Raw genomic sequence first — 72,089 nt, forward strand, 5'->3', positions numbered from 1 at the left:
ACTATGAGATTTAATCAGGGCATTACGACAAAGTACATAGACCGCTATCTAGCATGCATCTGTGCCTAAATAGTCCACTTTCAGGTTATCATCCGAACCCCTTCCGGTATTAAGTTGTAAACAACAGACAATTGCATTAAGTATGGTGCGTAATGTAATCAACACAAATATCCTTAGACAAAGCATCGATGTTTTATCCCTAGTAGCAACAGCACATTGATACGTCTCCAACGTATCGATAATTTCTTATGTTCCATGCCACATTATTGATGTTATCTACATGTTTTATGCACACTTTATGTCATATTCGTGCATTTTCTGGAACTAACCTATTAACAAGATGCCGAAGTGCCAGTTGCTGTTTTCTGCTGTTTTTGGTTTCAGAAATCCTAGTAACGAAATATTCTCGGAATTGGACGAAATCAACGCCCAGGGTCCTATTTTGCCACGAAGCTTCCAGAAGTCCGAAGAGGAGACGAAGTGGGGCCACGAGGTGGCCACACCCTAGGGCGGCGCGGCCCCCCCCTTGGCCGCGCGGCCCTGTGGTGTGGGCCCCTCGTGCCGCCTCCTGACCTGCCCTTCCGCCTACTTAAAGCCTCCGTCGCGAAACCCCCAGTACCGAGAGCCACGATACGGAAAACCTTCCAGAGACGCCGCCGCCGCCGATCCCATCTCGGGGGATTCAGGAGATCGCCTCCGGCACCCTGCCGGAGAGGGGAATCATCTCCCGGAGGACTCTACGCCGCCATGGTCGCCTCCGGAGTGATGAGTGAGTAGTCTACCCCTGGACTATGGGTCCATAGCAGTAGCTAGATGGTTGTCTTCTCCCCATTGTGCTTCATTGTCGGATCTTGTGAGCTGCCTAACATGATCAAGATCATCTATCTGTAATTCTATATGTTGCGTTTGTTGGGATCCGATGAATAGAGAATACTTGTTATGTTGATTATCAAAGTTATGTCTATGTGTTGTTTATGATCTTGCATGCTCTCCGTTACTAGTAGATGCTCTGGCCAAGTAGATGCTTGTAACTCCAAGAGGGAGTATTTATGCTCGATAGTGGGTTCATGCCTCCATTGATATCTCGGGACAAAGGATGAAAGTTCTAAGGTTGTGGATGTGCTGTTGCCACTAAGGATAAAACATTGGTGCTATGTTCAAGGATGTAGTTACTGATTACATTACGCGCAATACTTAATGCAATTGTCTGTTGTTAGCAACTTAATACTGGAGGGGGTTCGGATGATAACCTGAAGGTGGACTTTTTAGGCATAGATGCATGCTGGATAGCGGTCTATGTACTTTGTCGTAATGCCCAATTAAATCTGACTATACTCATCATAATATGTATGTGCATGGTCATGCCCTCTTTATTTGTCAATTGCCCAACTGTAATTTGTTCACCCAACATGTTGTTTATCTTATGGGAGAGACACCTCTAGTGAACTGTGGACCCCGGTCCAATTCTCTATACTGAAATACAATCTACTGCAATACTGTTCTACTGTTTTCTGCAAACAATCATCTTCCACACAATACGGTTAATCCTTTGTTACAGCAAGCCGGTGAGATTGACAACCTCACTGTTTCGTTGGGGCAAAGTACTTTGGTTGTGTTGTGCAGGTTCCACGTTGGCGCCGGAATCTCCGGTGTTGCGCCGCACTACATCCCGCCGCCATCAACCTTCAACGTGCTTCTTGACTCCTACTGGTTCGATTAAACCTTGGTTTCTTACTGAGGGAAACTTGCCGCTGTGCGCATCACACCTTCCTCTTGGGGTTCCCAACGGACGTGTCAACTGCACGCATCAAGCAAATTTCTGGCGCCGTTGCCGGGGAGATCAAGACACGCTGCAAGGGGAGTCTCCACATCCCAATCTCTTTACTTTGTTTTTGTCTTGCTTAGTTTTATTTACTACTTTGTTTGCTGCACTAAATCAAAATACAAAAAAATTAGTTGCTAGTTTTACTTTATTTGCTATGTTGTTTGCTATATCAAAAACACAAAAAAATTAGTTACTCGCATTTACTTTACTTGATTCATTATGTTTCCTTTTAATTTTACCACAAAAGACATACCGGTAGGACGTGGGTCTATAGTTGGGAGAAATAATATAGAGGAATTTTTCAACCATGTTAGTACCATTGACGATTTTGAAGATAGACACTTGGTAGACCTTGCTCCTACTTATGAAATTGCTGCTGCTACTTTAGTTCGCATGTTGGAAACTAAATTTGTTAATCTCAATCCTATAATCTAACACATGTTTCTCACACTTGGTGATATGGAAGAAGGGGAAAAGAAAGATTTTGTTTTAGAAACCCTTCTTAGAGAATTTGGTGGTCTAGCAAGAGAAGCTAGAAAGGTCTTTGCTAAATTTAATATGCTTGGTTCTTATACCAATTTTGTTAGTCTCCTTGAAAAGATGGACATGGATAGAATAAGATACACTAATAATATTGATGATGGTGGGGAGATCAAAGCACCAATACCATGTAAACTCCTAGCTATGAATGATGCACTAGAAAATAACTATGCTTGGCTTGTTCCCGAAAATTTGTTTGATGAGAGTAGCAAGCCCAAGACTAATGAAAAGGGAGATGCTAAAACTTATATATCTAATATACTATGCCTGGTTGAGAAAACTCCACACCCCGCTGAAGATGCACCACCCTTCGATAATACTTGATACACACTTTCTGCGCCTAGCTGAAAGGCGTTAAAGAAAAGCGCTTATGGGAGACAACCCATGGTTTTTACTACAGTACTTTGTTTTTATTTTGTGTCTTGGAAGTTGTTTACTACTGTAGCAACCTCTCCTTATCTTAGTTTAGTGTTTTGTTGTGCCAAGTAAAGTCGTTGATAGAAAAGTTCATACTAGATTTGGATTACTGCGCAGAAACAGATTTCTTTGCTGTCACGAATCTGGGCTGTTTTCTCTGTAGGTAACTCAGAAAATTATGCCAATTTACGTGAGTGATCCTCAGATATGTACGCAACTTTCATTCAATTTGAGCATTTTCATTTGAGCAAGTCTGGTGCCTCGATAAAATTCGTCAATACGAACTGTTCTGTTTTGACAGATTCTGCCTTTTATTTCGCATTGCCTCTTTTGCTATGTTGGATGAATTTCTTTGATCCATTAATGTCCAGTAGCTTTATGCAATGTCCAGAAGTGTTAAGAATGATTGTGTCACCTCTGAACATGTTAATTTTTATTGTCGCTAACCCTCTAATGAGTTGTTCTAAGTTTGGTGTGGAGGAAGTTTTCAAGGATCAAGAGAGGAGTATGATGCAACATGATCAAGGAGAGTGAAAGCTCTAAGCTTGGGGATGCCCCGGTGGTTCACCCCTGCATATTCTAAGAAGACTCAAGCGTCTAAGCTTGGGGATGCCCAAGGCATCCCCTTCTTCATCGACAACATTATCAGGTTCCTCCCCTGAAACTATATTTTTATTCCATCACATCTTATGTGCTTTGCTTGGAGCGTCTGTTTGTTTTGTTTTTTGTTTTGTTTGAATAAAATGGATCCTAGCATTCACTTTATGGGAGAGAGACACGCTCCGCTGTAACATATGGACAAGTATGTCCTTAGGCTCTACTCATAGTATTCATGGCGAAGTTTCTTCTTCGTTAAATTGTTATATGGTTGGAATTGGAAAATGATACATGTAGTAATTGCTATAAATGTCTTGGGTAATGTGATACTTGGCAATTGTTGTGCTCATGCTTAAGCTCTTGCATCATATACTTTGCACCCATTAATGAAGAAATACATAGAGCATGCTAAAATTTGGTTTGCATATTTGGTTTCTCTAAGGTCTAGATAATTTCTAGTATTGAGTTTGAACAACAAGGAAGACGGTGTAGAGTCTTATAATGTTTACAATATGTCTTTTATGTGAGTTTTGCTGCACCGGTCCATCCTTGTGTTTGTTTCAAATAAGCCTTGCTAGCCTAAACCTTGTATCGAGAGAGAATACCTCTCATGCATCCAAAATACTTGAGCCAACCACTATGCCATTTGTGTCCACCATACCTACCTACTACATGGTATTTTCCGCCATTCCAAAGTAAATTGCTTGAGTGCTACCTTTAAAATTCCATCATTCACCTTTGCAATATATAGCTCATGATACAACTAGCTTAAAAACTATTGTGGTATTGAATATGTAATTATGCACTTTATCTCTTATTAAGTTGCTTGTTGTGCGATAACCATGTTCACTGGGGACGCCATCAACTACTCTTTGTTGAATTTCATGTGAGTTGCTATGCATGTTCGTCTTGTCTGAAGTAAGAGCGATCTACCACCTTATGGTTAAGCATGCATATTGTTAGAGAAGAACATTGGGCCGCTAACTAAAGCCATGATCCATGGTGGAAGTTTCAGTTTTGGACATACATCCTCAATCTCATATGAGAAAATTATTAATTGTTGATTACATGCTTATGCATAAAAGAGGAGTCCATTATCTGTTGTCTATGTTGTCCCGGTATGGATGTCTAAGTTGAGAATAATCAATAGCGAGAAATCCAATGCGAGCTTTCTCCTTAGACCTTTGTACAGGCGGCATAGAGGTACCCCTTTGTGACACTTGGTTAAAACATGTGCATTGTGATGATCTGGTAGTCCAAGCTAATTAGGACAAGGTGCGGGCACTATTAGTATAATATGCACGAGGCTTGCAACTTGTAAGATATAATTTACATGATACATATGCTTTATTACTACCGTTGACAAAATTGTTTCATGTTTTCAAAATCAAAGCTCTAGCACAAATATAGCAATCGATGCTTTTCCTCTATGGAGGACCATTCTTTTACTTTTATTGTTGAGTCAGTTCACCTATTTCTCTCCACCTCAAGAAGCAAACACTTGTGTGAACTGTGCATTGATTCCTACATACTTGCTTATTGCACTTATTATATTACTCTATGTTGACAATTATCCATGAGATATATATGTTACAAGTTGAAAGCAACCGCTGAAACTTAATCTTCCTATGTGTTGCTTCAATGCTTTTACTATGAATTATTGCTTTATGAGTTAACTCTTATGCAAGACTTATTGATGCTTGTCTTGAAGTGCTATTCATGAAAAGTCTTTGCTTTATGATTCACTTGTTTACTCATGTCATATACATTGTTTTGATCGCTGCATTCACTACATATGCTTTACAAATAGTATGATCAAGGTTATGATGGCATGTCACTCCAGAAATTATCTCGTGTTATCGTTTTACCTCGCTCGGGACGAGCGTAACTAAGCTTGGGGATGCTGATACGTCTCCAACGTATCGATAATTTCTTATGTTCCATGCCACATTATTGATGTTATCTACATGTTTTATGCACACTTTATGTCATATTCGTGCATTTTCTGGAACTAACCTATTAACAAGATGCCGAAGTGCCGCTGTCGTTTTCTCTGCTGTTTTTGGTTTCAGAAATCCTAGTAAGGAAAGAGTCTCGGAATTGGAAGAAATCATCGCCCAGGGTCCTATTTTGCCACGAAGCTTCCGTAAGTCCGAAGAGGAGACGAAGTGGGGCCACGAGGTGGCCACACCCCAGGCGGCGCGGCCCCCCCCTTGGCCGCGCGGCCCGGTGGTGTGGGCCCCTCGTGCCGCCTCCTGACCTGCCCTTCCGCCTACTTAAAGCCTCCGTCGCGAAACCCCCAGTACCGAGAGCCACGATACGGAAAACCTTCCAGAGACGCCGCCGCCGCCGATCCCATCTCGGGGATTCAGAGATCGCCTCCGGCACCCGCCGGAGAGGGGAATCATCTCCCGGAGGACTCTACGCCGCCATGGTCGCCTCCGGAGTGATGAGTGAGTAGTCTACCCCTGGACTATGGGTCCATAGCAGTAGCTAGATGGTTGTCTTCTCCCCATTGTGCTTCATTGTCGGATCTTGGGAGCTGCCTAACATGATCAAGATCATCTATCTGTAATTCTATATGTTGCGTTTGTTGGGATCCAATGAATAGAGAATACTTGTTATGTTGATTATCAAAGTTATGTCTATGTGTTGTTTATGATCTTGCATGCTCTCCGTTACTAGTAGATGCTCTGGCCAAGTAGATGCTTGTAACTCCAAGAGGGAGTATTTATGCTCGATAGTGGGTTCATGTCTCCATTGATATCTGGGACAGTGACAGAAAGTTCTAAGGTTGTGGATGTGCTGTTGCCACTAGGGATAAAACATTGGTGCTATGTTCAAGGATGTAGTTACTGATTACATTACGCGCAATACTTAATGCAATTGTCTGTTGTTAGCAACTTAATACTGGAGGGGGTTCGGATGATAACCTGAAGGTGGACTTTTTAGGCATAGATGCATGCTAGATAGCGGTCTATGTACTTTGTCGTAATGCCCAATTAAATCTCACTATACTCATCATAATATGTATGTGCATGGTCATGCCCTCTTTATTTGTCAATTGCCCAACTGTAATTTGTTCACCCAACATGCTGTTTATCTTATGGGAGAGACACCTCTAGTGAACTGTGGACCCCGGTCCAATTCTCTATACTGAAATACAATCTACTGCAATACTTTTCTACTGTTTTCTGCAAACAATCATCTTCCACACAATACGGTTAATCCTTTGTTACAGCAAGCCGGTGAGATTGAAAACCTCACTGTTTGGTTGGGGCAAAGTACTTTGGTTGTGTTGTGCAGGTTCCACGTTGGCGCCGGAATCTCTGGTGTTGCGCCGCACTACATCCCGCCGCCATCAACCTTCAACGTGCTTCTTGACTCCTACTGGTTCGATTAAGCCTTGGTTTCTTACTGAGGGAAACTTGCCGCTGTGCACATCACACCTTCCTCTTGGGGTTCCCAACGGACGTGTCAACTGCACGCATCACACATCCACAACCTTAGAACTTTCTGTCACTGTCCCAGATTCAATGGAGGCATGAACCCACTATCAAGCATAAATACTCCCTCTTGGAGTTACAAGTATCAACTTGGCCAGAGCCTCTACTAGCAACGGAGAGCATGCAAGAACATAAACAACATATATGATAGATTGATAATCAACTTGACATAGTATTCAATATTCATCGGATCCCAACAAACACAACATGTAGCATTACAAATAGATGATCTTGATCATGATAGGCAGCTCACAAGATCTAACATGATAGCACAATGAGGAGAAGACAACCATCTAGCTACTGCTATGGACCCATAGTCCAGGGGTGAACTACTCACACATCGATCCGGAGGCGATCATGGCGATGAAGAGCCCTCCGGGAGATGATTCCCCTCTCCGGTAGGGTGACGGAGGCGATCTCCTGAATCCCCCGAGATGGGATTGGCGGCGGCGGCGTCTCTGGAAGGTTTTCCGTATCGTGGCTCTCGGTACAGAGGGTTTCGCGACGAAGGCTTTAAGTAAGCGGAAGGGCGGAGTCGGAGGGCTGACAGGGGCCCCACACGCTAGGGAGGCGCGGGCCCTAGCCTGGCTGCGCGGCCCTAGTGTGGCGGCGCCTCGTCGCCCCACTTCGTGATCCCTTCGGTCTTCTGGAAGCTTCGTGGAAAAATAAGACCCTGGGCGTTGATTTCGTCCAATTCCGAGAATATTTCCTTTGTAGGATTTCTGAAACCAAAAACAGCAGAAAACAGCAACTGGCTCTTCGGCATCTCGTCAATAGGTTAGTGTCGGAAAATGCATAATAATGACATATAATGTGTATAAAACATGTGAGTATCATCATAAAAGTAGCATGGAACATAAGAAATTATGGATACGTTGGAGACGGATCACCTACATGTTTTGTTCACACTTTATATCATTTTTATGCATTTTCCGGCACTAACCTATTGACAAGATGCCGAAGCGCCAGTTCCTGTTTTCTGCTGTTTTTGGTTTCAGAAATCCTACACAGGAAATATTCTCGGAATTGGACGAAACAAAAGCTGAACTTCCTATTTTCCACGGAGGGTTCCAGAACACCGAAGGAGAGACGGAGAAGGGCCAGGGGGCCCCACACCACCTGGCGGCGCGGCCAAGAGGGGGGGGCGCCACCCTAGGGTGCGGGGCCCTCGGGACTCCACCGACATTGCCCCTTTGCCTATAAATTCCCTCGCGACGGAAAACCCTAGAACAATCGACGATATTCCACGAAGAGTTCCGTAGCCGCCGCCGTCGCGAAGACAAGTTTCGGGGGACAGAAGTCTCTGTTCCGGCACGCCGCCGGGACGGGGAATTGCCCCCGGAGTCATCTCCATCGACACCACCACCATCTTCATCGCTGTTGCTGTCTCCCATGATAAGGAGGGAGTAGTTCTCCCCCGAGGCTGAGTGCTCTACCGGTAGCTATGTGGTTCATCTCTCTCTCCCATGGTGTGATCTTTATGTGATCATGAGCTTTGTATCACTATTAATCTATGTGCTACTCTAGCGATGTTATTAAAGTAGTCTATTGCTCCTCCATGATGTAAAGTTGACAGTGTGTGCATCATATAGTACTTGGCGTAGGTTATGATTGTAATCTCTTGTAGATTATGAAGTTAACTATTACTATGATAGTATTGATGTGATCTATTCCCCCTTTCATAGCTATTGGTGACAGTGTGTATGCTATGTTAGTACTCGGTCTAAATTGCAACGGTCTATTATGCACTCTAGAGGTTACTTTAATATGAACTCCGGAAGTTGTGGAGCTTGTTTACTCCGGCTTGAGGTGTGCTTTTGTAGCCCTACACAATGAATGGTGTTTGTTATCCAACAAGAGAGTGTTTAAGAGTAGCACAAGTGAGGAGAAGTTATTTATTTATTATGTGATCATTGTTGAGAGTGTCCACTAGTGAAAGTATGATCCCTAGGCCTTGTTTCTAAGCATTGAAACACCGTTTCCAACAAGTTCTGTTACATGTTCGCTTGCTGCCATTTTTATTTCAGATTGCAATTACTATTTATAATCATCCATATTACTTGTATTTCACTATCTCTTCGCCGAACTAGTGCACCTATACATCTGACAAGTGTATTAGGGGTGTTGGGGACACAAGAGACTTCTTGTATCTTAATTGCAGGGTTGCTTGAGAGGAATATCTCTGACCTCTACCTCGCTGAGTTCGATAAACCTTGGGTGATCCACTTAAGGGAAACTTGCTGCTGTTCTACAAACCTCTGCTCTTGGAGGCCCAACACTGTCTACAGGAATAGAAGCGTGCGTATACATCAGAGACACATACCTGGCATGGCCAGAAATCTGATCTCTCTTAGTACCCTTGATGTTGATGGGTACAAACACTCCGGTTTTCGCAGAGTTCTGAAGGTATCAAAAGGTTCTCTCATTCACAAGATCGGTGATATGAATTCTGCAAAATTATATGTTCTTGGAGGTAGCACTTTGTCTGGTATTGCTGCTGCTGTTATTCCTGATGAACCTGGTAAAACTAATCTGTGGTATATGCATCTTGGACATATGAGTGAACATGGCATGGCAGAATTGAACAGGAGAGGCCTACTAGATGGCTGCAATTTGAGTAAGTTTGAGTTTGTGAGCACTGCATTTTTTGTAAGCATAAAAGAGTTAAATTCAATGATTCCGTTCATACCACTAAATGGATTCTAGATTATGTGCATGCTGATGTGGGGGGACCTTCCTGCAAGACTTCTCTTGGTGGTGCAAATTACATGCTTACTATCATAGATGATTACTCCAGAAAAGCGTGGCCTTTCTTTCTGAAACATAAATCTGGTGTGTTTGATGCTTTTAGAAAGTGGAAAGTTCGGGTAGAGAAGCAAACAGAAAAGAAAGTTAAATTGCTTCATACTGACAATGGCATGGAGTTTTGTTCTACTATTTTCAATGATTATTGCAGCGACGAAGGCATTGTCAGGCACCACACTATCCCATATACTCCTCAGCAGAATGGTGTGGCGGAGAGGACGAACAGTACCATCATCTCCAAGGCTCGCTGCATGTTGTCCAATGCTGGTATGCATAGACGTTTTTGGGCTGAAGCAGCCTCCACCGCTTGTTACTTGATAAACAGGTCACCTTGCATTCTGCTTGATAAGAAAACTCCTATTGAGGTATGGTCTGGTTCATCTGCTGATTATTCACAGTTGAGAGTTTTCGGTTGCACTGCTTATGCTCATGTTGATAATGGAAAGTTAGAGCCTAGGGCTGTTAAGTGTGTGTTTCTTGGTTATGGTTTGGGAGTTGAGGCATAAAAGTTATGGAATCTTGAAACTAAGAAAGTTTTGCATAGCAGGAATGTAGTCCTTAATGAGGCTGTCATGTTTTATAAGAGTTCATCTACAGATGTGACTGATGCCGTTGATTTTTCTGATAACTAGGAAGGTGACCCTCGTCAAGGGGAGGGCATCATATTTATCATTGCGATCTATAGAGAAATTTCTAAGATATAACCCGCTGAAAACAAAAAAATTTAGAATGACAATCTGGAAACTGAATACATAAGAAAAAATATTATCAGACGACAATGTCAATTTCGGTATTGATATTTTCCTAGGTGTACCATAGTTTCCATGTGCAATCACATGTTCAGTTACTAACTATCGAGCATCAACCTCGATGGAATTATTGCATCTGATCTCTTTTGATCCCTTCGATCTAACACAAATTGTACTTACCAATTATGGATGGCTGTGCTGAAGTCCACTTACAATATCCAAGTATAGTTCATCTTCCAACACTAACTCGTAAGCTCATTGTGAGCAGCTTCCATATATCATTATTGCGTTCTTTTTAATAAATATATTTTAAAATATAACCAACAAAATCTGAAACTTATTTATCACATGGTAGACTTCAAGCTTCCGATTTTAAAGCATTGTTCCTTGTGTACCTCACAACAAATGCTCGTGAGTAGCTCTTCATTCATCTACACAATATATGATCTGATCAAAGGATGTATGGTAAAATATGTACATCTCGAACGCGAGTGAGGTAGACTGGTGTGGCTAATGCGGAAACAACGTGTTTAATCAGTTGTAACATTTATATTTTTGTGTTGACTAACTAATAATTAGTATCTCCCATGAATACTTGGTGATGTTTTGTGATATTAGCTGTGCTAGTATATATATGTGACCATATATAATAGACACTTAATGTAAGAATAGTCGTTATTTGGATGTTAGTATTTTTGTGTGGTGACATCAGACTATCTCAAGACTTAATTAATGTTAGTTTAAATACTTTTGAACTTATACGCATGGGTATGGTGTTTCCGACACCGTTCTTTTTTTCTTTGAGATTGGATGCAAGAAGGAGAAAACAGCTACTTTTCCATCTGCCAAGGCGAGCACAAATCTCGAGTAATAAATCAATGGTGACAAAAACACCCACACATACAAAATCCATTCTAGTTAGTGTTAGCGATGAACTTTCAATTGTTTTCTATTGTAATTTAAGACGGAGAGTCATCTACAATTTCAATCTTCATTGTTTCTTTCCAACTTTAGCGCCGAATCAGACAACATGTGGTGAATTTACGTGCATACTCGAGGCGAAGGTTTTGGGATAAGGTTTTGGAATATATTTTTATATTTTTAATAGATGCTTAATGTAAGATTAGTTGATATTCAAATGTTATTTTTTTTGCTCACAATAGAATTTCTGAAGACTTAATTATTTATGTATTAGTGCCAACTTTTGCTTTTTTCCAAAATTTATGATGAAGAATCATTCACAATTTTAATCTTCGTGATTTTCTTCCAACTTTACCGCCCAATCAAATAGCAGGAGCTGAATACGCCGCATACTTGAGGCGAAAGTTCTAGTATACATTTTTCATTTATAATAGAATTAATAATTTAATCACCACTCAATTATTTTTATATTTATTTTGTATTAAAAATAAATTTACACTTTTTTATTTAGTATAAATAAATAAATAAGCACTTTGTAGTCTAGTACGAATTTTAGCTGACATAAATCCTAATTAGTGTAGCATATTTTCTTTGACATGGCGAAGCCCATATTAGCCTCGTATAGTGCCCAGACTGGAACATATTTTGTACCCGTTATATGAGATATTGTGTTTACGTGTTAACTTTAAATCTCAACCATAAAAATCTACAACCAATGGTTATAATTTTATTAGATGATGTGGGTTAATGTGGTGTCTCTATTAGACAAGCCACGTATTGTGCTTTTAGTATATAATAGATTCTGATGATTAACAACAGAGGATTAGCGTGCACGTGGAGCACGTGGAGGAGAAAGAAAATGATGTTGCTGAAAATGATAACACTGTTGTTCAGCACTCACCACCTGTTTTGCAGCAAACAAATAGTTTCATTGCTGCTGATAGACCGAGGCGTAACAAAGGTCCACGTCCTTGTTTAATTGAAGAATGTAATCTTGTTCATCATGCTTTGAGTTGTGCTGAACAGGTGGAGCATGATACCGAACCTGCTACATATACTGAGGTCATTGCATCCGTTGACCGCGTGAAGTGGATTTCTGCTATGCAAGAGGAGATGCAATCTCTTGACAAGAATGACACATGGGATGTTGTGCAAAAGAAGAAGGTTGTCGGCTGTAAGTAGATATTTAAAAAAAGAAAGGTTTGTCTCCTAATGAGCCTCCGAAGTTTAAGGCAAGGTTAGTTGCAAAAGGTTTCAGCCAAATTCCAGGTATTGATTATAATGATGTATTCTCTTCGGTTTTGAATGATAGTTCAATTCGTGCATTCTTTGGTATTGTGGCTATGCATGATCTTGAGCTTGAGCAGCTAGATGTAAAGACTGCTTTTCTGCATGGTGAGCTTGAGGAGGAGATATACATGGACCAACCTGAAAGTTTTGGTGTGCCTGGTAAGGAGGATCTTGTTTGCAAGCTAAAGAGGTCCCTTATGGTTTGAAATAGTCTCCAAGACAGTGGTATAAAATATTTGATTTATTTATGATTGCACATAAGTTTAAGAGATCTCAGTATGATAGTTGTGTTTATATCATGTTTGTTAATGGATCACCAATATACTTGCTGTTATATGTTGATGATATGTTGATTGATCCCAAGAGCAAGAAAGAGATCACTACTTTAAAGTCACAATTAAGCAGTGAGTTTGAGATGAAGGATCTTGGTGCTGCTAAGAAAATACTAGGTATGGAAATTACAAGAGACAGAAAATCTAGTGTGTTATTTCTTAGTCAGAAAAATTACATTCAGAAAGTTCTTCATCGTTTTAATATGCACGATGCAAAGTCTATTAGTACACCTATTGTTCCTCACTTTAAATTGTCAGCATTGCAATGTCCTAGTACTGATGGAGATATTGAGTACACGTCACGAGTTCCATATTCTAGTAATGTTGGTTCCTTGATGTATGTCATGGTCTGTTCTCGCCCTGATTTGTCATATGCTATGAGTTTGGTCAGTCGATACATGGCTAATCCTGGTAAAGAACATTGGAAAGCTGTTCAGTGGATTTTCAGGTACCTTCGTGGCATATCCAAAGCTTGCTTGAAGTTTGGCAATACCGGTGAGGGACTCGTAGGCTATGTGGATTCAGATTTTACTGCCGATTTGGATAAGAGAAGATCCCTCACAGGTTATGTGTTCACTATTGGTGGATGTGCTGTGAGTTGGAAGGCAACGTTACAACCTGTTGTTGCCCAATCTACGACCGAAGCAGAATATATAGCAACTAATAAAGCTTTCAAAGAGTCCGTTTGGTTGAGAGGTTTTTATGGTGAGCTTTGTGGAGATGATTTTTGCATTAACTTGTTTTCGAACAGTCAAAGTGCAATATATCTTACTAAAAATCAAATGTTCCATGAGAGGACAAAGCACATTGATATCAAGTACCATTATGTGCGCGACAGTGTTGCTCAAGGTAAACTGAAGGTATGCAAGATAAGTACTCATGATAATCCTGCTGATATGATGACAAAGCCAGTTCTTGTTTCCAAGTTTGAGCTTTGCTCGAGCTTGGTTGGTATAACTATTTAGCCCAAGTGTCTGTTGGCGCCAGCAAGTGTTTTTCTTTGTTGTTTAGGAGATTGTTGAAGTTCATGCTACAAGATGGAATTTGTCTCAAGGTGGAGTTTGTTATATTATAATCCAAATTCATATACTAAAGGGAGTCTAATTTCTGGCGAGCGAAGCGAGGCCCGTCGCCGGCAGGTTCTACCTTGTACCCACCAGTAGTGTTGCGAATATTTTCAGCAACAGGCTCAATGGTGTAGATACCAGGTTTAAGCATCCTGTTAGGATGGGAGCGACTATCGTTATTTGGTCGTTATGGCTACGTAGAAATGACAAGATTTTTAGCAATGTATCTTCTTCTCTCATGGAGGTCATATACCGGTGTACGGCTACTCTATGTTCATGGTTGGCTCTTCAATGAGTGGAACATCGCGACCTCTTTACGGAGGTGTCTACACGATTGAAGGATGTAGAGAGGGATATATTTTTTTACCAACATGGGTGGCAGCGTGATGCCCGACTGGGTCCACCGGCTTAGACATTTAGCCCTTTATATTTTTTCAATATCGTTTACTTTTCTATACACTTCGTTGGTATTGGTTGTAATAACTGTTCTTACGGCTGTGTGCATCCTAGCTATTCAGATGCCAAATTCATTACTTTAAAAATAATAAAGTATCGTAATAATCTTTCCATCACTCAAACAACATGTAAATCAGCGTTCAGTTATATCATGTAGTATCAATCAGCGTTCACGACTGTCCTTGTCAGGTTAGCTTGCGCGTCGACTGCAGCAAAGAGCGCTCGCTTCGAGTGCTTCGAAGAGTTGCCGCCGAGCCAGGCATCCTCCCAGATCAACCACATCTTGTCGTCTCCCATGATGATGCGGATAGATGCATCGAAGATAGCGTGAATCTGCAGCCAAAGCCCAATCCAACATCCCTGCCGCTTCTTCTGTAGCCATACCCGAGCAGTTTGAGATTCAAGACGCCAAGCCCACCAAATTCGATTGGCTGGAAGGCCGAGGCCTTATACCAGGCTACCAAGCACTGGCCACTGTGAACAGCCTCCGATCCCTTCCAGAAGAAGGCTCAGGTCCGTTTATCCTGAAATTGCAATAGCCATATGCGGGCAGACTCAAAGGAATAGTGAGGTAAATCGGGATCGACATGATCACAGATTTGGTCAGCACAAGACGGCCTGCACAGCTATAGAAGTTGGCCATTCCCGGTTGCAGGCTTGTCTTTCTAGTCTTTTATATGATACCAGATTAAGCAACCAGGGAAGAAGCAAGGGACATCGCTCGCAAAATGGAGTAAGTGTCCTGAGTTGATAAATTTTAAATATATCTAAACACTAAGTAGTAGATACATCAAAATTTAGATAAATCTAAGACAAATTTTCATAAGACAGAGGGAGTAGCACAAATCCTCTCTGACCCTACCGTTTCCCACGTCAGCTTCTTTCTACCGTTTCCAGACGACGAAGAAGTCCACTGCGACGCATTGCCGAATGAGTTGGTCCTCCCAAAAAAATTACATCCAATATTGTCAAAGATTTTTTTTTTGCGAATAAAACTTGTATTACTCAAAAATCAGATATTACATCTCTTTGGTATATGCTCGACAAACCCTCGAGGCAAACCATACAGTCGTTCTAGAGCTAGTTCTAGCATAATTTGCTAAGAAAAGACTACTATTATTCTGACATCGCTTAATATGAGTAATACAAGCCACTAAAGGACTAATCTTTTATTTGTGAAACCCACTCTGCTTCCAGCACCAAATCTTCCCATATCACCACCATGGATGCAAGTTTTAACTCTAAAAAGAATGCTTGAAATCACTGGATGCAGGCAGTTAACACAGCTTTTGCATCTCAGTGGATGTAGTTGAGGGGGAAAGTTACTCTTAGTTTCTTACAAAACAAAACCAAGCATCTTGAATAGGCTTGGTGGGGTTGCTTTGAACCCGGGGACTATGGATGAGATTTCTTGGAATCTCACGGAGAATGGCACGTACTCGTCTAAGTCCACTTACAAGGCTCAATTTTATGGTTCCATCTCGGCTCCTATTGGTTCCTCGGTGGGGAAGATTTGGGCTCCACCCAAGATCATGTTCTTTGCGTGGATCTTTGTACAAAATAGGATTTGGACAAGTGACCGGTTGGAGAGGCGGAATTGGAGCAATTGTGGGAATTGTCCCCTTTGTAATAGGGTCATGGAGTCGGTTGAGCATCTTTGTCCATTTTCGCTATTCTATTCGGATTTGGGCGCTTGTCAAGGATTGGCTTGGGCTACATCTCCTTTCCCTCAATGCTTGGAATACTCTCCCCTTCTTGGATTGGTGGAATTTGGTGACTAAGCACAAGGGCATGGCCTCCATCTCCCTCCTTGTGGCATGGGAAATTTGGAATGAGAGAAATGTTAGAGTTTTCAAGAACAAGCATGCGTCCCCTACGGTGATCTTAGAGAAAGTTAGAAATGAGGCTAGGTTGTGGGCTCTAGCAGGCGCTAAACATGTGAACTTTTTGATGCCGCGAGAGTAGTTTTTTGAGCTTTGTATTGGTTACCTTTCATTCCTTGTAAACTCTCCCTTAATTAATGGAATAGGGCAAGGTTTTTGCCCTCTTTTCAAAAAAAAACCAAGCATCTCTGGAAACTTTATGCTGCTAGACTACCCCGCTCCTTTGATAAAAATAAACTTCCCACCTATCCCAAAGTAAGATGTATTTCTACAACAACAATAACAACAACCAAGCCTTTCAGTCTCAAATAAGTTGGGGTAGGCTAGAGTTGAAATCCATAAGATCTCGAAGCCAAGTCATGGTTCCGGAACGTGGATAGCTAACTTCCACACACCCCTGTCCATGGCTAAATCTTTGTCGATATTCCAAACCTTCAGATCTCTCTTAACGTAAGATGTATTTCTGCATCTTTAAAAATCATATTTAGCCCCACATCTTGCTCTCAGCAGTGTTGGTATGTGCTGTCACTAGCGTTTGCTTCAGTTTCTTCAACTTTGGGCTCCCTGTTGAGTGATGGCATAGGCGCATAGCCACTTACTTAAGTGTGATCAATTTCGGCTGTTAAGAGAGATAACTGGCATGAAAATCAACGAAGATTTAGGGAAAATGTAACAACATTCTAATGATGTGAAAATATCTTATGTTAAACAACACTCTATTTTACTTTTTTTTATTTTGAGGAATATAAGAAATAGATAAACGTCCATAGGTTGCTAAATTCGGATATTCTGTAGATATATTTTCATATAAATGACTTTTTGGTCGTATGCAAAATCCAGAGTCATTTTATTAAAATATGACGCCATTTTGCAAAATAAAAAAGTTAAATTTATGTTTATTAATTTTCCTAAGTAGAACACATAATACATGGCAGTGACGTGCGAAAAATCCTTTAAGATAACCATCAGACATACCACTGGCACATCACACTTAGGTGCACCACTGCTAAAGTATTCTGAAAATGGGCCCACTTAGCACTGTCCAATGGGTTTGCCCACGGCATTTCTAACCGGCTTCGAGGCCAACGGAGCCGGGAGCAGGTCCAAGTACGGGTGGGCCGCTCTCATTCCAATCCGCCACTGCATGTGCCTCTTCGATTGAAGTCGATGCACGGGGAGGAGATTACCATGACAGTAATGCTACACATACGGAACACTTCTACGGAAAAATCTTACGGACTCACGGAGAGGCAGTGCAAATCCAAAGTCAGCCCCGGATTTTCAGCAGCGCATCAAATTTCAACCAACCAACACAGCCCATGTTGGCCCGTAAGATTTCCGTAACCCAAATCAGTCAGTACGTCTAGGATTATTGTTACCATGAGGTCCATGTCATTCCCAAAGAGCAATTCTAGTTTCTAATGCAGAACGATGCAAGCTAGCTAGCACCTGCATAGTTATCCAGTTTAGCACTGTGAAATCAAGCGCCAAATAATATAGTACTTCCTCCGTTTAAAAGTAGGTATCTCACTTTTATCTAGATATGGATATATAGATGTATTTTAGATACATCCGTACGTATATAGATAAAGTTGAGACACTAGTGTATCTAGATAAAGTTAAGACACCTATTTTTAGACAAAGGGAGTATTTAAAACAATTTTGAAAGATTTTTTACTCTTTCTGATGCAGAGGAATGCATGCAAGATCTTTAATCTTTCAGACATTTATTACATGCATCAGCATTCGCTCCTAAATTAAGGTTTGTGGCACAGCCAAGCTCACAAGCTGTGACGGTGTAGCTGATACCTGAGCAAGTGTCGATCCTCTCTTCTACTTCTATCAGAGACAAGATACATGTAGCTTCGTATGGCTTTCCAGGGGACAAAAGGCCATAGTCTGGCAATGCTCATGCACTTTGGGACTGCACATCCTCGATCTGCCTTCTATCATTCATGAAAAAAAAATGGCCAACCTTTATTATCCGATCGAGCGGCCAGTGCATAATGGCCACGAGAGGCAATGGTGCCGTGCTGCATAGTAGCTAGAAGAGGTTTGGCATCGCAGCATACTACTTGTGCTCTCAGCACATTACCAACTGAGATGCAATGTTGGCTTCTGATGCATGGGATAGGATAGGATAAGGGGAACTTAGGTAGGTGTTGTCCACGTCACCTTTCCACGTACACAGCTGATGCTATATACCTTCCTCATTAAGTAAAATCTCCATTATTACTACTTCCCTCCGATCCGTACATGCTTTGAGGTTTTAAATCAGATGGTGCATGAGATTCAGAAATGTTTTTAGAGTCCATGGTTTCATGGTTTGGGTCACAATACCCAATTGCGGCACGGCTTGGCCATTGGAAGGGGCGGCTGATGTCCAGAGCGGGTCGGCTGACCCTGCTCAAGGCCGTCCTTTCAGCTCTGCCAGTGTTCATTATGACGGCGCACCCTCTCTCCTCTTGGGCGATCGAGCAGATCGACAAGCTTCGACGTGCATGGCTCTGGGCCGCGAAGGACGCCTGCACCCCGGGTCAGTGTAGGGTGGCATGGAAGCTCGTCTGTCGCCCTAGAGAGCTGGGCGGCCTCGGGGTTCTGGATTTGAAGCGTTTTAACAACGCCTTGCGCCTACGCTGGATTTGGCAACTGAAGACCGGGGCGACCAAACCTTGGTCGGGGCTGCTGGAACAGCCATCTCATGCTGATCAGGCCTTGTTCGCCTCGATGACCGAGGTCACCATTGGAAACGGCATGAGAGCTAGCTTCTGGGCTGACAGTTGGGCCGGGGAACCACTTAAGAAACAGTGGCCCTTGCTCTTTGAGGTTTCTCGGCGCAAGAACAGGACGGTGGCCGATGCTCTCGAGAATGACCACTGGCTCATGGACCTTCGCGGGAGGATCTCCGTAGACCTTTTGCTCGACTTCATCTCACTTCGGCAAATAGTGCGAGGCTGCAACGTCGACCCTGATCTTGAAGACACCTTTCGGTGGAAATCCACGTCTGGGAGTTACTCCGCCTCCTCCGCATATGCGCTACAGTTCGAAGAGACCCAACAGTCCCCACTACGTCATATTTGGCCGGCCTGGGCGCCCCCAAAGTGCAAGTTCTTCTTCTGGCTTTTGTTGCAGCGCCGGGTCTTCACAGCGGATAGGCTGCTTCGTTTTGGGATGCCGAACCAATACTTCTGTCCTCTTTGCCGAAGAAACCTCGAGACCCCGGCGCATCTCTTCGCAGAATGCCCTTGGGCTAGGGAAGTCTGGGATCGCACGGCGGGTTTGTTTGCCTGCCCAACCATTCGGCAACCTGATGGGGATGATCGTGCCCTATCCTGGGCGGTCTCCAAGCTGGCGGGCTCTGACCGTCGTGCTGCCTCGCTGACCATTCTGGTGGCTTGGGAGTTATGGCGGGAAAGGAATAGACGTGTTTTCTGTAATAAAGAGATGAGTGTGCCTAGCCTAGTCCGACTTATTACGGACGAAGCTTCTAGTTGGGTGCTCGCCGGTGCGAGGCACCTTGTAAGGGGAGAGTAGACCTTCGTCTCGCGGTGGATCACCACCGCCCTGTTTTCATGTACAGTTTTTTCTCCATCTATATATGAAACCAGCAGTTCTCCTGCTGAGATTCAAAAAGATATTCTCTCTGTTCGTGAATATAGATGGCGTCCTGCAATGCATTTGAGCTATTACATAAAAATATATTCAGTTACTCATGCAAGAGAATGAAATTAGAGTTGCAATGAAAAAAATTATAACATACCAATTTTTCAATATTTAGAGCATATCCATGCGACAAAGAATAACGGTCAAACTCACGTATAAAAAATGTTTACATGTCCAAGGCGTCATCTGTTTACCAGCGGAAAAAGTATGATTCAAGGAACAAAATGGCTTGGAGGCCCGACCAACATAGGGAGGCAGAGGGTTGGTACATAGTATTTCTGAAACTTCTAAGAGAGATCAGTGTGTGGAATAGAATTTAGCTTAGCTAGTCCTATTTTCTTCTGCAAGGAAGAAGCTAGCTAGCTGTAATCGATTAATTCATCTATAATTCTTATCACAATTCTTCCTGTTTTCGGATCAAATGAGCACAATGTTGCAGTATTGTGTTGTAGGATAAGAATAATTATTCCGTTAGTCTTGGCGGTGGTGACAATAATGGTTGTATAAAGCTTTCTCGTGTTTCGTTCTTTTGGGCTCACAAAGTTCTTCTCAAGCAGTTTGTCGGTTAATCAGCAGTTTAACACCTTGCCACCTTGCTTGCAAGGTCTGCATCCCTGACCATAACACATTCAACAATATTAGTTTGTCATCTATCGGGGTGAGTGATTGAAGAGGCTTTTCAAAACCTTTGAGGTTGGTGCAATCTACGCATTCTTGGTTTTCTGCGGTAATTCACTTGAGCCTTGGAGGATGCCAAGATGCAAAAGGAGGAGCTAGAGACAACTTCTACGATCTTTGATGATTTTTTTTGAAGTTTTATTAGAAATCTTTGTTGCTTGCAAGTATTTTATGTTATTTGATCTGATGTACTTTAGTTAATTGATCAATAAATAAAATTTGTTTTCTCAAAAAACAGAACACGTAAACAAATTCCTCTGTTATTTATACATATGATTAGTTGTCATATTTCTTATTGATTTTTTGCAGGTACCCAGTGTGTAACACATACATTTCCTTAATCTGAAAATTTTAGAATGCAAAACCATCTCAATAACGAGATTAAGCTTTGAAGTGTAGTTTAGTATCCGAGATTCTCAAAAACTCATAAATAAATAATGATTGTGGAGAATGCAAATACATGAACATATTAAATCAAAAAATAAATGTTGTTTCATCATCTTTTGGAATCTTAGACTAGAATTATATGCATACACAGCCGTTGAGAACTAATTGAACGGCTAGTGGATTTGCTTGTCCGCTAACCCACTACAGATCAAAATTCAAGTTTGGCATCATGTGAGTTTGTCTCAGGAAGATGGATTAATTCAGTGGAAGGCCATGCTCCGTTTATAGCGAGTTACCATTGATAATTTGTTCAACGTTAAAACTCTGCAACTATGCTGGATCTTGCCGTATGTTGCATGTAATCTGCACTGCTGACTTTTTTTCTTTAGTAGCAGTACAAATAGATCCAAAAGTAATAAAAATTAGAAGTAGGTCTTTCGACCATGTTAGACTGTATATAATAGCTTCCGTATACGTACATGTATTGTAACTCTTGTACTCTTGTACACTATAAATATAAACCAACGCCAACCCTATTGGGTGTCGAGGTTTCCCCAAACTCATTGTTTTACATGGTATCAGACTAGGTTTAGGTCATGTCTTCCGCTGCCAACACCTGCACCGCCGCCGCCGCTTCTTCGGCCGCCGCCGCGACGCTCCCTGCTGCCTCGACCACCTCTACAACCGCCGCGATGGAGTCTTCTTCGTCGCGGCCTCTCGTGTCGCCGTTTCTCGCGGCGCTCCTCGATGGCCGCACGCCGCCACCGCTAGGCGTCGCCCCGGTCTCCACCTTGGCTGGCCTCTTCATGGGCGCCGCCTCACGTACCGGGGCCTCGTGGCCCTTCGCCTCTGGCGCCGCATCCCTGCCCGCTGGTGCGGTCGGGCCGATCTCGGCGCCCCCGTCGTCACCCGGCGTGCCTGCTCCGGCTCCCACGTCGGCCCCCGGGACCTCTGCCCTGGCCCCGTTCTCCGCTACCCTAGGGCAGCCGCTGATGCCGGCCCCTGCTACTACTCCGACCGCTGCCCTAGCCACGCCGCCGACGCCGTACGGTGCGGGTCTATATGGGCAGCCCCTCTTCTACGGCGCCCCGCCGATGGCATATGGGGTTCACTCCCCGCCTCCGGCCTCGGCACCACCATCGGCGGTCTATGTGCCGCCGACCGCTCCTGCCTCGATCTCTCATGAGGCTGTGATACGTCTCCGACGTATCGATAATTTCTTATGTTCCAACGCCCAGGGTCCTATTTTGCCACGAAGCTTCCAGAAGACCGAAGAGGAGACGAAGTGGGGCCACGAGGTGGCCACACCCTAGGGCGGCGCGGCCCCCCCCCTTGGCCGCGTGGCCCTGTGGTGTGGGCCCCTCGTGCCGCCTCCTGACCTGCCCTTCCGCCTACTTAAAGCCTCCGTCGCGAAACCCCCCAGTACCGAGAGCCACGATACGGAAAACCTTACTGAGACGCCGCCGCCGCCAATCCCATCTCGGGGGATTCAGGAGATCGCCTCCGGCACCCTGCCGGAGAGGGGAGTCATCTCCCGGAGGACTCTACGCCGCCATGGTCGCCTCCGGAGTGATGTGTGAGTAGTCTACCCCTGGACTATGGGTCCATAGCAGTAGCTAGATGGTTGTCTTCTCCCCATTGTGCTTAATTGTTGGATCTTGTGAGCTGCCTAACATGATCAAGATCATCTATCTGTAATTCTATATGTTGCGTTTGTTGGGATCCGATGAATAGAGAATACTTGTTATGTTGATTATCAAAGTCATGTCTATGTGTTGTTTATGATCTTGCATGCTCTCCGTTACTAGTAGATGCTCTGGCCAAGTAGATGCTTGTAACTCCAAGAGGGAGTATTTATGCTCGATAGTGGGTTCATGTCTCCGTGAATCTGGGGAAGTGACAGAAATCTCTAAGATTATGGATGTGCTGTTGCCACTAGGGATAAAACATTGGTGCTATGTTCAAGGACGTAGTTACTGATTACATTACGCGCAATACTTAATGCAATTGTCTGTTGTTAGCAACTTAATACTGGAGGGGGTTCGGATGATAACCTGAAGGTGGACTTTTTAGGCATAGATGCATGCTGGATAGCGGTCTATGTACTTTGTCGTAATGCCCAATTAAATCTCACAATACTCATCATAATATGTATGTGCATGGTCATGCCCTCTTTATTTGTCAATTGCCCAACTGTAATTTGTTCACCCAACATGCTGTTTATCTTATGGGAGAGACACCTCTAGTGAACTGTGGACCCCGGTCCAATTCTCTATACTGAAATACAATCTACTGCAATACTTGTTCTACTGTTTTCTGCAAACAATCATCATCCACACTATACATCTAATCCTTTGTTACAGCAAGCCGGTGAGATTGACAACCTCACTGTTTCGTTGGGGCAAAGTACTTTGGTTGTGTTGTGCAGGTTCCACGTTGGCGCCGGAATCCCTGGTGTTGCGCCGCACTACATCCCGCCGCCATCAACCTTCAACGTGCTTCTTGGCTCCTACTGGTTCGATAAACCTTGGTTTCATACTGAGGGAAAACTTGCCGCTGTTCGCATCACACCTTCCTCTTGGGGTTCCCAACGGACGCGTGTTGTACGTGTATCAAGCTCTTTTTCTGGCGCCGTTGCCGGGGAGATCAAGACACGCTGCAAGGGGAGTCTCCACTTCCCAATCTCTTTACTTTGTTTTTGTCTTGCTTAGTTTTATTTACTACTTTGTTTGCTGCACTAAATCAAAATACAAAAAAATTAGTTGCTAGTTTTACTTTATTTGCTATCTTGTTTGCTATATCAAAAACACAAAAAAATTAGTTACTTGCATTTACTTTATCTAGTTTGCTTTATTTACTGTTGATAAAATGGCTACCCCTGAAAATACTAAGTTGTGTGACTTCACAACCACAAATAATAATGATTTCTTATGCACACCTATTGCTCCACCTGCTACTACAGCAGAATTCTTTGAAATTAAACCTGCTTTACTGAATCTTGTTATGCGAGAGCAATTTTCTGGTGTTAGTTCTGATGATGCTGCTGCCCATCTTAATAATTTTGTTGAACTATGTGAAATGCAAAAGTATAAGGATGTAGATGGTGATATTATAAAATTAAAATTGTTCCCTTTCTCATTAAGAGGAAGAGCTAAAGATTGGTTGCTATCTCTGCCTAAAGAATAGTATTGATCATGGACTAAAATGCAAGATGCTTTTTATTGTAGATATTTATCCCCTGCTAAAATTATATCCTTGAGGAGTAGCATAATGAATTTTAAACAATTAGATACTGAACATGTTGCACAAGCATGGGAAAGAATGAAATCTCTGGTTAAAAATTGCCCAACCCATGGACTGACTACTTGGATGATCATCCAAACCTTCTATGCAGGACTAAATTTTTCTTCGCGGAATTTATTGGATTCAGCTGCTGGAGGTACCTTTATGTCCATCACTCTTGGTGAAGCAACAAAGCTTCTTGATAACATGATGATCAACTACTCTGAATGGCACACGGAAAGAGCTCCACAAGGTAAGAAGGTAAATTCTGTCGAAGAAACCTCTTCCTTGAGTGATAAGATTGATGCTATTATGTCTATGCTTGTGAATGATAGGACTAATGTTGATCCTAATAATGTTCCGTTAGCATCATTGGTTGCCCAAGAAGAACATGTTGATGTAAACTTCATTAAAAATAATAATTTCAACAACAATGCTTACCGGAACAATTCTAGTAATAACTATAGGCCATATCCTTATAATAATGGTAATGGTTATGCTAATACTTATGGGAATTCTTACAATAATAATAGGAACACACCCCCTGGACTTGAAGCCATGCTTAAAGAATTTATTAGTACACAAACTGCTTTTAACAAATCAGTTGAAGAAAAGCTTGGGAAAATTGATATACTTGCTTCTAAAGTCGATAGTCTTGCTGCTGATGTAGATCTTTTGAAATCGAAAGTTATGCCTAATAGGGATATTGAAAATAAAATTGTTACTACAGCAAATGCCATCCAAGTTAGAATTAATGAGAATATAAGATTGATGGCTGAACTGCGTGCTAGGTGGGATAGAGAAGAAAATGAAAAACTAGCTAAAGAGAAGAATGTAGCTAAAGTTTGGACTATTACCACCACTAGTAATGCTAATGCTACACATGTTGCTGCTCCTCCTACTATTAATAATAAAAGAATTGGTGTTGGCAATGTTTCCACTTCTAATGCAAAGCGCGAGAAACTGCCTGAAACTGCTAAAACTGCTGAAACTGCCTGTGATAAAGCTGCTGAAATTTTTTCCAACATTGGGGATGATGATCCCATTGCTTTAGATTATAATGGTTTGAATTTTGATGATTGCCACATCTCTGAAGTTATAAAGTTGTTGCAAAAACTTGCTAAAAGTCCTAATGCTAGTGCTATAAATTTGGCTTTCACGCAACATATTACAAATGCTCTCATAAAAGCTAGAGAAGAGAAACTAGAGCGTGAAGCCTCTATTCCTAGAAAGCTAGAGGATGGTTGGGAGCCCATCATTAAGATGAAGGTTAAAGATTTTGATTGTAAAGCTTTATGTGATCTTGGTGCAACTATTTCTGTTATGCCTAAGAAAATTTATAATATGCTTGACTTGCCACCGCTGAAAAATTGTTATTTGGATGTTAATCTTGCTGATCATTCTACAAAGAAACCTTTGGGGAAAGTTGATAATGTTCGCATTACCGTTAACAATAACCTTGTCCCTGTTGATTTTGTTGTCTTGGATATTGAATGCAATGCATCTTGTCCCATTATATTGGGAAGACCTTTTCTTCGAACTGTTGGTGCTACCATTGATATGAAGGAAGGTAATATAAAATATCAATTTCCTCTCAAGAAAGGTATGGAACACTTCTCTAGAAAGAGAATGAAGTTACCTTTTGGTTCTATTATTAGAACAAATTATGATGTTGACACTTCGTCTCTTGATAATACTTGATACACACTTTCTGCGCCTAGCTGAAAGGCGTTAAAGAAAAGCGCTTATGGGAGACAACCCATGGTTTTTACTACAGTACTTTGTTTTTATTTTTTGTCTTGGAAGTTGTTTACTACTGTAGCAACCTCTCCTTATCTTAGTTTAGTGTTTTGTTGTGCCAAGTAAAGTCGTTGATAGAAAAGTTCATACTAGATTTGGATTACTGCGCAGAAACAGATTTCTTTTCTGTCACGAATCTGGGCTGTTTTCTCTGTCGGTAACTCAGAAAATTATGCCAATTTACGTGAGTGATTCTCAGATATGTACGCAACTTTCATTCAATTTGAGCATTTTCATTTGAGCAAGTCTGTTGCCTCGATAAAATTCGTCAATACGAACTGTTCTGTTTTGACAGATTCTGCCTTTTATTTCGCATTGCCTGTTTTGTTATGTTCGATGGATATTTTGATTCCATTGACTTTCAGTAGCTTTGTGCAATGTCCAGAAGTGTTAAGAATGATTATGTCACCTCTGAACATGTTAATTTTTATTATCCACTAACCCTCTAATGAGTTGTTCTAAGTTTGGTGTGGAGGAAGTTTTCAAGGATCAAGAGAGGAGTATGATGCAACATGATCAAGGAGAGTGAAAGCTCTAAGCTTGGGGATGCCCCGGTGGTTCACCCCTGCATATATCAAGAAGACTCAAGCATCTAAGCTTGGGGATGCCCAAGGCATCCCCTTCTTCATCGACAACATTATCAGGTTCCTCCCCTGAAACTATATTTTTATTCCATCACATCTTATGTGCTTTTCTTGGAGCGTCGGTTTGTTTTTGTTTTTGTTTTGTTTGAATAAAATGGATCCTAGCATTCATTTTATGGGAGAGAGACACGCTCCGCTGTAGCATATGGACAAGTATGTCCTTAGGCTCTACTCATAGTATTCATGGCGAAGTTTCTTCTTCGTTAAATTGTTATATGGTTGGAATTGGAAAATGATACATGTAGTAAATTGCTATAATGTCTTGGGTAATGTGATACTTGGCATTTGTTGTGCTCATGTTTAAGCTCTTGCATCATATGCTTTGCACCCATTAATGAAGAAATACATAGAGCATGCTAAAATTTGGTTTGCATATTTGGTCTCTCTAAGGTCTAGATAATTTCTAGTATTGAGTTTGAACAACAAGGAAGACGGTGTAGAGTCTTATAATGTTTTCAATATGTCTTTTATGTGAGTTTTGCTGCACCGGTTCATCCTTGTGTTTGTTTCAAATAAGCCTTGTTAGCCTAAACCTTGTATCGAGAGGGAACACCTCTCATGCATCCAAAATCCTTGAGCCAACCACTATGCCATTTGTGTCCACCATACCTACCTACTACATGGTATTTTCCGCCATTCCAAAGTAAATTGCTTGAGTGCTACCTTTAAAATTCCATCATTCACCTTTGCAATATATAGCTCATGGGACAAATAGCTTAAAAACTATTGTGGTATTGAATATGTACTTATGCACTTTATCTCCTATTAAGTTGCTTGTTGTGCGATAACCATGTTCACTGGGGACGCCATCAACTACTCTTTGTTGAATTTCATGTGAGTTGCTATGCATGTTCGTCTTGTCTGAAGTAAGAGAGATCTACCACCTTATGGTTAAGCATGCATATTGTTAGAGAAGAACATTGGGCCACTAACTAAAGCCATGATCCATGGTGGAAGTTTCAGTTTTGGACATATATCCTCAATCTCATATGAGAAAATTATTAATTGTTGTTACATGCTTATGCATAAAAGAGGAGTCCATTATCTGTTGTCTATGTTGTCCCGGTATGGATGTCTAAGTTGAGAATAATCAATAGCGAGAAATCCAATGCGAGCTTTCTCCTTAGACCTTTGTACAGGCGGCATAGAGGTACCCCTTTGTGACACTTGGTTAAAACATGTGCATTGTGATGATCCGGTAGTCCAAGCTAATTAGGACAAGGTGCGGGCACTATTAGTATACTATGCATGAGGCTTGCAACTTGTAAGATATAATTTACATGATACATATGCTTTATTACTACCGTTGACAAAATTGTTTCATGTTTTCAAAATCAAAGCTCTAGCACAAATATAGCAATCGATGCTTTTCCTCTATGGAGGACCATTCTTTTACTTCTATTGTTGAGTCAGTTCACCTATTTCTCTCCACCTCAAGAAGCAAACACTTGTGTGAACTGTGCATTGATTCCTACATACTTGCATATTGCACTTATTATATTACTCTATGTTGACAATATCCATGAGATATACATGTTATAAGTTGAAAGCAACCTCTGAAACTTAATCTTCCTTTGTGTTGCTTCAATGCTTTTACTTTGAATTATTGCTTTATGAGTTAACTCTTATGCAAGACTTATTGATGCTTGTCTTGAAGTACTATTCATGAAAAGTCTTTGCTATATGATTCACTTGTTTACTCATGTCATATACATTGTTTTGATCGCTGCATTCACTACATATGCTTTACAAATAGTATGATCAAGGTTATGATGGCATGTCACTCCAGAAATTATCATTGTTATCGTTTTACCTGCTCGGGACGAGCAGAACTAAGCTTGGGGATGCTGATACGTCTCCGATGTATCGATAATTTCTTATGTTCCATGCCACATTATTGATGATATCTACATGTTTTATGCACACTTTATGTCATATTCGTGCATTTTCTGGAACTAACCTATTAACAAGATGCCGAAGTGCCGCTTGTCGTTTTCTGCTGTTTTTGGTTTCAGAAATCCTAGTAACAAAATATTCTCGGAATTGGACGAAATCAACGCCCAGGGTCCTATTTTGCCACGAAGCTTCCAGAAGACCGAAGAGGAGATGAAGTGGGGCCACGAGGTGGCCACACCCTAGGGCAGCGTGGCCCCCCCCCTTGGCCGCGCGGCCCTGTGGTGTGGGCCCCTCGTGCCGCCTCCTGACCTGCCCTTCCGCCTACTTAAAGCCTCCGTCGCGAAACCCCCAGTACCGAGAGCCACGATATGGAAAACCTTACTGAGACGCCGCCGCCGCCAATCCCATCTCGGGGGATTCAGGAGATCGCCTCCGGCACCCTGCCGGAGAGGGGAGTCATCTCCCGGAGGACTCTACGCCGCCATGGTCGCCTCCGGAGTGATGTGTGAGTAGTCTACCCCTGGACTATGGGTCCATAGCAGTAGCTAGATGGTTGTCTTCTCCCCATTGTGCTTAATTGTTGGATCTTGTGAGCTGCCTAACATGATCAAGATCATCTATCTGTAATTCTATATGTTGCGTTTGTTGGGATCCGATGAATAGAGAATACTTGTTATGTTGATTATCAAAGTCATGTCTATGTGTTGTTTATGATCTTGCATGCTCTCCGTTACTAGTAGATGCTCTGGCCAAGTAGATGCTTGTAACTCCAAGAGGGAGTATTTATGCTCGATAGTGGGTTCATGTCTCCGTGAATCTGGGGAAGTGACAGAAATCTCTAAGATTATGGATGTGATGTTGCCACTAGGGATAAAACATTGGTGCTATGTTCAAGGACGTAGTTACTGATTACATTACGCGCAATACTTAATGCAATTGTCTGTTGTTAGCAACTTAATACTGGAGGGGGTTCGGATGATAACCTGAAGGTGGACTTTTTAGGCATAGATGCATGCTGGATAGCGGTCTATGTACTTTGTCGTAATGCCCAATTAAATCTCACAATACTCATCATAATATGTATGTGCATGGTCATGCCCTCTTTATTTGTCAATTGCCCAACTGTAATTTGTTCACCCAACATGCTGTTTATCTTATGGGAGAGACACCTCTAGTGAACTGTGGACCCCGGTCCAATTCTCTATACTGAAATACAATCTACTGCAATACTTGTTCTACTGTTTTCTGCAAACAATCATCATCCACACTATACATCTAATCCTTTGTTACAGCAAGCCGGTGAGATTGACAACCTCACTGTTTCGTTGGGGCAAAGTACTTTGGTTGTGTTGTGCAGGTTCCACGTTGGCGCCGGAATCCCTGGTGTTGCGCCGCACTACATCCCGCCGCCATCAACCTTCAACGTGCTTCTTGGCTCCTACTGGTTCGATAAACCTTGGTTTCATACTGAGGAAAAACTTGCCGCTGTACGCATCACACCTTCCTCTTGGGGTTCCCAACGGACGCTTGTTGTACGCGTATCAGGCTGGCCCTGTGCGTGATCCTCCACCAGTGCATCTGGCACACCTTGTGACAGTCAAGTTGAATCCTGACAACTACCTGGTGTGGCGAGCTCAAGTGCTCCCCCTTCTGCGCAGCTACTACCTTGATGGCTATGTTGATGGCACCATCCCGTGTCCACCGTCTATGGTGCATGTGCTTGCTCCTGATGGTACACCTATGGCGCTCCCGAACCCGGCTCATCGTCAGTGGATGGCACAGGATCAAGCTATTCTCAGCGCCATCCAGTCCTCTCTTATGCCGACTGTGGCGTCTATGGTCCTCTTTGCTGCCACCTCGCACCAAGCCTGGATTACCCTTGACGCCAGTTTCTCCTCTCAGTCCATGGCGCGGTCCATGGCCATTCGCAATAAACTTGGTGATCTCAAGAAACTGGACAAATCTGTGACGGCCTACTACAATGAGGCTAAAGAGCTGGCTGATATATTGTCTTCCATTGGTCAGCCCCTTCGTGATTCTGAATTCATCGGGTACATCCTCAAGGGCCTTGGCGAGGACTATGACTCTCTTGTGGAGAACGTTGAAGGGCGAGATAGCACTAATCCTATTAGTGCCCATGATATGTATGCACATCTTCTAAATACGGAGCAATGCCTTGGAGCTCGCCGCCCGGATGGTCCATCCTTTGACGCACCCGTCAATGCTGCTTACCGCGGTGGACGCAACCAGCAGCAGCCTCGCCCGTTCAGCGGGTCCCCTCCGCAGCCGCCCAAGCAGCCGGCCTCGCAGCCGCGCCCCGCGACCACGACGGGCGGACGTGGCCGGTCCTGGGTCTGCACCACATGCGGTACCAAGGCACCCTGCCAGCTCTGTGGCATTGCAGGACACCTCGCCTCCCGTTGTCATCGCCGCTTCAAGCAGGATTTCTTGGGCATTGGGAACGACGGTAGCGGCAATGAGAAGCAAGTTGCCCTTGCGACTCATACACACGGGTCTACTACAACCTATCCCGTCGATGCGACTTGGTACATGGACACTGGTGCCTCTGATCACCTGACACATGAGCTCTCCAGGCTCAACCCTCGGGAGACCTACGCCGGCCACGACCAAGTCCGTACCGCCGACGGCACAGGTATGCACATCTCCCATGTTGGCCAAGCATCGCTCCTTTCACATACCTCTAGACATGTTCATCTTCGTAATGTCCTTCGTGTTCCCTCGGTCACTCGTAATCTTCTTTCGGTTAAACGGCTTACCATTGATAATGATGTCTTTGTTGAGTTTCACCCGTTCCATTTTTTTGTCAAGGACCGAGTTACCCGGGACGTGTTTCTTAGAGGTCGGAGTTGTGATGGTCTTTATGTGCTAGATGCCCCTGCCGCCCCTGCCGCCTCTACCGCCCCTCAGGTCTTCAGTGGCGTTGATACGTCTCCAACGTATCTATAATTTCTGATGTTCCATGCTAGTTTTATGACAATACCTACATGTTTTATATGCACTTTATATCATATTATGGCATTTATTGGACTAACCTATACACAAGATGCCACAGTGCCAGTTTCTGTTTATTATGTCTGTTTATTGCAGAAAAGGCCCAAAAACCAAAGTGCTCAGAAAAATCCAGAAAAATCACATAAATTCTATTCCGCCAAAAGACTCACGGAGCCAGAAGGGCCAGGCCAGAGGAGGCCCAGGGCCTGCTCCCCATCAGCCAGCGCGGCCAGGAGGGGGGCTGCCCCACCCTATGGTGTGGGCCCCTCGGGACTCCACCGACATCGCCTCTTCGCCTATATAGTCTCTCGTGACGTGAAAACCCTACACCAATTGACGAAACTCCAGAAAGACTCCAGGGGCGCCGCCGTCATCGCGAAACTCCGTTTCGGGGGACAGAAGTCTCTGTTCTGGCACGCCGCCGGGACGGGGAATTGCCCCCGGGAGTCATCTCCATCGACACCACCGCCATCTTCACCGCCGTTGCTGTCTCCCATGATGAGGAGGGAGTAGTTCTCCCCCGAGGCTGAGGGCTCTACCGGTAGCTATGTGGTTCATCTCTCTCTCCCATGGTGTGATCTTTATGTGATCATGAGCTTTGTATCACTATTAATCTATGTGCTACTCTAGTGATGTTATTAAAGTAGTCTATTCCTCCTCCATGATGTAATATTGACAGTGTGTGCATCATGTAGTACTTGGCGTAGGTTATGATTGTAATCTCTTGTAGATTATGAAGTTAACTATTACTATGATAGTATTGATGCGATCTATTCCCCCTTTCATAGCTATTGTTGACAGTGTGTATGCTATGTTAGTACTCGGTCTAAATTGCAACGGTCTATTATGCACTCTAGAGGTTACTCTAATATGAACTCCGGATGTTGTGGAGCTTGTTTACTCCGGCTTGAGGTGTGCTTTTGTAGCCCTACACAATGAATGATATTTGTTATCCAACAAGAGAGTGTAGAAAGTAGCATTTATTTATTCAGTTATGTGATCAATGTTGAGAGTGTCCACTAGTGAAAGTATGATCCCTAGGCCTTGTTTCTAAGCATTGAAACACCATTTCCAACAAGTTCTGTTACATGTTTGCTTGCTGCCATCTTTATTTCAGATTGCAATTACTACTTACAATCATCCATATTACTTGTATTTCACTATCTCTTCGCCGAACTAGTGCACCTATACATCTGACAAGTTTATTAGGTGTGTTGGGGACACAAGAGACTTCTTGTATCTTAATTGCAGGGTTGCTTGAGAGGGATATCTTTGACCTCTACCTCCCTGAGTTCGATAAACCTTGGGTGATTCACTTAAGGGAAACTTGCTGCTGTTCTAGAAACCTCTTCTCTTGGAGGCCCAACACTGTCTACAGGAATAGAAGCGTGCATAGACATCAAGCTATTTTCTGGCGCCGTTGCCGGGGAGGTAAGGTAAAAGGTATTCACATCCTCCGACTACTAAGCTATTTCCTAGCACTGTTGCCGGTGTGTGAGTGCTCGAAGCTATTTCCTTTAGATCCTGCAATTATATATTTTTGTTTCTTGTTTTTATTTTCACTAGTTAGGCTTAATGGAAAACAACAAAAATATTAGAGATCTTTATAGTATTTATGTTGAGTTAGGACATGAGGTGTTTGAAGAGAAAATTAAAAAATATATGGAACTTTATATGCATGCTAATGGCAATGTTATTAGTATGAATGCTTTGAACACCATTGTTGCTAATGCTATGGAAAATTCTAAGCTTGGGGAAGCTGGTTTTGTGGAGCATGATATTTTTAGTCCTCCAAGCATGGAGGAGAAAATTTACTATGATGATACTTTACCACCTATATATGATGATTACAATGATGACTATTATATTTTCAGTCCACCTACTATTGAGGAGAAAATTAATTATGATTACAATATGCCTCCTATATATGATGATTATGGTCATGAGAATAATAATGAAGGCTATCTTATTGAATTCGCTCCCACTACAATTAATAGTAATGATTATGCTTATGTGGAGAGTAATAATTTTATGCATGTAGCTCATGATAAGAATGTTTCATGTGATAGTTATATTGTTGAGTTTGTTCATGATGCTACTGAAAGTTATTATGAGAGAGGGAAACATGGTTATATGCATCTTAATAATATTATGTTTCCCCTCTTTATGTTGAGAATCTTGAAGTTGCGCTTGTGTTGCCTTTATATGCTTGTTGCATTGTGCTTACATGACTTGTTTATTTACAAGATTCCTTTTCATAGGAAGTGGGTTAGGCTTAAATGTGTTTTGAATTTGCTTCTTGATGCTCTCTTTTACTTCAACTCTTATTTCTTGCGCGAGCATCATTAAAATTACTGAGCCCATCTTAATGGCTATAAAGAAAGCACTTCTTGGGAGATAACCCATGTTTTATCTTGCTACTGTTTTGTTGTGTCTTGGAAGTTGTTACTACTGTAGCAACCTCTCCTTATCATATAGTTGTGCCAAGTAAAGTCTCTAATAGTAAAGTTGATACTAGATTTGGATTGCTGCGCAGAAACAGATTTCTACCTGTCACGAATTTGAGTAGATCTCTCTGTAGAAGAATCAAAAAAATCTGCCAATTTACATGCGTGATCCTCGGATATGTACGCAACTTTCATTAGTTTTGAGTTTTTTTCATCTGAGCCTGTTAAGTGCCTCTAAAAAATTCGTCTTTACGGACTGTTCTGTTTTGACAGATTCTGCCTTTTATTTCGCATTGCCTCTTTTACTGTGTTGAGTGGATTTCTTTGTTCCATTAACTTTCAGTAGCCTTGGGTAATGTCCAGAAGTGTTAAGAATGATTGTGTCCTCTCTGAACATGTGAATTTTTGATTATGCACTAACCCTCTAATGAGATTGTTTTGAGTCTGGTGTGGAGGAAGTTTTCAAGGGTCAAGAGAGGAGGATGATATGATATGATCAAGAAGAGTGAAAAGTCTAAGCTTGGGGATGCCCCCGTGGTTCATCCCTGCATATTTCAAGAAGACCCAAGCGTCTAAGCTTGGGGATGCCCAAGGCATCCCCTTCTTCATCAACAACTTATCAGGTCACCTCTAGTGAAACTATATTTTTATTCCATCGCATCTTATGTACTTTACTTGGAGCGTCTGTGTGCTTTTATTTTTGTTTTGTTATCTTAGTTCTCTGTATAAATTAGATCATACCTTATGTGGGAGAGAGACACGCTCCGCTTTTTCATTTGAACACTTGTGTTCTTCGTTTTACTTTAATATTCATGGCGGAAGCTGAAAGCCTCATCGCTTATTGTCATTTGGTTGGGAACAAAAAATGCTTCATGTGGTAAATGGTATATTGTCTTGAATAATTCGATACTTGGCAATTGTTTTGCTCAATAGATCATGTTTAAGCTCTTGCATCATGTACTTTGCACCTATTAATGAAGAATTACCATAGAGCTTGTTGAAATTTGGTTTGCATGATTGGTCTCTCTAAAAGTCTAGATATTTTCTGGTGAAGTGTTTGAACAACAAGGAAGAAAGTGTAGAGTCTTATAATGCTTGCAATATGTTCTTATGTAAGTTTTGTTGTACCTGTGTTTTCTTCAAACAACCTTGCTAGCCAAAGCCTTGTACTGAGAGGGAATACTTCTCGTGCATCCAAAACCTTGAGCCAAAACCTATGCCATTTGTGTCCACCATACCTACCTACTATGTGGTATTTCTCTGCCATTCCAAAGTAAATTGCTTGAGTGCTACCTTTAAAATTTCATTCCTTGTCTTTGCAATATATAGCTCATGGGAAAATAGCTTAAAAACTATTGTGGTATTGAATATGTCGCTTATGTATCTTATTTCTTATAAGTTGCTTGTTGAGCGGTAACCATGTTTCTGGGGATGCCATCAACTATTACACCTTTGTTGAATATCATGTGAGTTGCTATGCATGTTGTCTTGTCTGAAGTAAGGGTGATTTATCATGATCAAATGGTTTGAGTATGCATATTATTAGAGAAGAACGTTGGGCCGCTAACCGAAGCCATGTATATTGGTGGCAGTTTCAGTTTGGACATTAAACCTCAATCTCTTATGAAAATATTATCTGTTGTTGAATGCTTATGCATTAAAGAGGAGTCAATTATCTGTTTTCTATGTTGTCCCGGTATGGATGTCCTTAGTTGAGATCTATCGAAAACGAGAAATCAAATGCGATCTATCTCCTTGAACCTTTGTACAGGCGGCATAGAGGTACCCCCTTTGTGACACTTGGTTGAAACATATGTAATGCAATGATAATCCATGAAAATCCAAGCTAATTAGGGCAAGGTGCGAGCACTATTGGTATTCTATGCATGAGCCTTGCAACTTATAGGATGTCTTATGCATAACACATATGAATTATTACTACCGTTGACAAAATTGTTTCCATGTTTTCAAAATAAAAGCTCTAACACAAAAATAGTAATCCATGCTTCCCTCTGCGAAGGGCCTTTCTTTTACTTTATGTTGAGTCAGTTTACCTACTTCCTTCTATCTTAGAAGCAAACACTTGTGTCAACTGTGTGCATTGATTCCTACATACTTGCTTATTTGCACTCATCATATTACTTTGTGTTGACAATTATCCATGAGATATACATGTTGAAGTTGAAAGCAACTGCTGAAAATTATATCTTCCTTTGTGTTGCTTCAAAACTTTCTACTAAGAATTTATTGCTTTATGAGTTAACTCCTATGCAAGTCTTATTGATGCTTGTCTTGAAAGTACTATTCATGAAAAATCTTTGCTATATGATTCAGTTGTTTAGTCATTGTCTTTACCATTGCTTCGAATCACTTCATTCATCTCATATGCTTTACAATAGTATTGATCAAGATTATGATAGTAGCATGTCACTTCAGAAATTATCCTTGTTATCGTTTACCTACTCGAGGGCGAGTAGGAACTAAGCTTGGGGATGCTTGATACGTCTCCAACGTATCTATAATTTCTGATGTTCCATGCTAGTTTTATGACAATACCTACATATTTTATATGCACTTTATATCATATTATGGCATTTATTGGACTAACCTATTAACAAGATGCCACAGTGCCAGTTTCTGTTTATTATGTCTGTTTATTGCAGAAAAGGCCCAAAAACCAAAGTACTCGGAAAAATCCAGAAAAATCACATAAATTCTATTCCACCAGAAGACTCACGGAGCCAAAAGGGCCAAGCCAGAGGAGGCCCAGGGCCTCCTCCCCATCAGCCGGCGTGGCCAGGAGGGGGGTGATACGTCTCCAACGTATCGATAATTTCTTATGTTCCATGCCACATTATTGATGTTATCTACATGTTTTATGCACACTTTATGTCATATTCGTGCATTTTCTAGAACTAACCTATTAACAAGATGCCGAAGTGCCAGTTGCTGTTTTCTGCTGTTTTTGGTTTCAGAAATCCTAGTAACGAAATATTCTCGGAATTGGACGAAATCAACGCCCAGGGTCCTATTTTGCCACGAAACTTCCAGAAGTCCGAAGAGGAGACGAAGTGGGGCCACGAGGTGGCCACACCCTAGGGCGGCGCGGCCCCCCCTTGGCCGCGCGGCCCTGTGGTGTGGGCCCCTCGTGCCGCCTCCTGACCTACCCTTCCGCCTACTTAAAGCCTCCGTCGCGAAACCCCCAGTACCGAGAGCCACGATACGGAAAACCTTCCAGAGACGTCGCCGCCGCCAATCCCATCTCGGGGGATTCAGGAGATCGCCTCCGGCACCCTGCCGGAGAGGGGAATCATCTCCCGGAGGACTCTACGCCGCCATGGTCGCCTCCGGAGTGATGTGTGAGTAGTCTACCCCTGGACTATGGGTCCATAGCAGTAGCTAGATGGTTGTCTTCTCCCCATTGTGCTTCATTGTCGGATCTTGTGAGCTGCCTAACATGATCAAGATCATCTATCTGTAATTCTATATGTTGCGTTTGTTGGGATCCGATGAATAGAGAATACTTGTTATGTTGATTATCAAAGTTATGTCTATGTGTTGTTTATGATCTTGCATGCTCTCCGTTATTAGTAGATGCTCTGGCCAAGTTGATGCTAGTAACTCCAAGAGGGAGTACTTATGCTCGATAGTGGGTTCATGTCTCCGTGAATCTGGAGGGGTGACAAGAACCTCTAAGGTTATGGATGTGCTGTTGCCACTAGGGATAAAACATTGGTGCTATGTTCAAGGATGTAGTCACTAATTACATTACGCGCAATACTTAATGCAATTGTCTGTTGTTAGCAACTTAATACCGGAGGGGTTCGGATGATAACCTGAAGGTGGACTTTTTAGGCATAGATGCATGCTGGATAGCGGTCTATGTACTTTGTCGTAATGCCCAATTAAATCTCACTATACTCATCATAATATGTATGTGCATGGTCATGCCCTCTTTATTTGTCAATTGCCCAACTGTAATTTGTTCACCCAACATGCTGTTTATCTTATGGGAGAGACACCTCTAGTGAACTGTGGACCCCGGTCCAATTCTCTATACTGAAATACAATCTACTGCAATACTTGTTCTACTGTTTTCTGCAAACAATCATCTTCCACACAATACGGTTAATCCTTTGTTACAGCAAGCCGGTGAGATTGACAACCTCACTGTTTCGTTGGGGCAAAGTACTTTGGTTGTGTTGTGCAGGTTCCACGTTGGCGCCGGAATCTCTGGTGTTGCGCCGCACTACATCCCGCCGCCATCAACCTTCAACGTGCTTCTTGGCTCCTCCTGGTTCGATAAACCTTGGTTTCTTTCTGAGGGAAAACTTGCTGCTGTGCGCATCATACCTTCCTCTTGGGGTTCCCAACGAACGTGTGAGTTACACGCCATCAAGCTCTTTTTCTGGCGCCGTTGCCGGGGAGATCAAGACACGCTGCAAGGGGAGTCTCCACTTCCCAATCTCTTTACTTTGTTTTTGTCTTGCTTAGTTTTATTCACTACTTTGTTTGCTGCACTAAATCAAAATACAAAAAAATTAGTTGCTAGTTTTACTTTATTTGCTATCTTGTTTGCTATATCAAAAACACAAAAAAATTAGTTACTTGCATTTACTTTATCTAGTTTGCTTTATTTACTATTGCTAAAATGGCTACCCCTGAAAATACTAAGTTGTGTGACTTCACAACCACAAATAATAATGATTTCTTATGCACACCTATTGCTCCACCTGCTACTACAGCAGAATTCTTTGAAATTAAACCTGCTTTACTGAATCTTGTTATGCGAGAGCAATTTTCTGGTGTTAGTTCTGATGATGCTGCTGCCCATCTTAATAATTTTGTTGAACTATGTGAAATGCAAAAATATAAAGATGTAGATGGTGATATTATTAAACTAAAATTGTTCCCTTTCTCATTAAGAGGAAGAGCTAAAGATTGGTTGCTATCTCTGCCTAAGAATAATATTGATTCATGGACTAAATGCAAGGATGCTTTTATTGGTAGATATTATCCCCCTGCTAAAATTATATCTTTGAGGAGTAGCATAATGAATTTTAAACAATTAGATACTGAACATGTTGCACAAGCATGGGAAAGAATGAAATCTTTGGTTAAAAATTGCCCAACCCATGGACTGACTACTTGGATGATCATCCAAACCTTCTATGCAGGACTAAATTTTTTCTTCGCGGAATTTATTGGATTCAGCTGCTGGAGGTACCTTTATGTCCATCACTCTTGGTGAAGCAACAAAGCTTCTTGATAATATGATGATCAATTACTCTGAATGGCACACGGAAAGAGCTCCACAAGGTAAGAAGGTAAATTCTGTCGAAGAAACCTCCTCCTTGAGTGATAAGATTGATGCTATTATGTCTATGCTTGTGAATGATAGGACTAATATTGATCCTAATAATGTTCCATTAGCTTCATTGGTTGCACAAGAAGAACATGTTGATGTGAATTTCATTAAAAATAATAATTTCAACAACAATGCTTATCGGAACAATTCTAGTAATAACTATAGGCCATATCCTTATAATAATGGTAACGGTTATGCTAATTCTTATGGGAATTCTTACAATAATAATAGGAACACACCCCCTGGACTTGAAGCCATGCTTAAAGAATTTATTAGTACACAAACTGCTTTTAACAAATCTGTTGAAGAAAAGCTTGGGAAAATTGATATACTTGCTTCTAAAGTCGATAGTCTTGCTGCTGATGTAGATCTTTTGAAATCGAAAGTTATGCCTAATAGGGATATTGAAAATAAAATTGTTACTACAGCAAATGCCATCCAAGTTAGAATTAATGAGAATATAAGATTAATGGCTGAATTGCGTGCTAGGTGGGATAGAGAAGAAAATGAAAAACTAGCTAAAGAGAAGAATGTAGCTAAAGTTTGGACTATTACCACCACTAGTAATGCTAATGCTGCACATGTTGCTGCACCTCCTACTATTAATAATAAAAGAATTGGTGTTAGCAATGTTTCCACTTCTAATGCAAAGCGCGAGAAACTGCTGAAATCGCTAAAACCGTTGAAACTGCCTGTGATAAAGCTGCTGAAATTTTTTCCAACATTGGGGATGATGATCCCATTGCTTTAGATTATAATGGTTTGAATTTTGATGATTGCCACATCTCTGAAGTTATAAAGTTCTTGCAAAAACTTGCTAAAAGTCCTAATGCTAGTGCTATAAATTTGGCTTTCACGCAACATATTACAAATGCTCTCATAAAAGCTAGAGAAGAGAAACTAGAGCGCGAAGCCTCTATTCCTAAAAAGCTAGAGGATGGTTGGGAGCCCATCATTAAGATGAAGGTTAAAGATTTTGATTGTAATGCTTTATGTGATCTTGGTGCAAGTATTTCTGTTATGCCTAAGAAAATTTATAATATGCTTGACTTGCCACCGCTAAAAAATTGTTATTTGGATGTTAATCTTGCTGATCATTCTACAAAGAAACCTTTGGGGAAAGTTGATAATGTTCGCATTACCGTTAACAATAACCTTTTTCCCGTTGATTTTGTTGTCTTGGATATTGAATGCAATGCATCTTGTCCCATTATATTGGGAAGACCTTTTCTTCGAACTGTTGGTGCTATCATTGATATGAAGGAAGGTAATATTAAAATATCAATTTCCTCTCAAGAAAGGTATGGAACACTTCCCTAGGAAGAGAATGAAGTTACCTTATGATTCTATTATTAGAACAAATTATGATGTTGACACTTCGTCTCTTGATAATACTTGATACACACTTTCTGCGCCTAGCAGAAAGGCGTTAAAGAAAAGCGCTTATGGGAGACAACCCATGGTTTTTACCTACAGTACTTTGTTTTTATTTTGTGTCTTGGAAGTTGTTTGCTACTGTAGCAACCTCTCCTTATCTTAGTTTAGTGTTTTGTTGTGCCAAGTAAAGTCGTTGATAGAAAAGTTCATACTAGATTTGGATTACTGCGCAGAAACAGATTTCTTTGCTGTCACGAATCTGGGCTGTTTTCTTTGTAGGAAACTCAGAAAATTATGCAAATTTACGTGAGTGATCCTCAGATATGTACGCAACTTTCATTCAATTTGAGCATTTTCATTTGAGCAAGTCTGGTGCCTCGATAAAATTCGTCAATACGAACTGTTCTGTTTTGACAGATTCTGCCTTTTATTTCGCATTGCCTCTTTTGCTATGTTGGATGAATTTCTTTGATCCATTAATGTCCAGTAGCTTTATGCAATGTCTAGAAGTGTTAAGAATGATTGTGTCACCTCTGAACATGTTAATTTTTATTGTCGCTAACCCTCTAATGAGTTGTTCTAAGTTTGGTGTGGAGGAAGTTTTCAAGGATCAAGAGAGGAGTATGATGCAACATGATCAAGGAGAGTGAAAGCTCTAAGCTTGGGGATGCCCCGGTGGTTCACCCCTGCATATTCTAAGAAGACTCAAGCGTCTAAGCTTGGGGATGCCCAAGGCATCCCCTTCTTCATCGACAACATTATCAGGTTCCTCCCCTGAAACTATATTTTTATTCCATCACATCTTATGTGCTTTGCTTGGAGCGTCGGTTTGTTTTTGTTTTTGTTTTGTTTGAATAAAATGGATCCTAGCATTCACTTTATGGGAGAGAGACACGCTCCGCTGTAGCATATGGACAAGTATGTCCTTAGTTTCTACTCATAGTATTCATGGCGAAGTTTCTTCTTCGTTAAATTGTTATATGGTTGGAATTGGAAAATGATACATGTAGTAATTGCTATAAATGTCTTGGGTAATGTGATACTTGGCAATTGTTGTGCTCATGTTTAAGCTCTTGCATCATATGCTTTGCACCCATTAATGAAGAAATACATAGAGCATGCTAAAATTTGGTTTGCATATTTGGTTTCTCTAAGGTCTAGATAATTTCTAGTATTGAGTTTGAACAACAAGGAAGACGGTGTAGAGTCTTATAATGTTTACAATATGTCTTTTATGTGAGTTTTGCTGCACCGGTTCATCCTTGTGTTTGTTTCAAATAAGCCTTGCTAGCCTAAACCTTGTATCGAGAGGGAATACCTCTCATGCATCCAAAATACTTGAGCCAACCACTATGCCATTTGTGTCCACCATACCTACCTACTACATGGTATTTTCCGCCATTCCAAAGTAAATTGCTTGAGTGCTACCTTTAAAATTCCATCATTCACCTTTGCAATATATAGCTCATGGGATAGATAGCTTAAAAACTATTGTGGTATTGAATATGTAATTATGCACTTTATCTCTTATTAAGTTGCTTGTTGTGCGATAACCATGTTCACTGGGGACGCCATCAACTACTCTTTGTTGAATTTCATGTGAGTTGCTATGCATGTTCGTCTTTTCTGAAGTAAGAGCGATCTACCACCTTATGGTTAAGCATGCATATTGTTAGAGAAGAACATTGGGCCGCTAACTAAAGCCATGATCCATGGTAGAAGTTTCAGTTTTGGACAATATCCTCAATCTCATATGAGAAAATTATTAATTGTTGTTACATGCTTATGCATAAAAGAGGAGTCCATTATCTGTTGTCTATGTTGTCCCGGTATGGATGTCTAAGTTGAGAATAATCAATAGCGAGAAATCCAATGCGAGCTTTCTCCTTAGACCTTTGTACAGGCGGCATAGAGGTACCCCTTTGTGACACTTGGTTAAAACATGTGCATTGTGATGATCCGGTAGTCCAAGCTAATTAGGACAAGGTGCGGGCACTATTAGTATACTATGCATGAGGCTTGCAACTTGTAAGATATAATTTACATGATACATATGCTTTATTACTACCGTTGACAAAATTGTTTCATGTTTTCAAAATCAAAGCTCTAGCACAAATATAGCAATCGATGCTTTTCCTCTATGGAGGACCATTCTTTTACTTTCATTGTTGAGTCAGTTCACCTATTTCTCTCCACCTCAAGAAGCAAACACTTGTGTGAACTGTGCATTGATTCCTACATACTTGCTTATTGCACTTATTATATTACTCTATGTTGACAATATCCATGAGATATACATGTTATGAGTTGAAAGCAACCGCTGAAACTTAATCTTCCTTTGTGTTGCTTCAATGCTTTTACTATGAATTATTGCTTTATGAGTTAACTCTTATGCAAGACTTATTGATGTTGTCTTGAAGTGCTATTCATGAAAGGCCTTTGCTTTATGATTCACTTGTTTACTCATGTCATATACATTGTTTTGATCGCTGCATTCACTACATATGCTTTACAAATAGTATGATCAAGGTTATGATGGCATGTCACTCCAGAAATTATCTTTGTTATCGTTTTACCTCGCTCGGGACGAGCAGAACTAAGCTTGGGGATGCTGATACGTCTCCAACGTATCGATAATTTCTTATGTTCCATGCCACATTATTGATGTTATCTACATGTTTTATGCACACTTTATGTCATATTCGTGCATTTTCTGGAACTAACCTATTAACAAGATGCCGAAGTGCCAGTTGCTGTTTTCTGCTGTTTTTGGTTTCAGAAATCCTAGTAACGAAATATTCTCAGAATTGGACGAAATCAACGCCCAGGGTCCTATTTTGCCACGAAGCTTCCAGAAGTCCGAAGAGGAGACGAAGTGGGGCCACGAGGTGGCCACACCCTAGGGCGGCGCGGCCCCCCCCTTGGCCGCGCGGCCCTGTGGTGTGGGCCCCTCGTGCCGCCTCCCGACCTGCCCTTCCGCCTACTTAAAGCCTCCGTCGCGAAACCCCGCACCGAGAGCCACGATACGGAAAACCCATCGAGACGCCGCCGCCAATCCCATCTCGGGGGATTCAGGAGATCGCCTCCGGCACCCTGCCGGAGAGGGGAGTCATCTCCCGGAGGACTCTACGCCGCCATGGTCGCCTCCGGAGTGATGTGTGAGTAGTCTACCCCTGGACTATGGGTCCATAGCAGTAGCTAGATGGTTGTCTTCTCCCCATTGTGCTTAATTGTTGGATCTTGTGAGCTGCCTAACATGATCAAGATCATCTATCTGTAATTCTATATGTTGCGTTTGTTGGGATCCGATGAATAGAGAATACTTGTTATGTTGATTATCAAAGTCATGTCTATGTGTTGTTTATGATCTTGCATGCTCTCCGTTACTAGTAGATGCTCTGGCCAAGTAGATGCTTGTAACTCCAAGAGGGAGTATTTATGCTCGATAGTGGGTTCATGTCTCCGTGAACTGGGAAGTGACAAATCTCTAAGATTATGGATGTGCTGTTGCCACTAGGGATAAAACATTGGTGCTATGTTCAAGGACGTAGTTACTGATTACATTACGCGCAATACTTAATGCAATTGTCTGTTGTTAGCAACTTAATACTGGAGGGGGTTCGGATGATAACCTGAAGGTGGACTTTTTAGGCATAGATGCATGCTGGATAGCGGCCTATGTACTTTGTCGTAATGCCCAATTAAATCTCACTATACTCATCATAATATGTATGTGCATGGTCATGCCCTCTTTATTTGTCAATTGCCCAACTGTAATTTGTTCACCCAACATGCTGTTTATCTTATGGGAGAGACACCTCTAGTGAACTGTGGACCCCGGTCCAATTCTCTATACTGAAATACAATCTACTGCAATACTGTTCTACTGTTTTCTGCAAACAATCATCTTCCACACAATACGGTTAATCCTTTGTTACAGCAAGCCGGTGAGATTGACAACCTCACTGTTTCGTTGGGGCAAAGTACTTTGGTTGTGTTGTGCAGGTTCCACGTTGGCGCCGGAATCTCTGGTGTTGCGCCGCACTACATCCCGCCGCCATCAACCTTCAACGTGCTTCTTGGCTCCTCCTGGTTCGATAAACCTTGGTTTCTTTCTGAGGGAAAACTTGCTGCTGTGCGCATCATACCTTCCTCTTGGTGTTCCCAACGAACGTGTGAGTTACACGCCATCAGGGGGCCACCCCACCCTATGGTGTGGGCCCCTCGGGACTCCACCGACATCGCCTCTTCGCCTATATAGTCTCTCGTGACGTGAAAACCCTACACCAATTGACGAAACTCCAGAAAGACTCCAGGGGCGCCGCCGCCATCGCGAAACTCCGTTTCGGGGGACAGAAGTCTCTATTCCGGCATGCCGCCGGGACGGGGAATTGCCCCCGGGAGTCATCTCCATCGACACCACCGCCATCTTCGTCGTCGTTGTTGTCTCCCATGATGAGGAGGGAGTAGTTCTCCCCCGAGACTGAGGGCTCTACCGGTAGCTATGTGGTTCATCTCTCTCTCCCATGGTGTGATCTTTATGTGATCATGAGCTTTGTATCACTATTAATCTATGTGCTACTCTAGTGATGTTATTAAAGTAGTCTATTCCTCCTCCATGATGTAATGTTGACAGTGTGTGCATCATGTAGTACTTGGCGTAGGTTATGATTGTAATCTCTTGTAGATTATGAAGTTAACTATTACTATGATAGTATTGATGCGATCTATTCCCCCTTTCATAGGTATTGTTGATAGTGTGTATGCTATGTTAGTACTCGGTCTAAATTGCAACGGTCTATTATGCACTCTAGAGGTTACTCTAATATGAACTCCGGATGTTGTGGAGCTTGTTTACTCCGGCTTGAGGTGTGCTTTTGTAGCCCTACATAATGAATGGTGTTTGTTATCCAACAAGAGAGTGTAGAAAGTAGCATTTATTTATTCAGTTATGTGATCAATGTTGAGAGTGTCCACTAGTGAAAGTATGATCCCTAGGCCTTGTTTCTAAGCATTGAAACACCGTTTCCAACAAGTTCTGTTACATGTTTGCTTGCTGCCTTCTTTATTTCAGATTGCAATTACTACTTACAATCATCCATATTACTTGTATTTCACTATCTCTTCGCCGAACTAGTGCACCTATACATCTGACAAGTGTATTAGGTGTGTTGGGGACACAAGAGACTTCTTGTATCTTAATTGCAGGGTTGCTTGAGAGGGATATCTTTGACCTCTACCTCCCTGAGTTCGATAAACCTTGGGTGATTCACTTAAGGGAAACTTGCTGCTGTTCTACAAACCTCTGCTCTTGGAGGCTCAACATTGTCTACATGAATAGAAGCATGCGTAGACATCAGGCGTGCGTGCCGCCCCCTCACAGTGGCATGCTCGCCTTGGCCATCCTGCTACCCCAGTTGTTCGCCATGTGCTTCGTCGCCATGATCTCCCCTTTGTGTCTAGTACTAAAGCACCAGCAGTTTGTGATGCCTGTCAACAGGGCAAGAGTCATCAGTTACCTTTTTCTGAGTCTACTCATATAGTTACAGCTCCTCTTGAACTTGTGTATTCGGATGTGTGGGGCCATGCCCAAACTTCAGTCAGTGGTCATAATTATTATGTCAGTTTCATTGATGCTTATAGTCGCTTTACATGGCTGTATTTACTTAAGCGTAAGTCTGATGTGTTTACTGTCTTTCTCCAGTTCCAGGCACATGTTGAGCGTCTCCTCAAAACTAAAATTGTTCACGTACAGTCGGATTGGGGGGGGGGGGGGGGGGCAAAAACCGTAACCTCAACACCTTCTTTCAGACTCATGGGATAGCTCATCGTGTTGCTTGCCCTCATACACATCAGCAAAATGGTGCCGCTGAACGCAATCACCGCCACATCGTTGAAACTGGTCTCACCCTGTTAGCTCATGCTTCTGTACCTTTTCGCTTTTGGAGCGACGCCTTCACCACTGCATGTTATTTGATCAATCGCTTGCCCACACATCTCCTTAATATGAAGTCTCTAGTTGAACTTCTCTTCCATGAGCCACCTGACTATAACTTTTTAAAAGTTTTTGGGTGCGCATGCTGGCCACATCTTCGCCCCTATAACAGTCGCAAGCTCGAGTTTCGCTCGAAAAAATGTGTGTTTCTTGGCTACAGTTCCATGCATAAGGGTTACAAGTGTCTTCATGTCCCGTCCAACCGCGTTTATATCTCTCGCGACGTTGTGTTTGATGAGTCACTTTTTTCATTTTGCCTCTCTTCCCATAGCCGAGTCCTATACACCGCCTACCACTTCATCTCCTGTGTTGCCTGGTCAATTTCTGGATATTGCGTATTCGCCTGTGTTGTTGTCTAACCATGGTGCAGGAATTGGTCGTGGTGCTCGCCTCGAGCTTCTGGATGATGCTCCCTCTTATGCTGCTCCCGCACAGGCTGGTTGCGGTGCCTCTGCCCCGGACGTCGATCGCCGCATGGGACATGCAGCGCCCTCGGTGCCTGTGCCAGCCCCCGCGCCTCTGCGTGCGTCGCCTGGGCCGCCCACTGGGACGTCGCCTCCCGCGTCGCCGCGGCAACCTGCTGCCGGCCCGTCGCCCTCGGCGCTCCCATCGACTGGGCCGGCGTCTCCTCCACCCAGCCCAGGGCCGTCGCCCTCCGCGACCTCACCGTCCGCCCCGCCCACTCCGCCGGCTGGGCCGACGCCGCAGGCGTCCCCTGCTCCGCAATCGCCTGTGGCACGTTCTCCGTCGCCACCGCCTGCGTCTTCTCCTTCGACGACGCCGAACGCGTCTCCTTCTGTGACCCTACCTGCGCCTGTGGCTCATCGACCTCATACACGCAGCAAGAGTGGTATTGTTCGTCCTCGCGAGCGCACTGATGGAACTGTTGCTTGGCTTGCAGCATGTCTTGCTCAGGCTACTGATGATCCTACTGCAGAGCCTCATCACTATACTGCTGCAATGCAAATTCCTCATTGGCGCAGTGCCATGGAACTGGAATATCAGGCTCTTCTCAAGAATGATACCTGGACTCTTGTTCCCCCCAAGCCAGGCGTCAACATTATTGATTGTAAATGGGTTTTCAAAGTCAAGAAGCATGCTGATGGGTCCATTGAGCGATACAAGGCGCGCCTGGTTGCAAAAGGGTTCAAGCAGCGCTATGGTCTTGATTATGAGGATACCTTCAGTCCAGTTGTGAAGCCTACTACTATCCGTGTGCTTCTCTCGCTGGCTGTTACGCGTGGTTGGTCTCTTCGCCAGTTGGATGTGCAGAACGCTTTTCTGCATGGTGTCCTTGATGAGGAGGTTTACATGCGCCAGCCTCCTGGCTTTGCTGATCCAGACCGGCCTGCTCACCTATGTCGCCTGGTGAAGGCTCTATACGGCCTCAAGCAGGCTCCTCGCGCTTGGCATGCGCGTCTCGGTACAGCTCTTCGAGCTCTTGGGTTTATTCCCTCAACAGCGGACACCTCTTTGTTCCTGTTTCAGCGACCCCAGGTTACTATGTACATCCTGGTCTATGTTGATGATAGCATTCTTGTCAGTTCCTCGGTCACTGCTGCTAACCGCCTGGTGTCCTCTCTTCGGACGGCCTTTGCTGTGAAGGATCTTGGCAAGCTTCATTACTTCTTGGGTCTGGAGGTCACTCATGATGATACCGGCCTTTCTATGACACAGAAGAAGTATTCTGAGGATCTCATGCGACGTGCTGGCATGCTTCAGTGTAAGCCTGCTCTCACACCTATGTCTGTCACTGATCCACTTACTTCTGATGATGGCACGCTTCTGTCTGCTGAGGATGCTACTGAGTACCGCAGTGTTGTTGGTGGGCTGCAGTACCTTACTCTCACTCGGCCTGACATATCTTATGCTGTGAACCGTGTCTGTCAATATCTACACTCACCAAGGGATACACACTGGACTGCTGTGAAGCGAATTCTACGCTATGTACGCCATACGGCGACCTATGGCTTGCGTCTCTCTTCTGCTTCTTCAGGCTTGCTTTCTGCGTATTCTGATGCTGATTGGGCTGGCAATCCTGATGATCGGCGATCCACGGGGGGATATGCAGTGTTCTTTGGCTCAACTCTGATTGCCTGGAGTGCTCGCAAGCAAGCTACAGTGTCTCGAAGCAGTACTGAAGCTGAGTATAAAGTTGTTGGTGATGCTACAGCTGAGTTGATCTGGGTCCAGTCCCTACTGCGGGAACTGCGGGTTTCACAGTCTCAGTCTCCTATCCTTTGTTGTGATAACATCGGTGCAACCTATCTGTCATCTAACCCAGTGTTTCATGCCCGAACAAAACACATTGAAGTTGACTATCACTTTGTGAGGGAACGTGTTGCACGGAAGCTACTGCGAGTCAGGTTTATCTCCTCTAAGGATCAACTTGCAGACATCTTCACAAAGCCGTTGTCCTTGCCGTTGTTTCAAGGCTGTAGGCGCAATCTTAACCTCTTGGATGTTCGATGACACGGTTAAGATTGAGGGAGGGTGTTAGACTCTATATAATAGCTTCCGTATACGTACATGTATTGTAACTCTTGTACTCTTGTACACTATAAATATAAACCAATGCCAACCCTATTGGGTGTCGAGCGTTCCCCAAACTCATTGTTTTACAGACCACCTAGCGACGACTACAAACACTGACGCGAGCCAAAGGCGTGTTGCCGTCCTCACCCCTCCATCACAGGAGCGGACAAAGCTTGTCGTAGTAAAACTTGATCCAACTTTGCGTATTGGAATTTCAGCGATTTGTTGGTCTATTTAGACAAGTAGAAATGATATTGTGTTTAATAAACACAAGGGAACCAATTTTTTGCAGGTTATTATTCGTGCGGCGCATTGGATCCAACTTTGGGCGTATCTTCTCCCGGAGGACCAGCGGGATACTATGGCTATTGGATGCAACTGAATCTTGACGGTCACACGGAGTTGCTATTTCCAGGCTACTGGATGGTGGCACACTAGAAGGATTGAAGATTGAAGATGAATAGATTTTGTTTGTTGTTCATCTTTGTGTGGTTGTTTATTGTTACAGCCTTAACTTCCATGTGATTATGTGATTGTAATAAGTATACTCTTTTGAACTACGTTTTTTAATAAAAGACATGGTTGTGTGCATCTATTGATGCAGAGGCCGGAGCGATGCTCCCATATCGAAAAAAAAGTAAAACTTGATCCTATCGATTCACCTTTTCTAGGAGGACTACATTACTGTGGCCAAGATACACATGAATTGCAGTACAAGTTGTTTCCCTGAACAAATCATCTTTTTTGTTACGGTACTTTCCAAATTAAGGAGGAAGCAAATAGAAGAACAAACATGGTTAAATTACATTCTATAGTGGGTTATACCCTTTTCTTGTTATAATGTTGGGTGAATGCCACTAGTACCAAGATTGAGAGGTGCACCACTAAGGGCATTAGTAATTGGCTCTTCTATTCTCAGATAATATCCATGCGCTTGCACTACACACTGATGCTTACGATGGGTTATAAGAGCTACCCATGCTTTTCCTTTATATATAAGGTATACTAAATTTTTCAAAAAAAGTCATTTTTAATTATTATTTTTGACAAATTTATAGGATAACCTATCAACATCTACAATACTAGATAAATGGAATACGATAAAATATGTCATGGCATAAAACTAATACATAAAAATAATCAAAGGGAGTATTATAATCTGACATAGTTGAACTTTCTTTATATATTCAGATATTTGTCTTTTCTTCTTCCTGTGTCGAGCTGAAGTTAATATTACTCTTGTAACCCAGAATATAGGTGATGAATCAGAGGGCGCCATTTATTGAATGATCGAATTTACCCAACAAAGTACTTGTAGATTTTCTTATTTTCCATGAGTCTGCTTTAAAAAAGAGTGCAAGCTAGTGTGGAGCATATAGGCACCAAAATGGAGCATAGCAAGATTCATGGATACAGTCTGAAGTTAGCAACACGTAGCTGTATCTTTTGTGGTTTTGTTCTTCTGTGAGTGGTAGCTGTAGAATTCTGATTGGATGTAGCCGTGAACTATCCAAGCGTAAGCTAGCTGGCAAAGGTGGATGCAAGTGGAGTAAATTATTTTTGGGCATCTTTCATCTCTGATGCATTGATCCTTGTAGTTTATATCATTGGAGAGAACAAATTCTCTTCCATCATTTTTCTTGAGAAAAACACAAGGATATAATTAAGAATTGCAACATGGAGATTAAATTACAGGCATGCATGGCTATCAAATAAAGATCGGCTAGAAGACGTGAAGAATCAGGTCGAACCATTACATTTCATCATGTAATGGGCAACACCGGGCAGATATTTTGCAGTCACGAGACTTCCATCAATTAAAAGGGTTCAAGTCAACCGTTGGTTGTTTACATGCTAGCTATATTTGAACTATTGTCTATTCAATTAATTATATCTTATTGGGAGGAGACTAACCCTAGCCGTCAGAGCACCCCTCCATCCTCCCTCCCGTCCCACTCGCCGCCCCTTGAGTAGGTTGGCGGGAAAGCCTGCATACCCTTCGAGGATAGCGGCAGCGACGCATCTCCGAGTGCTGCTCACAATTATCTTGGAGGGCGCGCTGGACCTAAACTCTGGAGCTTCCGTGGAAGCAGGACTCAGTCATGGTGCTAGGTAGCGCTCGTCCGGCGTTCTTTGACTTCATCTAGCTAGTAGAGGTAACACCATGGCCTTTCAAGCAACAGATCGAGCTAGGGACCGTACTCGGGTATGGTGGATTTGGACATGGCGACCATAGTCAAACCAAGCCCAAGAGGAGAGGCAGCCACCCGCCGCTGGTGGGCATCGTTTTCCTTCTTGAAGACAAAAGGATCTGGCTTGAGGAAGAAAAAGAGGAGAAAGGGGTGATGATGACGGATCCAACTACTATGGATGATCTAACCAAAGAATGGTGGGAGATAAGGAGGGCCGAGATCTTGGAAGCAAAGAAGGCAAGAAGAGAACCTCCCTCTCAACCCGCCTTCCTCTCAATGCCCCCGTCCAGGCCGATTCCGTCGCCGGCGCTAGCGGCGGTGGCGGCGCCAATCGCACCAAATGGTGGAAGGCAGGAGGAGGCGCGTTCAGCCAGCGCATCCGGGCGGGGAGGTGCTGCGACGGGCGGGCTTGGCGCGGCGGATGTTGCGGCGAGGCGACGGGGAGCGGGATGCTGGCGGTGGGCTGCGGCGGCGCGGCGAGCTGGTGGCGGCGCGGGTCCGATCTGGGCCTGATTTGAGCCTAGAGGTCCTGGTCGTTGCTTCGTCGTCTACGGTCTGCCAAGACGACGGCTTTGGCCGATTCGCTCGGGCGATCATGGGCAGCGCCGCCGGTCCTAGCCGGGGAACACAACCTGCTGCCGAGTCTTCTTATCTGCGACTGCCATGGGCTTGGCAGCGATGACTAAGCTAGGTGTTAACCTCCTTCATCGTTGTCGGGCGGCGGATGGCAGCGTGGGGGCCGGTTCGTCCGCGTCGAAGAATAAAGGTGGCGGTTCTAGGATTCTTCTCGCAACAAGTTTGAAGATCTGTCGGATGCTTGTTCCAACCAGTCTGGGTGTATTGTCGTGTTCCGGAAAAGGCCCTACTGGCGAAATTCATTGTGCAATCAATGCCTGAAGATTGCTGGATTGGGTGTTTTCGGTCGTGCGCACCCATGTTTTTTTATCTGGCCGTTTGGTTTCAGAGGGAGCGCCTCGAAGCTCTGCTGGCTGTTAATATCATGGAGCTCGTTTTCTTTCCATGGTGCTAGCAGAGAAGGTCATCAAGCCGAGATAGGTGGAACAGCTATGATGGTCGGATCTTGGTGCTGAGATGGACTTGGCTTGGTGATTCGTGACTTGTAACAACGACTGGTATGTGGGGCGGATGCACAGGAGAAGTTCAGAGTCTTATCTTTCAGGGTGAAAACCCAAGGTCTGGCCTTAATTGGTTGTGCCTGGCAATGTTCTTGTTGGAGACATTGTTTTGAGAGAGATGACTTTCTTCAGAGTAAAAACCTAAGATCTATGATCGGGCGACGATAGCGTTTCTGCACTATTTTCTTCTTAGAGGCATCGCTTATGGAGAAGCTGAGTTTTTAGTGTTGTCTTGGCGGTGTCAGTGTTGCTGTTTCAAGTTATAGCTCTCTATAGCGGGACCTTTCTTTTTTGTAATTATTTTCTCTTTTTTTGGCTGTGTACATCCTTTATGCCATTAGGGTATGATGTTGTTGCAGATGTTGGGTGTAATTGGTATCTCTGCGATATTAATATATGCTCTTTATCGAGAAAAAAGAAGAAGAGAGGATGCTGCTGCTACTTTCGTTTGTGTTGTTGTTGCTGGTGCTACTTCGGAAAACAATGGCGGTGGTGGTGGTGATGTTGGCGGTGTGGGCAATGGTCCTCCTTCTTTCTTCGGTTTGATCCGCCATAATTTTCTAACCAAACTTTCATGCATTGTATGCTACCTCGTCGGGACAATGTATGTGTTTGAAACATTGTTGTTATTTCAAACTATGTGGGTTTTAATTTTGGATATTGTGATGCCAAGGTCCTAAACCATAATTGTGTTCAAAACCCTGATTTGTTTTATACCAAGTGTCGCGGCGTAACGGATCCCGCATAATTGTACCGCATACGTTATGTGGTACGGTTATGCAGGATATGCTCCGCGTTGATACTTTCTCGCAGACAAATCCTGATACGATAAACCCCATCCGTGCTATGCGGTTCGTTCGGATGGGGTATCATCTAGAGACGCTCTAAGCAGGGTTTGCTATACCCCATCTTCATAAAGAAGTTTGAAAATCTATTTAGCAAGGAGGCCATATTCTTGACCTCAAGGTCATGAATCCCAAGCCTACCTTGATCTTTAGGGTGGTAAACCACACTCCACTTAGCCAATTAATTTTTTTCTCACTATCACCTCACCAAAAGAATTTTGATCAAAATCAATTCAAACATTTTAAGACTTCTTTTAAAAGTTGGAAAACTGATATCATATACAGTACGATGTTGCTTAGTACCGAGTTCATGAGAATCAATCTTCATCCCAAGAATAATAGTTTGTATTTCACGTCATGCGCATTATCTTGTGCATGTCATAAAATTCTTTCGGGCACAATTTCAAGCACGCAAGATTGCAATTACTCCCTTTGTTCACTAATGTAAGACCTTTTTAGCTTTTTGTAGACTCACTCATTTTGGTTTGTATCTAGTTTTACTTTTTTTTGTGTGTGATTCACTTAGTTTGGTCTGCATCTAATTCACTTTAAAATGTATAAAGAATCTTACATTAGAGAAGAGAGAGAGTATCAGGTTAAATACCCGAGGCAGGCATGGCTAATCAAGTCATCATCGGATACGACAAAGGATTGACAGGTAGAAATAGTGTCACGAGGCATGCACGCACTAACATCCTTCATTGTGCTCCAATGAGTGGTGCATACCTGTCCTGGATCCACCACGGTGCACCGGCTGACATCACCGAGCACAACGTCGCACTAGTAGCGGGTAGATTATAGCCCATGGCTAGCTACCACTCACTCACTCACTCACTCACCTCACCTTGCTATATAGCTAGCTCGATCTATATATAACCCAGGTGGTTAACTCACAGGCTAGCTCCATTACCACCTCAGGCAAAAGCAACCAAGACACCAAGCAAGCTTCGTCGTCGTCGAGGTAATTGACCGGAGTCCGAGACGAAGCGCCCAAGACCGACGAGGATATATATATATATCGACCAGCCATGTGCAACAACAGCAGCGCCGGCGGGGCCATGGCGACGACCCGGAAGGGGCCGTGGACGGAGCAGGAGGACGCCCAACTGGTATGGTTCGTGCGCTTGCTCGGCGAACGCCGTTGGGATTTCTTAGCTCAGGTCTCAGGTTTGCGCGGTGGCGGGTGATCGATCGAACCTGAGCTCGGGGAACTCCATTAACCAATCTCTCTCCTCCTCCGCCTCCCCTCCGGCGTCTCTTCTCGGCTGTGCTTGATGTGCAGGTCTCCGGCGCACCGGCAAGAGCTGCCGCCTCCGGTGGGTGAACTACCTGCACCCGGGCCTCAAGCGCGGCCGCATCACCGCAGAAGAGGAGCGACTCATCCTCAACCTCCACGCCCAGTGGGGCTCGCGCTGGTCGCGCATCGCCAGGAAGCTCCCCGGCCGCACCGACAACGAGATCAAGAACTACTGGCGGACGCACATGAGGAAGATGGCCCAGGAGGAGAAGACCAAGAAGAAGGGTACAGCCGCCTCCTCTCCGTCCTCCTCGTCCACGTCCGCGACGATCTGCTCGGCCTCCGCTACGGCCACGACGTCGTCCTCGGTGACGACCACCACTGACGTGCTGCAGGAAAGTACCAGCATGGTCCAAGACGAGACCGACGAGGAGGCCAGCACGTCGGCGTCGGCGAGCGAGAAGAAGGCGGTGCTGTACTGCACCACCGTGGAGATGGATCAGCTGTGGAACGAGATCACGGCAGCGGAGGTCTACCCCGATATGATGATGAGCTGGGGCGGTTCGGGCCACGTCGCCGTTGCTGCCGCTGTGGAGCCGACGCCGTCGTCGCCGGTGTGGGAGTCCTGCGCGGATTACTCGCTGTGGAGGATCGACGATCAGGAGTACTACAACACCATCTATCAAGACGCTCTGAATTGACAGTGCTTAAATTTACGCGCGCTACTGTAACATGCCCTTGTTCTTAATTAGTTGTACTTGTACTGCGTTGCACTACTTTGTAATCTGTCTAAATTCTCATGCATGCATGTAAATATAAGTAGAAATTGAGTTTGAGATTATATCAGCGACATGACTGCAACCCTTGTACACATGTGTAAGAGACTAATCTACAATACTATACAATACAAACTATCTGAAGATTTTGTTGCAAAAACTTGATGTACACATATAGATCAATGGAAAAGAGCATGAATACAGCTGTACATATGCAAGTAGAGATCGATCAATCATCTGCACCAGAAAATATATATTCCAAGATACCATCACGCAATTGCATGGGAATCCATGCATCTCAGAAAAAATTTGCATGGGAATCTACTGATAGAACCCTAGCCCCAACTCAAGTCAAGCAAGCAACTTTGCTAGATCAAAAGATGCCCAGATCAGGAGGCCAGCTGTGAAGGGATCGAGCTAGCTAGAAGGGATCCCATCAGGCCATCACCATGCCTGCCATTCGTGCAGGTCTCTTTCAACTTTTTCATCACATCCACCTTTCCATTCCTCCAATAACCTGTTCAAATCCCATCTGGTACAGTAACTAATCTTTTTCATCTAAAATGCGGATTGACCAATGCATGATATACGCCGGGGCCGACCCACGAGTGCCGAAAAATCGCGACGGGTAGAAAAAAAATCAATCTATCAATGATTTCAGATAATGAATGGGAGAGAGAACCCACGGGACGTCTGCATTTTGAGAGGTTTACAGTCCAGCACAATTCTATTCCATTACTAGCCATAGCATATCCCCACAGGTCATGCAAGTTGGAACAAAAGGTAGAGGGATAGAAAGGCCAAGTGGCTTGGTGATAAGGCGCGAGATGAATAAAAAAGACGGCGGAAAGGTGGTGATAAGGAGGAGGATCACCTTTCTTTCTTCTTTTGGGGTTGCTTTGGCCCTAATCCTGATTAACCTGGCATTATCTCTGTGGTTTCTTTACCCCCCACTTGCTGTATCACCACAAAAACAACCGTTGGTGAGAAGTGCCATCAACTAGTGTGCTAGTTATACCCCACATGCACCATGATCTCACCTCTGTTAAATTTGTTCCCCATTGTCCAAACGTTGCTCCTGAATTCTATGATCTTCCTTGAGGAATTTTCAGTCGATGCGGTCTCTTTTTTCAAACGGACGACACATGCCATCGGTAGATAATAAATACTATGAATCTTTGACTGGCACCCTAGTTAGCTTCTTTTCTGCCGGTACACTGAAAAGTAGATGCTGCTAAACTTCTCTAGGAATTTACCTTTTATATATTATTAGATGAAAAAATTGTGTACTGCACCCAAAACTACAGGAAAATCAGGCGCTGCCGTGCAGCCAAACTTTGCCGTGAGCTGCTGCACGGCAAAGATTTCTTTGCCGTGCGTAGAAGGAAGAGCGCACGGCAAAGAAAATATGCACGGCAAAGTATTAGCGCAGCGCACGGCAAAGAAACATATCACGGCAAAGCAAGATTTGGCGCACGGCAAAGAAGTTTCTCACGGCAAAGAATTGGAGCAGCGCACGGCAAAGATTTCGGGACGGCAAAGTCCCTGCAAGCCGCACGGCAAAGAAACAGCGCACGGCAAAGGCCTGGGCACTGCCGTGCGGCCAAACTTTGCCGTGCAGACAGACAAGTTGCACGGCAAAGGGTCCTTTGCCGTGCGCTCCTCCCTTTGCCGTGCGCCAATATACATTTTTTTTGTTTTTCTAACTATTTTATTTCATCTACTACTTATATTTATTTTGTTAATTAGTTTTTCTTTTTGATGACTATTTATTACACTATGTGAAATACAAAATTAGTCTCCATGCTCATCCCCCACATATATCAGGGTTCCGGTGCTCCGGCGGCCGTCCCCCTCCTTCCCCCCCAAAACAGCGGGACGGCGGGTCTACCCCCTAGATTTCTCCGCGCGACGTTCCACCAATATACCTTTTCATAGGTTTAGGTTTGTTTAGTCCATGGACATATGGAAAACCATGTGTGGTACCCTTTGGCACAGTCTAGCCCCCGATATACCCGCGGCGGGACACTTCACGCCGTACACGTCCAGGAATCTGTTAAGTGTTATCGCCCGAAGGTGAGGAATGTCAGACCGGGGATCCATGCCATGCACCATTTGGTGAATTACACCTAGCATCACACTTTGAAACATAGAATAGGTCCACATGCAAGGTTTGGTGGGGTTCCGGTGCTCCGGCGGTCGTTCTCCCCCTCCTCCCCCAAAACAGCGGAACGTGTGCCCCGGCGGGTCTACCCCCCTAGATTTCTCCGCGCGAGGGTGCACCAATGTAACTTTTCATTCTTTTAGGTTTGTTTAGTACATATACACATGGAGAACCAAAGATTGGGACCCTTTGGCACATATACCAGCAGCTAGAGCCATTATCACACGATCGACGGTGTGCTCCGGTCTCTTGGTTAGGGTTAGGTGTAGGGTTAGGGCTAGGGTTTAGGGGCTAGGGCTAGGGTTTAGGTTAAAGGGTAAGTATTTATGGTTAGGTTTAGGTTTAGGGTTTAGGGTTAGGGTTAGGGTTTATGATGCATGGTTCTGCAGCTCCGGCGTCGTGGTTTAGGGATTTAGAGGGGTTTAGGGCTCGAAGCCTCCCCAGTTTAGGGTTTAGGGTTTAGGGGAGCTACTTTTGCACCATTAGACCTTGCACCACACTTTGAAACATATCATAGGTCCACATGCAAGGTTTGGTGGGGTTCCGGTTCTCCGGCGGTCGTTATCCCCTCCTCCCCCAAAACAATGGAACGCGTGCCCGGCGGGTACAACCCCCTAGATTTCTCCGCGCGAGGGTGCACCAATGTAACTTTTCATAGGTTTAGGTTTGTTTAGTCCATGGACATATGGAAAACCATGTGTGGCACCCTTTGGCACAGTCTAGCCCCCGATATACCCGCGGCGGGACACTTCAGCGTACACGTCCAGGAATCTGTTAAGTGTTATCGCCCGAAGGTGAGGAATGTCAGACCGGGGATCCATGCCATGCACCATTTTGTGAATCACACCTTGCATCACACTTTGACACATAGAATAGGTCCACATGCAAGGTTTGGTGGGGTTCCGGTGCTCCGGCGGTCGTTCTCCCCCTCGTGCGGCACACACTGCGGAACGCGTGCCCCGGCGGGTCTACCCCCTAGATTTCTCCGCGCGACGTTCCACCAATATACCTTTTCATAGGTTTAGGTTTGTTTAGTCCATGGACATATGGAAAACCATGTGTGGTACCCTTTGGCACAGTCTAGCCCCCGATATACCCGCGGCGGGACACTTCACGCCGTACACGTCCGTGAATCATAAGTGTTATCGCCCGAAGGTGAGGAATGTCAGACCGGGGATCCATGCCATGCACCATTTGGTGAATTACACCTAGCATCACACTTTGAAACATAGAATAGGTCCACATGCAAGGTTTGGTGGGGTTCCGGTGCTCCGGCGGTCGTTCTCCCCCTCCCCCCCCCAAAACAGTGAACGTGTGCCCCTACAGGTCTACCCCCCTAGATTTCTCCGCGCGAGGGTGCACCAATGTAACTTTTCATTCTTTTAGGTTTGTTTAGTACATATACACATGGAGAACCAAAGATTGGGACCCTTTGGCACATATACCAGCAGCTAGAGCCATTACCACACGATCGACGGTGTGCACGGTCTCTTGGTTAGGGTTAGGTGTAGGGTTAGGGCTAGGGTTTAGGGGCTAGGGCTAGGGTTTAGGTTAAAGGGTAAGTATTTATGGTTAGGTTTAGGTTTAGGGTTTAGGGTTAGGGTTAGGGTTTATGATGCATGGTTCTGCAGCTCACGTCGTGGTTTAGGGATTTAGAGGGGTTTAGGGCTCGAAGCCTCCCCAGTTTAGGGTTTAGGGTTTAGGGGAGCTACTTTTGCACCATTAGACCTTGCACCACACTTTGAAACATATCATAGGTCCACATGCAAGGTTTGGTGGGGTTCCGGTTCTCCGGCGGTCGTTATCCCCTCCTCCCCCCAAATCTGCGGAACGGTTTCCCCTGGGGGTCTACCCCCCTAGATTTCTCCGCGCGAGGGTGCACCAATGTAACTTTTCATAGGTTTAGGTTTGTTTAGTCCATGGACATATGGAAAACCATGTGTGGCACCCTTTGGCACAGTCTAGCCCCCGATATACCCGCGGCGGGACACTTCAGCGTACACGTCCAGGAATCTGTTAAGTGTTATCGCCCGAAGGTGAGGAATGTCAGACCGGGGATCCATGCCATGCACCATTTTGTGAATCACACCTTGCATCACACTTTGACACATAGAATAGGTCCACATGCAAGGTTTGGTGGGGTTCCGGTGCTTCGGCGGTCGTTCTCCCCCTCCCCCCCCAAAACACGGAACGCGTGCTCCCGGGTCTACCCCCTAGATTTCTCCGCGCGACGATCCACCAATATACATATTCATAGGTTTATGGTTGTTTAGTCCATGGACATATGGAAAACCATGTGTGGTACCCTTTGGCACAGTCTAGCACCCGATATACCCGCGGCGGGACACTACACGCCGTACACGTCCGAGAATCATTAAGTGTTATCGCCCGAAGGTGAGGAATGTCAGACCGGGGATCCATGCCATGCACCATTTGGTGAATTACACCTAGCATCACACTTTGAAACATAGAATAGGTCCACATGCAAGGTTTGGTGGGGTTCCGGTGCTCCGGCGGTCGTTCTCCCCCTCCCCCCCCAAAACAATGAACGTGTGCCCCGGCGGGTCTACCCCTAGATTTCTCCGCGAGGGTGCACCAATGTAACTTTTCATTCTTTTAGGTTTGTTTAGTACATATACACATGGAGAACCAAAGATTGGGACCCTTTGGCACATATACCAGCAGCTAGAGCCATTACCACACGATCGACGGTGTGCCTGGTCTACTGGTTAGGGTTAGGTGTAGGGTTAGGGCTAGGGTTTAGGGGCTAGGGCTAGGGTTTAGGTTAAAGGGTAAGTATTTATGGTTAGGTTTAGGTTTAGGGTTTAGGGTTAGGGTTAGGGTTTATGATGCATGGTTCTGCAGCTCCGGCGTCGTGGTTTAGGGATTTAGAGGGGTTTAGGGCTCGAAGCCTCCCGCTTTAGGGTTTAGGGTTTAGGGGAGCTACTTTTGCAGAATTAGACCTAGCACCACACTTTGAAACATATCATAGGTCCACATGCAAGGTTTGGTGGGGTTCCGGTTCTCCGGCGGTCGTTATCCCCCTCCTCCCCCCAAAACAATGAACGCGTGCCCCGGCGGGTCTACCCCCCTAGATTTCTCCGCGCGAGGGTGCACCAATGTAACTTTTCATAGGTTTAGGTTTGTTTAGTCCATGGACATATGGAAAACCATGTGTGGCACCCTTTGGCATAGTCTAGCCCCCGATATACCCGCGGCGGGACACTTCACGCCGTACACGTCCAGAATACGTTAAGTGTTATCGCCCGAAGGTGAGGAATGTCAGACCGGGGATCCATGCCATGCACCATTTTGTGAATCACACCTTGCATCACACTTTGACACATAGAATAGGTCCACATGCAAGGTTTGGTGGGGTTCCGGTGCTCCGGCGGTCGTTCTCCCCCTCCTCCCCCCAAAACAGCGGAACGCGTGCCCCGGCGGGTCTACCCCCTAGATTTCTCCGCGCGACGTTCCACCAATATACCTTTTCATAGGTTTAGGTTTGTTTAGTCCATGGACATATGGAAAACCATGTGTGGTACCCTTTGGCACAGTCTAGCCCCCGATATACCCGCGGCGGGACACTTCACGCCGTACACGTCCAGGAATCTGTTAAGTGTTATCGCCCGAAGGTGAGGAATGTCAGACCGGGGATCCATGCCATGCACCATTTGGTGAATTACACCTAGAATCACACTTTGAAACATAGAATAGGTCCACATGCAAGGTTTGGTGGGGTTCCGGTGCTCCGGCGGTCGTTCTCCCCCTCCTCCCCCCAAAACAGCGGAACGTGTGCCCCGGCGGGTCTACCCCCCTAGATTTCTCCGCGCGAGGGTGCACCAATGTAACTTTTCATTCTTTTAGGTTTGTTTAGTACATATACACATGGAGAACCAAAGATTGGGACCCTTTGGCACATATACCAGCAGCTAGAGCCATTACCACACGATCGACGGTGTGCCTGGTCTACTGGTTAGGGTTAGGTGTAGGGTTAGGGCTAGGGTTTAGGGGCTAGGGCTAGGGTTTAGGTTAAAGGGTAAGTATTTATGGTTAGGTTTAGGTTTAGGGTTTAGGGTTAGGGTTAGGGTTTATGATGCATGGTTCTGCAGCTCCGGCGTCGTGGTTTAGGGATTTAGAGGGGTTTAGGGCTCGAAGCCTCCCCAGTTTAGGGCTTAGGGTTTAGACACGCGCACGGCAAAGACACAGTACTTGACCTAAATCGAGTCGGTCCCGACCAGGTGAATTGGCTAATCCCGCGCGCTGCCTACTTCCTCCCGCCACACGCACCGAGCGCCGCCGCCCACCTCCTGCTCCCCCTCTGCCCCTCCGGCCAGCCGCCGGCGCCACCCCCACCGCCCACACAGCCGCCGCCCACCTCCTCTCCCCCTCTGCCCCTCCGGCGAAGCGCGCGAGGACCTCCTCCCCGCCCAAGCCCCCGTGCCCACCGCCGCCGCCTCTACAGGACGCGCCCGCCGAGGATCCCCGCGCGCTCCTCCGCCGCCGGCGGGAGCTCGCCGTCCGTCCTCCACTTCCTCCGGGTGAGCCCCCGCTTCCGCTTAGCCGCCTAGGATTTTGTCGAGCCGGTCCTTGAGCGCGCCCGCAGCGGCGGGCCGTGGTCGCCCGGCACCTTGCGCAGCGGCAGCGGCGGCCGCAGCGGCAGCGGCGGCAGCGGCGGCGCCAGCCGGTGCGGTCCGTGGCGGAAGCCGACGCGCGGGTCTGCCGCCGGCCGCGGTGGGCGGCGATCGGGGACGAGAAGGAGAGCTGAGAGCTGGGTCGGTAGACGGAGGCCCGGCGGAAAATCAGGAGGGAGTTGGTTGCCTCCGAACCCTAGCAGGTGGGACTGGGGAAATGGTCCATGGCGACGTGTACGGGGTGGACTGGAGGGCGGAGGGCGGCGGTGGAGGGTGGATGTGGTTGGGGCGAGAGAAGAGGGCCGGCGTTGGGTAGGCGGCGGCGCTGGTATTGAATGGTAAGAGAGAGAGAGAGGGGGCTGCGGCGTGGAAGGAAGGAAGGAAATAGGGGCGGGCGTCGACGCCGGTGAGGGGCGCGGTCTAGGGTGGCCGGCGAGTGAGGAGGAGCATCAGCGAGCGGCGGCGCGGCGTTGTCGGGGGGATGAAATGGGGGAAAGTGGAAGGGGCCGGCGTTTGGGTAGGGGATGGATTTCCTCTGATTTCGATTTCGATTTCGATTTCTCGGGAGGATGGATTTTTGGTTCACGCACGCTTTTACCCCTGAAGTTTAACCCCTCCTGTCGCATAGAACCAGCTATTGACGGCATACGCGGGAGTATATGCTCAAATGCAACAATTGTGCAAAAATATGTGTGTAAAATTTCAAATTAAATATTGACCATCTTGGATACGCCTTAGTTGTTACATGTAGATGATATATTGCCTATGCATCTGCTGAAAGCGGTTTTATGACCCTTGTGCCTGTTTTAGCATAGTTGTTTTATGATACGGATATGTTAAAACTAGGCACATATGGTAGATATAAGATAATGTGTCGGAAGGAAATTCTTTATGGTGAAGTAATATTGTTATACCACTATTGTAAAAAATTCTTGTTCAGTTGCATGACTATTTTTCTTGTTATGCAGGCGATGCTTCGAGGTGGACACGAGGGGCGGCGTCGCGGGGGTGTTTGACGGGGCGTTCCGGATCTTCTTCGGCGATTCTCTCAGAGGGTCGTTGATCTTCTTCGCTTGTTGTCGATCACGCTTCGAGGGTGAGAATCCGTTCGCCTCTCTTGTACCTAGGTTTTTCTTTGTGTCTAGATCACCAAGTCTGTCGCGATACCTAGGTGTCTCTTCCCGACCGTAAGGGTTACGCGGATAAATATGCATTAGTGGTCTCGCATATTATGAACCGTAACTCTTACGGCATTTATCGGGACAGCCGGCGGATGCGTAGTTGGGTACGTTCTCCCAGCTCTACCCCGATCCGAGACAGGATTTCGGTAGCGCCTCCCCGTTGTTCTCCGGATGCACACCCCTCTCGGCTTTTTGCCGAGACGTGTATCGGGAGAGCAGCGGGGAGGTGTCGAAATCTGTCTCGGATCGGGGTAGAGCTGGGAGAACGTACTCAATCTACGGATCCGGCGGCTGCTAGGAGCCCACCTAGTAGAGTTTCAGGTTGATGCACGCGTAAAATAAATAAATATATGATGCATTTATTTCCTATTTGATATATAAATGCTATGTTCGTCTGCTTTGTTGCTGATTAGAGGATGGATAATCGTGGCTGGATGTACGATGGCAGAATCAGTCGGTGGAACTATCTTGATGAATGGGGAGAAAAGACCGAGCAGTTTGTGGATAGGGCGTTTGCCATCCCTAGCAGACCTATAAGTGTTTGGTGCCCTTGTAGTAAGTGCGCTAACCGAAAGGCACAGGACAAGGAAACTATGAGTATGCACCTGATCAAGTTTGGGTTCACACCGTCCTACAGGATTTGGACTTACCATGGAGAAAAGGCAAAGAAACGTGCTAGGAAGGAGGTGCGGCATATTCAACCTAGGGGGAATATGACACCGGTTTTGATAGGTGCTTAGAAAACTTGGCTAATGGTAATGTGCTGAAAGCTCTCATGTAGAGGTGGAGACACCTCGGGATGCGGAGACAAGTGAGGACCCGGAGGAAAACACAAAGGAGTACTATGAGGCTCTGTTTGCTTCGCAGAAACCCCTACATGAAAATACAGAGGTTACCCAACTAGATGCCATCGCTCGCCTTATGGCCTTGAAGTGCCATAGGAACTTGTGCAGAGATGGGTTCGATGAACTTCTGGTCATCGTAGGCAGCCTTCTCGCCGAAAGGGCACCTCTTGCCGCAAAACTTCTACTATTCGACCAAATTGCTCGGTGACCTTAAGATGTCATCTCAGCAGATACACGCTTGTCCAAAGGGATGCATGCTATTCGAGAGGAGCACGCCGACACAAATTATTGCATCAAATGCAATTCCTCTAGGTACTTTGAGGTAGACCGCAATGGTGATGGTCGAGAAGAGGCAGACCACGGTTGCCAAGAATATCCTCCGCTATCTTCCGGTTCTACCGAGGATCCAGCGGCTCTTCATGACCGAGGATATCGCCCGGCAGATGAGGTGGGCCGTGGAAGGAAACAGATACACCGACAAGATGATACATCCGTCGGATGGTACTGCATGGAAGAACTTTGTGAAGAAATTTCCATTGAAAGCAGGTGACCCGAGGAGCGTAGGCAGTTGCGATATCAACCGATGGGTTCAATCCATATGGTATGTCGGCTGCAGTATACGCTTGTTGGCCGGTGTTTGTTATTCCCATGAACCTCCCCACGGCGTACGCATGAGATCGAGAGAACATGTTTGTGTCGATGATAATCCCAGGGGCCCAAATACCCGGGCAAGAACATGAATGTGTACCTGGAACCGCTGGTGGATGACTTGGTTCGTGGCTGGGAAGGTCGCGGGATCCGAACATATGACGCATCAAAGAAGGAGTACTTCGATATGTATGTGTGGTACCACACGTCCCTGCATGACCTGCCGGCCACGTGCTTTGTTCTGCGGGTGGTGTACACATGGGAAGTGGCCTTGCCCACGGTGCAAGACATGTGCCGTGACTTTCTTCGGCTAAACAAGGGAGGCAAGTATTCATGCTTTGATGAAGCTCGACGGTTCCTTGAGCGGAGGCATGCATACGGGAGTGATGTAAAGAGTTTCAAGAAAGGCCGTGTTGTCCGTGGCCCGAAGCCAATTCCGAAGACCGGAACGGAAATCAAGGCCGAGTTAGATGCTCTTCAGCCTAGCCCCGATGGGAATGGTTTCTTAGGATATGGGGAGACACACCAATGGACTCACAAGCCGTGCTTATGGAAGCTCCCTTACTTTGAGTTTCTCGAGCTCCCGCATAACATTGATGTAATGCACACCGAGAAGAATATCAGTGAAGCCATTTGGAGCACGATTGTGGACACTGAGAAGACGAAGGATAACATAAAGGCTCGAATTGATCAAGAAAGGTGGTGTGATAGGCCGGAGTTGAACATGCAGCCACCTAATGGTGCCAAAAAAACTTGGACTAAGCCACACGCTCCGTTATGCCTCACAAAGGCCCAAAAAAGGGGAGGTCTTCCAATGGATGAAGGACTCCTTGTTTTTCCCCTTTGGGTTCGCAGCCAACTGGATGAGGGGCATTAACATTGAAACGCTGCGAGTACAAGGACTGAAGAGTCATGACTACCACATATGGCTTGAGCGGATAATGCCGGTGATGATTCGAGGCTATGTCCCTGAGAAGACTTGGCGAGTGCTAGCGAGGTTGAGTTTTTTCTTCCGCCAGATTTGTGCTAGGGAGTTAGACACTAAAGTGATTGAGAAGCTGGATGAAGAGGCACCCGTGTTGCTTTGCGATCTGGAGAAGATCTTTCCTCCAGGGTTTTTTAATCCGATGCAACACATGATCCTGCACCTCGCGGAGGAGTGCTTAAAGGGGGGCCCGAATTGGGGCCGTTGGCAGTTTGGTCCCGAGAGAGAAACACAAAAGCTTCGTCAAATGACTGGCAATAAATGCAAGATCGAAGCATCCATAGCCGAGGCAGTCCTGAACGTGGAGGTGGCAAACTTCACCACTAAGCACTATGATCCCAACATTCCCACAGAGCACAACCCGGTCCTCCGTTTAAATGCCGCCAACAATGAAGAAGTACCCAAGCTTAGCATCTTCGTGGGGCTTGGTGGCAAGTCAAGTGGCTCGAAGCCGTACAGAACGGACCTACCTGAGCGGACCTTGATCCACTCGTATGTCTTAAACACCATGGTCGAAGTGAAGCCGTACATCGAGTAAGTGCGAACCATTTAATTATTCGCAAACGTTCACTCGTATGTTCGTGGCTAACTCTTCCTCTTTTCATCGGTATAGGAAATTCAAGGCTATACATTGGAAGAATACCCACAGGGAGCCTACCCCGGAAGAATCCAAGCAAATTTTCGATAAGGGAGGCGGTTTCGGTTTTAGTAGCTGGTTTTGTAATTTGGTACTATTCTATCCAAATTAGCTAGCACTTCCTACATTTATCGGTCATTTCTCGTTCTAAACTTCTTGTGCTAAACTTGTAGGCAAGAACTGACAAAGAGTTGAAGTCAGAGCTAAGAAAAATTGCTAGGGGCTTTGACCATTCCGTAGAAGCGTTCAACTCATATGACGTGAACGGGTATCGCTTCCAGACCCATCAATACACAACAAGCCGGCCCAACGCGAAGACAATAAATAGTGGGGTGGTATGTCAAGGTGATGATGGGCTCCATTACTATGGAAGAGTCGAGGGTATATACGAGCTGAATTACGGGTTTCACAAAGGGCTAAATCCCGTCGTCTTCAAATGCCATTGGTTTGACCCACGTCGGGTGAGACGGGATCCTGAAATTGGGTTGGTCGAAGTTGAAAGGAACTCCATTTATAAGGGAGAGGATGTGTACATCTTGGCAACCCAGGCCTTTCAAGTATTCTATCTCCCATACGCGTGCAGAAACCCGACAAAACGTCTACATGGATGGGATGTTGTGATGACGGTGCCTTCACGCAATAGGCCGCCCCCGCCAAACAAGGACGATTACCGCCGCGTAGACCCCACAGCAAGGAGTGTCGAGTTTTATCAGGAAGAAGGGCTCCCCGGCCATTTCACAATCGGCTTGCCGACTATCGATGACATGGTCGTAGACGATGAACAAGAAGACGCGGGCATGGATGGAGACAATGCGAGAAGATGAAGGCGAGGATGTCTGTGCCCCGGAAGACCTGAGTTTGCTCGAGGCGTTCAAAGCAGGGATTGACCTCGATGCAGATGGACCACCTCCAGGTTTCATTGATGATTATTGGTTCGCCGAGCACGATGACGATGAGGAGACACGCGGTCCAATCACGGATGGCAACACAAAGCTGCGATCTATGTAGTATTAATTGTGAGGCTAGCCTATTTGTAATAACTCCGTGTAATAGAGATTGTCTAGCTAGGTTATTTGTAAGAACTCCGTGCTATGTTTGAGAGAACTCTATGGTAGCTATTTGTTGCTTCCACTAATTAATTAATGTTCATCCTTTTGCATTATTTGTTGCTTTCATTAATGTTCATCTACTTATATTTCTGTTGCTTTCACTAATATTTATCTCTTTACAATATTGCGTACTAATAAACCACTCTCTTCATTTGTGTTTGCAGGTGATTGAAGCATGCCGCCAAAAAAAAGGGGTGGCGGTCTTAAAAAGAAGCTCAAGGACTTGGTAGGTGTAGGGACTTCGAGGCGGGGCCCCCCACCTAGCCCCCCTCCTAGCCCCCCTCCTGTCGCTCCCACAGGGCGGCCGCGTAGGGAAGAATGCGACGCGGGTACTCACTCCTAGTCCTAGCCCCCTCCCGCAGCCGATGATGATGACGAGGAGGAGGAGGTCGGTCGGGAGGACGAGGAGGAGGTGGCTGGGGAGGACCAGAGGAGGAGGAGGGGGTGGGGAGGACCAGGAGGAGGAGGGGACGAGGAGGACCTCTCGGAGGATGAGGGGTTGGGGAACTTAGTGTTCGATCCTGATCCAAGCCTAGAGTGGTGTGAGCCGGAGGATTACCAAGACGTTCCAGCTTTGGAGAGGCCGAGGCCACGTGATAGGAAGCCATATCGGCGTGGGATAACACAGCTCCCTCGCCGAGAAGCTGGCGCTACGAGCACGTTGTTCTTGTGCCCTATGGAAGGAGGTACATGTTATTTTTTGGCATTTCGTTATCGCAATTTTGTCATTATCAAAATTATTATCACATACATATTGATGTTGTCGTTTCATGGTGCAGCTCGTTCCAGCTTGAAGACCCGACGCAGAGACCGCCACGTGGGTACTCGAACATCCTTGGGGGCCTACTTAGGTGGTATTTCCCTGGGATAGTCAACTTCCCTACTGGTGGCTGCGACGTAGCTTGGAGGTGGGCGCACTACAGCCTCGCGGAAGATCCTCTTGGCCGCGGCACCGCGGCGGATATGGTTGTTGCCAAATTCTGGGTACGTGACTTTTGACTTCTTACCATTCATACACTCTCCTTGGTTCACAATAATTGCACTAATGCCCCTTGTTTTACCTATGTGCATGGTTGCAGAAATACTTCAAGAGGGCCGAGGGCAAGGAGAATGCGTGCGATGATGTCCTACACCAGCTTGCAAGGAAGAGGGTGGCGGCATGCACTACGAGGCACGTATTCAATGCGTCCGCGATCGGCACGCCGACCGCTTCGTCCACATGAGTAAGGAGGACGCTCGCGACACGCTCATGCAGCCGTGGCAGTACTTGCAGGTATTTGCATTTATGTGTTATTGATTTCTTTATCGCCATGTAGTTTATTTTACCATAATGGGTTTATCATGTGCATGTAGAACCCTCCTCAGTACGTCGGCAACGACGATAGGTGCTTTCGTGCGATGGTCATGTGGTGGACATGCCCCCAGTACCTCAAGAAGCACGAGGAGGGCAAGGCGAAGCGGGCAGAGATGCTATGTGGATCGCATATCCAAGGCAGCATCACCATCTCTCTTCCACTGCTGATGGAGGTGAGCAAATTAATGGTTCCTTAATTCTTTGAATTCATGTTATATATTTGTTAACTCCGCAAGGGTGTGTCACTTCACTCAATTACATGTTCTCTTTTGCAGGAAGTCGGGACAGGGAGCGAAGCCTAACGTCTTTGCCGTGCTAAAGAAGATGAAGCAAAGGAAGACGCACGATCCCGAGACGGGGTCCTTGTGGGTTAACCCGCAATCCGAGACCCGGTGCACGGCGTATGTCTCCAAGTTCAAGCGAGAAGCACGGCGAGGACGCCAATCCAGAGGCCGAGGACTTTGACCACGAGGTCGCGGTGCTTGCGGGAGAAGGCTTGAAGCATGGCCGCCTATGGTTTGGTGACGGGTGCGTCGACCCGGCGAGGGTTCCCTCTCTCCGCAGATCCGTCGTGGTCGTAAGAGCGGCCAGCCCGAGGTAGAGCCCGGCCACGGGCTTCGGATCTAGCTGTCGAGCGGTTACGGGTATGTTCTTCCTCGGGTCTCTACATTTCCTTTACATGCTTTCCATTGAAATGTTAATGACATCGCGGCAACACAACGTAGGAGGAGATGGCAGCGAAGGAGCAGGCGGCCCAGGAGCACGCACGGAACATGGAGCGGCAGATTCGGAGTACCAGCAGAAGCAGACACAGATGATGCGGCTGATGCAACAAGACAGCAGATGATGATGCGACGAGCAGGCACGGATGAGCTGGCTCATGAGCCGACGGCTCTGTCTTCTCCACCGGGGAGTCTTCCTCCTCCACCTTACTCCATGTGGATGCCGCCACCGCCCACTCGGACCCAGGGGACACCTATCACCGTCAACAACATGAACATCATCCGGAGCATGAACCTCGGTGAGTCCTCCTACGCTTGTGCCCAACCCGCTACTTGTGCTTGTTCAAGTGTTCAATATGCAAATGCATGTTAATTCCATCAACCTGCTTATAGATTTTATGTCACAAGGCAATGACAATGAGGCCGGCGGAAGCGGAGGAGGACAATAAGGTTGATGGCATGGTCTTGATGGATTTGTGGACTTTCCCGTTATGGATTGTACTTGTACTTGATGTGTGTTGATGTATTTGTGGACATTGCACTTGTACTTGATGTATTTGTGGACATTGCACTTGTTATGCATAAACTATGTGTGCTCGATGTATTTGTGGTGTTGTTCATGTGTTTGGTGATGCTATGGTGAATATATATGTTGTATATGTTATATATATGTGAAATGCAATTTTGAAATGCAGGGAATAAAGAAAAACAGAAAAAAAATGAAAAAACCAGGGGCCATTGCCGTGTGTATGCACACGGCAAAGGACATTTGGTCACTTTGCCGTGTGCATACACACGGCAAAGGCGCCACGTGGCGCAAGCCTGTTCTCTGGGAAGCCAGTGTGTCCCTGGAGAATCCTTTGCCGTGCGTCCGGGAGTGGGCGCACGGCAAAGAGGAGAAGCACGGCAACGAGCGGGCGCACGGCAACGTCGGGGCGCACGGCAGCGTCGGGGCGCACGGCAGCGTTGGTGGCACGGCAGCGTCGGGGCGCACGGCAACGTCTGGGCGCACGGCAGCCTCCAGGACGCACGGCAGAGACGGCGCGCACGGCAAAGGAGTGGGCGCACGGCAACGAGCGCGCGCACGGCAAACGCTCGAGCGCACGGCAACGAGAGCGCGCACGGCAACGAGCCTTTGCCGTGCGGTTTGGTCAGGCGCACGGCAATGTCTTCTTTGCCGTCGAGGGCGTTGCCGTGCAGACGCTGCCGTGCGCCGACGCACGGCAAATCCTTTGCCGTGCAAATAGGCCCCTTTGCCGTGCGATTGGTCGCACGGCAACGTAGTGTTTTCCCGTAGTGAATAGTTTGTTTGATGATTCATTACCAATGTGCCAGGCAAAAAAATAATTAAAGAAATAGCCAGTGGAACATGGGTGTAGGCGCAACCATTTATTCAAAACTTGAAAAATACCATTTAAAAGTTTTTAAAATTAAAATAATATTTTACATGTGTATATTATCTTGATACTTACCCTTCCAATTCTCAAGGAAAAATACGATTGTTTATGACCTACATAAAAATGACAAAATGTGCAAATGACACTATAATTATTAGATTTGTCCTGTTCAAAGAAATACAGATTTCAATTTTCTGTTTTTCGTGTAGGCCACATATGGTTGTATTTTCACTCGAGAATTGGCACGTGCAAGTATCAAGATAATATGTAAATTTAAAAATTATTTCATTTTTTTCCAAAACTTTAAATGAAAATTTAAAAAAACAAGTGCATCTACACTCATATCCACCAAATTTTTATCCCGTCGCCTACTCTTCTTCTGTGAGACTCCGTCCAAATCCACCACTTACTTGTTGCTTGGTGTCCCACTCTGTTATCTTAGACTATGTTGCCTTCTTTAATTCCATTTCGTCTGCCACTCTGCCTAGTTGAACTCTTCTTGATGGCCCAACCCAACATGCATTTTAGAGTGCCATGCCATGGCTACTTATTAGTGTGTTAATATGCGAATGTCAGTTTTACAGAAGAAGCATATATTCCTTAACGTGACATGGGTGTGCTGCTTGGTAACTCTCCTGGCCCAACATGAACGCAAACCATACAACGCATGCTAGACCATGCATCTGAAAAATGAAAATCCAAATGATCAATGGGCCCAACAACCGCCTGTCCATCAGTCCATGAGGGCATCCATT

The 72,089-nt window shown here is 44.9% G+C and overlaps 2 protein-coding genes across 2 annotated transcripts; both read left to right on the top strand.

The window, feature by feature from the left end:
• Positions 1-30,478: 30,478 nt before the first annotated feature.
• On the top strand, positions 30,479-49,936 carry LOC139831492 (uncharacterized). The gene is made up of 4 exons (XM_071820782.1): positions 30,479-31,391; positions 47,373-47,787; positions 47,921-49,303; positions 49,888-49,936. Exons 1-4 carry the CDS (start codon positions 30,479-30,481, stop codon positions 49,934-49,936), a joined length of 2,760 nt encoding a protein of 919 aa, XP_071676883.1.
• A 4,576-nt stretch (positions 49,937-54,512) lies between these two features.
• On the top strand, positions 54,513-55,728 carry LOC127343348 (uncharacterized). Its single transcript, XM_051369466.2, has 2 exons — positions 54,513-54,812; positions 54,928-55,728. Exons 1-2 carry the CDS (start codon positions 54,674-54,676, stop codon positions 55,581-55,583), a joined length of 795 nt encoding a protein of 264 aa, XP_051225426.1. The 5' UTR covers positions 54,513-54,673; the 3' UTR covers positions 55,584-55,728.
• The last annotated feature ends 16,361 nt before the right edge of the window (positions 55,729-72,089 follow it).

This window comes from Lolium perenne, chromosome 1 (genome assembly GCF_019359855.2).
Source record: "Lolium perenne isolate Kyuss_39 chromosome 1, Kyuss_2.0, whole genome shotgun sequence".
Classification (NCBI taxonomy): domain Eukaryota; kingdom Viridiplantae; phylum Streptophyta; class Magnoliopsida; order Poales; family Poaceae; genus Lolium; species Lolium perenne.

Bases quoted from the DNA above. Each gene is read 5' to 3' on its own strand.
- LOC139831492 (XM_071820782.1), top strand. From the start codon at position 30,479: ATGGCGCTCCCGAACCCGGCTCATCGTCAGTGGATGGCACAGGATCAA. The intron at 31,392-47,372 runs GTATGCACATCT...GCTCCCGCACAG, and splicing joins CCGTACCGCCGACGGCACAG to GCTGGTTGCGGTGCCTCTGC. The intron at 47,788-47,920 runs GTATTGTTCGTC...TCATTGGCGCAG, and splicing joins TCATACACGCAGCAAGAGTG to TGCCATGGAACTGGAATATC.
- LOC127343348 (XM_051369466.2), top strand. From the start codon at position 54,674: ATGTGCAACAACAGCAGCGCCGGCGGGGCCATGGCGACGACCCGGAAG. The intron at 54,813-54,927 runs GTTTGCGCGGTG...CTTGATGTGCAG, and splicing joins TTTCTTAGCTCAGGTCTCAG to GTCTCCGGCGCACCGGCAAG.